The sequence below is a fragment of the Phyllobates terribilis genome, unplaced genomic scaffold (assembly GCF_046119375.1).
Source record: "Phyllobates terribilis strain yellow unplaced genomic scaffold, ASM4611937v1 Scaffold_1__5_contigs__length_1240528914, whole genome shotgun sequence".
In the NCBI taxonomy this organism is placed as follows: domain Eukaryota; kingdom Metazoa; phylum Chordata; class Amphibia; order Anura; family Dendrobatidae; genus Phyllobates; species Phyllobates terribilis.
The window spans coordinates 1,119,846,921-1,119,919,009 of record NW_027362761.1 but is presented as its reverse complement, the minus strand read 5'-3'; positions in this window follow the sequence as shown (position 1 = coordinate 1,119,919,009).

The following is a 72,089-nucleotide window of genomic DNA, read 5'->3' as shown; positions in this document are numbered from 1 at the left end:
TCTCAGGCTTTCTTTACTCCTTACTCTATCAATTTAAATTGTACAGCAGGACCAGAAGCCTGACATTTAATTCAATTGTCTGGGCTACAATTGGTGACTACCTGAGAGCCCACAGGTAAAAGCAGGTTAGGGTGCTGTGTGCAGGCGGCAATCTCCATCATTACTGTGTTGACATGAGCTAAAGTTTGGAAAACATACCACTGAAAAAAAGCAGTCAGCAATACTTTGGGAAAATGGGACACAGTGTGAAGCTTGGTAGATGAGATGTTTGCAGTCATATATGATGCCGGAAATTGGATTTTGCTTTGTTGGTGCGGTGTATAAATCTCAAGGTGCTCATCATCTCAATGTGTTCCACAACTGCTGACACCATCACCCATTGCTTTATAATAGGATCAGATCTCTATATGTACATTACATACATTTATTTACAGGTGAGTGCAGACGCAAATAGAGACATAGGTAATTGGATTGTACAACTAGATCTTCCCTAATGTCCAGATTTGTATGTTAGAGAAGCAAGGGAAATCATTATAGAAACTTTAGATGCAAAAATGAATGAACAGTAATGAAATAAGTACCAAGCGAAAGACTCATTTAAAGCAAAATGTTGTATTTGAACTAAAGAATTCCTGATCTGGGCATTTAATTAAAGGGGTTGTCTAGTGTTCATAAAAGGGTAAAATTGAAAGTGCTTATAAAAAAAGAAGGACCTTTTATTAAAAATCCTCTCCGTTCACAAGCGCAGAGGAAATCTTAATGTTATAGTTTACTGCTTGTTGCCAAGGTTACCGGCCACCTTATCAATCAATCGGCAGTGGCTGGCAGCAACTCTATTTGAAATGGTGGTTGTGTCCACTGATAAAGGTCACTTTACTATTAGACTGTGTTTGTGTTAAAGAGCTTGAAAGGGTTTGAATAAAGTCCCAGTAGACCTCAGAGTGTTACACAATTAGATTAGATTAATTACAAATCAAATTTTGGTAACAATTTGATGAACCTGACAAATCCGAATTTCAAAAGATTTGATTATCTCCACGAATACACCTCTACTTCCTTAATACACTTATTGCTGATTCTTATTCTTTTAAGTATGTGACTCTTCAGATTTTGCCTTATTCTATGACTGATGAAGAGACCTGGGTAGTCTCGAAAGCTTGCAATTTGTTGCCATCTTTTCAGTTAGGTATCAACCACTGAGGACTCTCAAATCTAAATATTTTTCTATCTACTGGCTAACACGGTACAAAGATATTTATTTTTCCTGCATCTTATATTTTTACCACTGGTATAATACCCTCCATCATATTTTAATTGTTGCTAGAATTTTTTTAAACTAAAATTGTCCTAAACATTGTTATAATCAATTTGTTTTACATCAATAAACATCGGTTCCATCTGTTCATCTGGTTCCCCATTCAACATTATCAGCCAGAGTAGAAAGTGATTGTAAAGACTAGTGATGAGCGAGCATGTTCTGGTAACCCTTTAGGCGAGTATGCTTAGGTGCTCACCGAGTATCTTCAGCATGCTCGGGTGTTATGTTTCAGTCAGTCCGTTCACATGATTTGCGACTGTTTGACAGCTTTACTACATGTGAGGAATGCCTAAGAAACATGCATTCCTCACATGTATTAAAGTTGTCAAACAGCCGCAAATCATGCGCACGGAGTGACTCAAGCATAACACCCGAGCACGCTGATGATACTTGGAAAATACCCGAGCATGCTCGTAAATCTCAAGTAACGAGCATGCTTGCTCATCACTAGTAAAGACCGTTTCTCACCCTGTAGAACCTAGTACATCTCTTTACTGGCTACTGATTACCCAGAAAATTCAATTTATTTTATTAACAATGACCTACAAGGCTGTTCATAAACTGTCCCCTCCAATACATGTCCGACATAATCTCCTGCTACTTCACCAAGCATAATCTCAGTTCTTCACAAGATCTCCTTCTTTCATTTCCTCTTGTCTGTTTCTTACACAACAATGTCCAAGATTTCTCCTGTGCTTCCTGCACACTTTGGAATTTGCTACCCCAACAGATTAGACTTTTCCTGACCTTTGAGGCTTTCTAATGCAACCTAAAAGCCCACCTCTTCAGGAACGCCTACAATCTGCAATAACACTGCCACATAAGCTTCTTCTACCCTTAACTACCGCCCCATCCCCCCTTTCCTTGTAGATTGTAAATCCTTGTGGGCAGGGTCCCTCTCCCATTGTACCTGTCGCTTCCCCACAAATTACTGGGTCTTCAATAACTGTGACTGTGTGGTCAGCTTAAATTCGAGTAACCCCTCTAACCAAGGGTGGACATCCAAAAAAATCAACATTTTAAATTATTTCTAATATAGAAGATGTAGTACCTAATCACTGTTATATTCTATAAACAATTCTTTCAATAGGTCACATTTTTCAAAACCTCATGGGTAAAAGGCTTAAAAAAGATTATGTTGTTTCAACATACAAATTCAATCAGTGTGATTATAAAGATTTCATCGAAATGTTAGGTGAATCCAGAATAACAATTACCTAAAAAAACCTGGTATATATAGAATGACATTTCCTACAGTAGCATGTCATTAGTTGCGCATCGCCAAACACAACTCTCCATGAAGATTCTGTCTTTAAAGTTACAAATAATAATTATTTGTTGAGATTCTTGATGAATGTGAATTAAAAAGAGCAATAAACTTTTATGATCTTTTCTTCCCAAGGCTATGTAAACAACAGTACTGGAGCCACTGGTGGAAAAGCTACAAGACTTCATTAAACGGCCATCAGGTGCAATAAAAACAAATGGACTGATAGTTTGTACAGAATAGCAAACTTCTATAGAAGTAGCTGCTCTGCATTACTTTATTGTATTAAAGAGATCATCCACCCAGTATTCTAATTAATAGAGCAATAAGAAATGAAAAAAAAAATCACTGAAAAACTACCTTACATATATACTTTATATGTGTACTAAACACTATAGAGACAAGACATGCGAATAAGGGTATCTGATAAGGGACTAACTATAAGGAAAACCAAAGGACAAACAGCAAAGCAAACAATAGAAAGAAATGGTAATGAGCCCACAACAATATGAATGCAACAAAAGAACCTTTGTTTGATAAAAACAGTCTAAGTCATATGTGTCAAACCCTGGTTCATCGTCCAAGTCTGGCCCTCAGGATGATTATATTTGGTCCACGACGCCATATTGAGGACTATGTGGAGCCATTATTCTGTGTGGAGGACTATGTGGAGTCCATTATACTGTATGGAGGACTATGTGGGCCCATTATTCTGTATGGAGGACTATGTGGGGCCCATTATTCTGTATGGGGGACAATGTGGGGGCCCATTATAGTGTATGGAGGACTATGTGGGGCACATTATTCTGTATGGAGGACTATGTTGGGACATTATTCTGTATGGAGGACTATGTGGGGCCCATTATTCTGTATGGAGGACTATGTGGAGCCCATTATAGTGTATGGAGGACTATGTGGGGCACATTATTCTGTATGGAGGACTATGTTGGGACATTATTCTGTATGGAGGACTATGTGGGGCACATTATTCTGTATGGAGGACTATGTGGAGCCCATTATAGTGTATGGAGGACTATGTGGGGCACATTATTCTGTATGGAGGACTATGTGGAGCCCATTATAGTGTATGGAGGACTATGTGGGGCACATTATTCTGTATGGAGGACTATGTTGGGACATTATTCTGTATGGAGGACTATGTGGGGCACATTATTCTGTATGGAGGACTATGTGGGGCCCATTATTCTGTATGGAGGACTATGTGGGGCCCATTATTTTGTATGGAGGACTATGTGGAGCCCGTTATAGTGTATGGAGGACTATGTTGGGACATCATTCTCTATGGAGGACTATGTGGGGCACATTATAATGTATGGAGGACTATGTGGGGCCATTATTCTGAATGAAGGATTATGTGGGGCCCATTATTCTGTATGGAGGACTATGCGGAGCCCATTATTCTGTATTGAGGACTATGTGGGGCCATTATTCTGTATAGAGGACTATGTTGGGCCATTATTCTGTATGAAGGACTATGTGGGGCCCATTATAGTGTAAGGTTGACTATGTGGGGCCATTATTCTGAATGAAGGATTATGTGGAGACTATTATTCTGTGTGGAGGACTATGCGGGGCCCATTATACTGTGTGGAGGGTTTTATAGGGATCATAGTTGGGGCATCACACTATGTAGGGGTCACCATACTTTGCCAGGGGAGCTGAAGCGGGGTACAGTTGGGTCCTCATATCGTACGTGTCGAGTGTACTGTGGTGGAAGTCACTGAGGGGGTACCATACTATGTTTGGGGGGCACTTTTGTTGGTGTCATACTTTATGGGGGCAATGAAAGGGCAATATAGGGGCTTAAATAGGAAGAAAATTGCTTTGTAAGGGCTGCAAAGTTGTGAGATATACTCTTCTGTGACCCTGCCTAATATTAAGTGTTTTGTTTTTTTTTGGAGGGAGCAGGGCCCAATTAGAACTTCTGCTATAGGACGTCATGATTTTTTGTACACCCCTGCCCGCGAAGAAATACCTAATTCTCCTGACATGTGGTCTGTCTCTTAAGATTTATTAATTAAAGTGTACATTCTATGTGAGACAACTCTTTTAAGTTTGTTTCCATATTAGATGATAAGGAAAAACTTCCTTAATTGTAGACATTTTTTTAATAAATATCAAGGATGGCCCTCGACTTTGTCCAAGCTTTTAATTTTGGCCCTCTGGGTATTTGAGTTTGAAATCCCTGGTCTAGGTCCAGAGAATGAATACAACAGTATAAAAGGGATTCATACACAGCAGGAGACGACTATGTAGAGAGACTTACATCATGTCATGAGAATTATATAGTTCAATGCAGTGGTGGACACAGACCAAAGATGGCCACTGTGCAATAACAGTATATGGGCCCCTCTTTGTGTCTGGGACAGAAGCTACCTGCTGATTTTGAAGGTTGAAGTGGGCCTCCTTAGCTTTTGGACCCCTGTGCGGCTGCACAGGTTGCACAAATGGTATGTCCGCCCCTGGGTCAGTGCATAAATAACAGAGGTCATAAGTGACAACAGTAATATAAAGTATTGGTGCACACTTTCTCATGAAAGTCCTCTCCTGATCGAATTATGTCAGCCCCGACATGTGTTTCGGCACAATGCCTTTGTCTGGCCCCCAGATGAAGGCATTGAACCAAAATGCATGCTGGGCTGGCGTCATTCCAGCAGGAGAGGACTTTCATGGGTAGATGTACACCAATACTTTTAGAACTGTTGTTTTAACTTATGACCTCTGATACTTAATGCACTGCCATTATACTGTTTGGAGGGCTGTTTGATGGGCTGTGTGGGGGCCATTTATACTATTTGGAGGGTTTTGTGGGGGACAACTACACTGTTTGGAGAGCTATGCGGAGGCCAATTATGCTGTTTGTAGGGCTATGCAGGAGCCAATTAAAATGTTTGGAGGGCTATATGGGGGCAAATTATATTGTTTGGAGGGCTAGTGGAGTCCATTATACTGTATGTGGACCATTGTAAAGTGTGGACAGTAGTATGGTGTCCATCATACTGTTTGGAGGGTTGTATAGGGTTCATCATACTATTTGGAGGGTTGTGTGTGGGCCAATATACTGTTTTAAAGGCTATGTGGGGCCATCATAATGTTTGGGGGGAACAGTGGAGGCCATCATATTGTGCTGGAGGTCACTGTGGGGGCATCATACTGTGTTGAAGTCACTGTGGGGATATTATAATTTGCATGGGGGGTACTGTAGGGTCATCACACTGTGCCCGTGGATGATTATATTTTGCCCGCGACACGAGAACCACCAACCCTATGTGGAGCCATTATTCTGTATGGAGGACTATGTGGGGCTCATTATACTGTATGGAAAGCTATATGAGGCCATTATACTATTTGGAGGACTATGTGGGGCCCATTATTTTGTTTGGAGGACTGTGTGGGGCCATTATTCTGAATACTGGTTGGCCCGCTGCTTTGTCTAAGTTTTTCCTTTTGGCCCACTTTGTGTTTTGATTTTGACATCCACGCTCTAGAAAAATTCACTGTAGGGGTATTATACTGTGTTTGGATAGCACTTTTGTTGGCATTATACACTGCTCAAAAAAATAAAGGGAGCACTTAAACAACAGAATATAACTCCAAGTAAATCAAACTTCTGTGAAATCAAACTGTCCACTTAGGAAGCAACACTGATTGACAATCAATTTCACATGTTGTTGTGCAAGTAGAATAAACAATAGATGGAAATTATTGGCAATTATCAAGACACCCTCAATAAAGGAGTGGTTCTGCAGGTGTGGACCACAGGCCACATCTCAGTACCAATGCTTTCTGGCTGATGTTTTGGTCACTTTTGAATGTTGGTTGTGCTTTCACACTCGTGGTAGCATCAGACGGACTCTACAACCCACAGAAGTTTCTCAGGTAGTGCAGCTCATCCAGGATGGCACATCAATGCGAGCTGTGGCAAGAAGGTTTGCTGTGTCTGTCAGCATAGTGTCCAGAGGCTGGAGGCGCTACCAGGAGACACGCCACTAGACCAGGAGACGTGGAGGGGGCCGTAGGAGGGCAACAACCCAGCAGCAGGACTGCTACCTCCTCCTTGGTGCAAGGAGGAACAGGAGGGGCACTGCCAGAGCCCTGCAAAATGACCTCCAGCAAGCCACAAATGTGCATGTGTCGGCACAAACGGTTATAAACCGACTCCATGAGAGTGGTATGAGGGCCTGACGTCCACAGATGGGTGTTGTGCTCACAGCGCAACACCGTGCAGGACGCTTGGCATTTGCCACAGAACCCCAGGATTGGCAAAGTCGCCACTGGCACCCTGTGCTCTTCACAGATGAAAGCAGGTTCACAGTGAGCACATGTGACAGATGTGACTGAGTCTGGAGACGCCGTGGAGAGCGATCTGCTGCCTGCAACATCCTTCAGCATGACCGGTTTGGCAGTGGGTCAGTAATGGTGTGGGGTGGCATTTCTTTGGAGGGCCGCACAGCCCTCCATGTGCTCACCAGAGGTAGCCTGACTGCCATTAGGTACCGAGATGAGGTCCTCAGACCCCTTGTGAGATCATATGCTGGTGCGGTTGTCCCTGGGTTCCTCCTAATGCAAGACAATGCCAGACCTCATGTGGCTGGAGTGTGTCAGCAGTTCCTGCAAGATGAAGGTATTGAAGCTATGGACTGGCATCATGTCTCGCTGCATTCACAAACGTCACGTTGCACCACAGACTGTCTAGGAGTTGGCGTATGCTTTAGTCCAGGTCTGGGAGGAGATCCCACAGGAGACCATCCGCAACCTCATCAGGAGCATGCCCAGGCGTTGTAGGGAGGTCATACAGGTACGTGGAGGCCACACACAATACTGAGCCTCATTTTGACTTGTTTTAAGGACATTACATCAAAGTTGGATCAGCCTGTAGTGTGTTTTTCCACTATAATTTTGGGGGTGACTCCAAATTCAGGCCTCCGTTGGTTAATAAATTTGATTTCCATTGATGATTTTTGTGTGATTTTGTTGTCAGCACATTCAACTTTGTACAGAACAAAGTATTCAATGAGAATATTTCATTCATTCAGATCTAGGATGTGTTATTTGAGTGTTCCCTTTATTTTTTTAAGCAGTGTACTTTAGGAAGCTATGAAAGGGGTATCTCAGAATGAGGGAATAATAATAGGCTTTAATAGAAGCAAAATTACTTTGGAATGGGCTTCAAAATTGTGAGATATATCCTTCTGTGACCCAGCTGAATTTTTTTTTGGGGAGTGGTCCCAATTAGGACTTCTGCAATAGCCTTGTGATTTCTAAGTATGCCCTGCCATACACATTGAAATAAATTCAGTCAAGCCATCCAATATCAGGGTAATCATCCGACTGTTTGATACGTATGGGGGCCAACCAACTTTCCCCTCGACAGATGATGTGATGAGAGAGAAGGATCTGGCCTTTTGGATTTCCAATGGTCGATCCTTTTGTTCTCCTTGGAGATAAGCTGCTGCCAGAGGAGTCTGGCAGGGCTCTCTCATAGAGAATACTGGTGTGCTCAGCTGAGCGGAGTATTCCTGTGTTGCGGGGAGTTGGGTGAAATAGCTCTAGGCTTACAGCCATCTAATGTCTATGTGGACATTACCTTCAGAGGAAACAACTTCCTGTAAATTTGGCTCTGCTGTGCTTCTAAAATTTGCTATTGTAAGGGAATTAGATCATAAGCTTCAGTGAGCAGAGACTGATGTCCATGATCACATTCTCTGTAGCTTGCTTCTTAAGTCCATAGTACTACAAATCAGACCATTGATTTAGGTTCTCCATATCTGTGCTGAGCACATGAAGAAATAAGTTCAGAAAAAGGACTGAAAGAATAATCAGCAAATGTTTGTGAACCTTTTTCCTGTCCCATCAGGAGGCCCAGCTGGAAATGACCAACAATGAAAAGAACATGTGTGCCACTGCTCTTCTTCAGGCCATCTGCACTTGTCAGTTACAGAAATCTTTGGACTTTGCTGCAATAAGTGACATGATCTACAGTAATAATGGACAGGCAAGGAAGGAAGTAGGATTGATCTGAGCAGCTAGTAAAAGTGTAGTAAAAGTGACTAATCTGATTTTTTAAACATTTTTTTGCACTCCAGATTATAATTGATACCTCATTTTGCTATTTGTCCTATGTTAATCTATAGTGAGTGTTACATTGGTTTATTGATTTAAATTAAAAAAATAATTTATTCACAATGATACATATTATTAATTACTATATACTATACATATAATTAATTATACTACATAATCATACATAGAATTAATTATACTAAGCCATCACTGGAGAAGGACATCATGGTTTGGAAAATAGAAGGAACAAGGCAAAGAGGAATACCATAAACTTTTATCTGATGTATACGTTAACCATTAGAGAATGTACTGTTATAGGTATGTGGGCATACTAACTATATGCTGTTTATAGCCTTGGGAGGTTTGTTGTTAGCTAGTAATGAGCAAGTATGTTTTGTTAACCCTTTTGGCGAGCATGCTCTGGTGCTCGCTGAGTATCTTCAGCATGCTCGGGTGTTATGTTTTAGTCAATCTGTGTGCATGATTTGCAACTGTTTGACAGCTTTAATACATGTGAGGAATGCCTAAGAAATAGGCATTCCTCGCATGTACTCGCATGTATTAAAGCTGTCAAACAGTCGCAAATCATGCACACAGATTGACTAAAACATAACACCCGAGCATGCTGAAGATACTCGGAAAACACTCGAGCATGCTCGTAAATCTCAAGTAACGAGCTTAGTCGCTCATCACTGTTGTTAGCTCTTCATTGAGCTACTGTGATTTTTAACAAAATCCATTATATTTTATATTTAATTAAAGTTTATATTTTTGTGAGATATTTAGTATCATCGTTTTTCTTTTGGTTTATCTAGTGGGAATCTTAGAAAATCTGAGAGTAGAATATACTCTTAGGATTGAGCTCCAGTACTCATTTTTTAAAGTAACATTAAACATACAAACAGATTAATAATAAAATTCCTACCAACCATCCCTATCTACTCATGATCCTGTATCTAGGTGTAATACATGGCTGTAGAAGGAGCCTCTCCCCATTGCTCTGTCTGCATAGGGAGACAAAGACTTGACTATGCCACACTTCTCCGACATCAACCAGTAAAAAATCTAAAAGATCAGTAGGAAAAGGTACAAGGCTGTTTCAGGAGCTGAAGAAAATCCTACAGGTACAAACAGTGCGGACAACTTAATCTTCCGTTTCCTTTATCTTTCATTTCTTGATCTGGTGTTACGTGAAGAAGTGCTGCATGTTAATTCCCTAAAAGTAGAAATTGCAAGACTGTGCGGTACTTTAAATAAACACATCAACAAGTTCCTCTATCTAAATAATGAGTACACTCCGCTAAGGACACAATGATGATCTCTGTTTCCTTATGTTGACCGACTGTTCCTTCTTCCCCAGTAATGAGAAATCTGGAAGGGTCCATTGGTTCTTGCCTATGTCATATCTGAGCTATGTGGAGATTTCTCATAGACAGCACTTCTTATAAATAATAAGTAGACCTCAACTAAAACCTGTGTACATGACATTCAAGTTCATGAAACTTTGTAGGAACTTGTAATTATATAGAAGGGACCACAGTGATTTTTCTTGTATAAATGCCTAAAGAAATCATCAAATTATTATACATTATTATATATTAACCAAGTCTCAATTCAATTTATACATTTTCCAGATATCTTGGAGCATCGATAAAGAGGACCCATCATCTCCCCTGACATATCTGTTTTAGTAAATGCTTGTATTCTCAAGGAAATAACAATTCCAGAGTATTTTTTCTTAAAAATGTAGTGTAAGAAACTTTGAAAAACATGAAAAATTGGCAATTTGACATTACCTGTTCCCTTTGTCAAATATGTGTGTCCTTAAACAGTCTGGCACTGATTGAACATTGTCACCCCCACCACCACACCCAGCTAAAAGGGACAAGTTCTAGGAAGAATAACAGAGGAATGGCATAACTGGGAGGCCCCAGAATTGTTATATTATAGGGAATAAAAATGTTATCAAAATATGAAAGGCTGGAGAGGTCCATTCTTTTTATGGCATTGTTCAAAAGTTGCAGCTATGCCATAGGGCAAAGAGCAAACAAGAGAATTACCGAACTTTGGGTCCAATTATCGTCACGATGAATATAGATGTATAAAAAACCTTTATTAAGATATTGGTTACAGAAACATACCAAGCACAAGAGTGCCCATATTCAGTTACATCACAAAGATCAATGAAAATTAGTGCATCAGTTACAAAATCAAGACAATAAATATATATATATAAAAGACCGCCAAAATCTACAGAACTTTCAGACCTATATTAGTACCATATATCAATGAAAGAACAAGGTACCATAAACAGAGGCACGCTGAGTGGTGTGTGAAACCCACTGGTTAAACTAGGTAATGTGTTCGGTTAATATATGATGATAATAAATACTAGGAAGGTTGTACCAAGGGGTGCACAGGCCAAACAGTCAATGGATAAAGAAATGTCTGTTATGAACCCCCCTCATGTGAGGAAAGGAAAGGCATCATGTTTATTATAAAGAATCTTAACAAACAATAAGGTTAGATGAACTGTATAGTATACCTGGTGAGCGGTCCTGAAACTGAATGCAGGGCACACCCCGACGCACGTTTTGAACACGTAGTCCTTCGTCAGGGGGTGGAGTTCCATAGAACCGGAAGGTTTAAAAAGGGGTGTTTAGCCAATCAAATACAGGGGACAGAGGTGCATGGCTGCACAGCCAGACGCGTAAAAGCCGGAAATACAGCAGGATGAGGCCGGAAGGGGTGGGTGTTAGAATCAGTGTACTTACCGATGTGCGATGATCAGGCCAGATAGTCGTGCATGCGCCGTCAGGAGGGGCCGGAAACCACGGACTTCCGCGTCATGTGACAGGAGACGTCAGAAGTACCCGAGTCACCTGACACATAAAGAAGGGGGGGGGGGGACCAGAGAGGGGAAGGGATGTGGGGGGAGGGGGAAATTTGCCAATTTCCACCTCCCCCCCACATCCCTTCCCCTCTCTGGTCCCTCTTTCCCCCCCCTTCCCCTCCCCTTCTCCCCCCTCCTCTCTTTTCTACACTTCTTTTCACATCCACCATTACTTTGTTTACACCTACTTCATCCCTTTTTTTCTTACTTTTTCACACGTTATACACATACTTCCTATGCAACTTTGCAACATCCTCTTTTTCTTCCTTTTTCCTTTCCCCTCCCGTTTCGCCTTTTCCTCCCCATACCCCACCTACCTCACTAACCCCTCCCCCTCTTTCCCCTTTTCCTTTCATTTCACTCTTTATTTAGGTAATTTTAATCCATCACTCCTTTTTTACATACACTCATTTCATTTGTCACTTTCTCACAATTTTTACTAGCTCCAGAGTGTTTTATAATAATTTATAATTTTTATTACCACTTGTTTTTATACATTGGTTTACAATAATGGCACTGTGTGCAATTTGTGGTTTATTATCACGTTCCTAACATGATCTATATACACTCATTTAGCAGCACTATTTACTCGTGCACTGCCGAATACATTGCTGTTACATTCATTTGATATACCCATGCATCATGATCGGTCATCGATGCATGCGCCGTCTGCGCTCCGGACATCCCGGGCTCCGTGTCTTTATGTGTCAGGTGACTCGGGTCCTTCTGACGTCTCCTGTCACATGACGCGGAAGTCCGTGGTTTCCAGCCCCTCCTGACGGCGCATGCGCGACTATCTGGCCTGATCATCGCACATCGGTAAGTACACTGATTCTAACACCCACCCCTTCCGGCCTCATCCTGCGGTATTTCCGGCTTTTACGCGTCTGGCTGTGCAGCCATGCACCTCTGTCCCCTGCATTTGATTGGCTAAACACCCCTTTTTAAACCTTCCGGTTCTATGGAACTCCATCCCCTGACGAAGGACCACGTGTCCGAAACGCGCGTCGGGGTGTGCCCTGCATTCAGTTTCAGGACCGCTCACCAGGTATACTATACAGTTCCTCTAACCTTATTGTTTGTTAAGATTCTTTATAATAAACATGATGCCTTTCCTTTCCTCACATGAGGGGGGTTCATAACAGACATTTCTTTATCCATTGACTGTTTGGCCTGTGCACCCCTTGGTACAACCTTCCTAGTATTTATTATCATCATATATTAACCGAACACATTACCTAGTTTAACCAGAGGGTTTCACACATCACTCAGCGTGCCTTTGTTTATGGTACCTTGTTCTTTCATTGATATATGGTACTAATATAGGTCTGAAAGTTCTGTATATTTTGGCGGTCTTTTATATATATATATTTATTGTCTTGATTTTGTAACTGATGCACTAATTTTCATTGATCTTTGTGATGTAACTGAATATGGGCACTCTTGTGCTTGGTATGTTTCTGTAACCAATATCTTAATAAAGGTTTTTTATACATCTATATTTATCATGACGATAATTGGTCCCAAAGTTCGGTAATTCTCTTGTTTGCTGTGTGTTTTAACTGAATGATCTGCCATTTGTCCATATAGCACACAATCCTGATATGATGGGTATTTTATACTGACCAATCTGGTCTTTGATGAAAACCCCTAAATACATGTGGCTATATCCATAGTGTCTTTTTGTTCATATGGCAAAGAGGAATGATTTTCAAATCACAGCGGCGATAAGCACATTCATTGTTACTGGCTATATGGGAGGCACTGAGCGCATACTGCGATGTCCTGCTCCTTAAACACATACCTGTTCGGGCCAGAGGCCGGTGGAGGAGTGGGGGGCTGTTCAGGCCAGAGGCCGGGGGAAGCATGTGGTGCTGGAATCGGCGCCTGCGCATAGCGCGATATCAGACACCGTTTTAGTGAAGACAAATTTGCACAGTGTCTTCAACAAAATGGCGCGGGACAGCGCGGTATGCACATGCGTGTACTCTGGTGCCATTTTGTTGAATATACTCTGCACACTTGTCTTCAATAAAATGGTGCCAGATATTGAGACATGCGCAAGCTCTGATTCCGGTGCCATTTTAGTAAAATAACACAAGCGATGCACTGCAGGGGAGCGATGGAAAGATGAGTAGGAGTGTTTTTTTATTGTTTATGGATGGATGGGGGAGCAACGACCAGGATTGGGAACCAGGATTGAGGAGCATGGACCAGGATGGGGGAGCATATAACAGGATGGGGGACCAGGATTTGGAATCTGGATTGGGGAGCGCATAACAGGATGGGGGACCAGAATTGGTGATCAGGATGGGGGAGCACATAACACGATGGGGGACCAGGATTGGGGACCAAGATGGGGGAGCACGCAATAGGATGGGAGAGCACATAACAGGATGGGGGACCAGGATGGGGAGAAGCATATACCAGGATGGGGAAAGCATATATCAGGATGGGGGAGCATATACTAGGATGGGGGAAGCATATTCCATGATGGGGAAGGATATATCAGGATGGGGAAGCATTTACCAGGATGGGGGAGCATATACTAGGATGGGGGAAGCATATACCAGGATGGGGGAAGCATATACCTGGATGGGAGGGAGCATATTCCAGGATGGGGGGAAACATATACCAAAATGGGGGAGCATATACCAGGATGGGGAAGCATATACCAGGATGGGGGAGCATATACCAGGATGGGGGAAGCATATACCAGCATGGGGGAGCATATACCAGGATGGGGGAAGCATATACCAGGATGGGGGAGCATATACCATGATGGGGGAAGCATATACCAGGATGGGGGGAAGCATATACAAGGATGGGGGAAGCATATTCCAGGATGGGGGGAGCATATTCCAGGATGGGGGGAAACATATACTAAAATGGGGGAGCATATACCAGGATGGGGAAGCATATACCAGAATGGGGGAGCATATACCAGGATGGGGGAAGCATATTCTAGAATGGGGAAGGATTTATCAGGATGGGGGAGGCATATACCAGGATGGGGGAGCATATACTAGGATGGGGGAAGCATATACCAGGATGGTGGGGAGCATATTCCAGGATGGGGGGAAACATATACCAAAATGGGGGAGCATATACCAGGATGGGGGAGCATATACCAGGATGGGGGAAGCATATACCAGGATGGGGGAAGCATATACCAGGATGGGGGAGCATATATCATGATGGGGGAAGCATATACCAGGATGGGGGGAGCATATATCATGATGGGGGAAGCATATACCAGGATGGGGGGAGCATATACAAGGATGGGGGGAAGCATATACCAGGATAGGGGAGCATACAACAGTATGGGGGAGCATATACCAGGATGGGGAGCATATACCAGAATGGGGGAGCATATACCAGGATGGGGGAAGCATATTCCAGGATGGGGAAGGATATATCAGGATGGGGGAAGCATATACCAGGATGGGGGAGCATATACTAGGATGGGGGAAGCATATACCAGGATGGTGGGGAGCATATTCCAGGATGGGGGGAAACATATACCAAAATGGGGGAGCATATACCAGGATGGGGGAGCATATACCAGGATGGGGGAAGCATATACCAGGATGGGGGAAGCATATACCAGGATGGGGGAGCATATACCATGATGGGGGAAGCATATACCAGGATGGGGGAAGCATATACAAGGATGAGGGGAAGCATATACCAGGATTGGGGAGCATACAACAGTATGGGGGAGCATATACCAGGATGGGGGAGCATATACCAGCATGGGGGCAAAAATACCAGGATGGAAGAGCATATACCAGGATGGTGGAGCATATTCCAGGATGAGGACCAGGATGGGGAACACATACCAAGATGGGGGAGTGCATAACATAATGGGGGACCAGGATGGGGGAGCAAATACCAAGATGGGGGCCACATAACAGGATGGGGGACCAGAATGGGGGAGCATATATCAGGATAGGGGACCAGGATAAGGGAGCATATGCAAGATAGGGAACCAGAATGAGGGAGCATATACCAAGTTGGGGAGCATATACCAGGATGGGGGAGCATATACCAGGATGGGGGACCAGGATTGGGGAGCATATACCAGGATAGGGGACCAGGGTGGGGGAGCATATATCAGGATGGGGGAGCATATACCAGGATGAGGGAGCAGATACCAGGATGAGGGAGCATATTCCAGGTTTGGGGAGCATATACCAGGATGGGGGACCATATATCAGGATGGGGGAGCATATACCAGGATAGGGGACCAAGATGAGGGAGCATATACCATTATAGAGGACCGGGATGGGGGAGTATATACCAGGATGGAGAACCAGGATTGGGGAGCATATACCTGGATGGGGACCAGATAACAGGATGGGGGACCAAAATGGGGGAGCACATATCAGGATAGGGGACAAGGATAATGGAGCAAATACAAGGATAGGGAACCAGAATGGGGGAGCATATACCAGGTTGGGGGAGCATATACCAGGATGGGGGACCATATACCAGGATGGGCACCAGGATGGGGGAGCATATACCATGATAGGGGACTAAGATGAGGGAGCATATATCATGATAGGGGACCAGGATGGTGGAACATATACCAGGGTGGGGGACCAGGATTGGGGAGCATATATCAGGATAGGGGAGCAGGATGGGGGAGCATATACCAGGATAAAGGAGCAGAATAGGGGCACATATACCAAAATAAGGGATCATATACCAATAAAAATGCTCACCATCCTGGTGTAGAACGGGTTCAATAGCTAGTATATAATAAGCATTTATTGGCACCTAAGTGAAAGATCTTATTAAATCTATTACATATTGACTGTATGACTCATTTTTTACCTCTGCCATCCACCCCATCATTGTTATAGATTCCTAAAAAGCAGAAATCTGGGCTGTGGTATGCACAATCCTGGGATTTCATAACTGTCTTATCCATTCCTGTATCTTCTTGGCAAGCAAATATATACAGGGTGGTCCAAAAGTAGGTGGACAGAAAGTGTAATAGAATGTTTCTGAGATGAGATAATCTTATAAATGTCCCCCTGCTGTGTACTGTGTAATGGCCGTGTCTGACCGTGCAGGAACATGGTCTGATCAAACTACATCTCCTGGGTGGGGGGCGAGCAAAAGAGTATACAGACATTACAGCAGGGGGATCACAGCTGATTCTTTTTGTGAGGGTGAGGTAAAACTTTTCCCTACCTGTTTTTAAACAATGTTTTTCTTCAAAGAAAGAATCAGCTGTGATCCTGTGCTGTAATGTCAGTATACTCTTTTGCTTCCTCCCCTGTCCAGGAGATGTGGTATGATCAGACCATGTTCTGCACGGTCAGACACAGCCATTACACAGTACACAGCAGGGGCACATTTATAAGATTATCTCAGCACAGGAACATTCTATTACACTTTCTGTCCACCTACTTTTGGACCACCCAGTATATATGCATATATATATATATATATATATATATATATATATATATATATATACACTGCTCAAAAAAATAAAGGGAACACTCAAATAACACATCCTAGATCTGAATGAATGAAATATTCTCATTGAATACTTTGTTCTGTACAAAGTTGAATGTGCTGACAACAAAATCACACAAAAATCATCAATGGTAATCACATTTATTAACCAATGGAGGCCTGGATTTGTAGTCACCCCCAAAATTAAAGTGGAAAAACACACTACAGGCTGATCCAACTTTGATGTAATGTCCTTAAAACAAGTCAAAATGAGGCTCAGTATTGTGTGTGCCCTCCATGTGCCTGTATGACCTCCCTACAACACCTGGGCATGCTCCTGATGAGGTTGCGGATGGTCTCCTGTGGAATTTCCTCCCAGACCTGGACTAAAGCATCCGCCAACTCCTTGACAGTCATCTCGGTACCTAATGGCAGTCAGGCTACCTCTGGCGAGCACATGGAGGGCAAGGAGGAACAGGAGGAGCACTGCCAGAGCCCTGGTAAGAGGGCCCGTTGTCCACAGATGGGGGTTGTGCTCACAGCCCAACACCATGCAGGATGCTTTGCATTTGCCACAGAACACCAGGATTGGCAAAGTCGCCACCAGCTTCCTGTGCTCTGCACAGATGAAAGCAGGTTCACAGTGAGCACATGTGACAGACGTGACAGAGTCTGGAGACGCCGTGGAGAGTGATCTGCTGCATGCAACATCCTTCATCATGACCGGTTTGGCAGTGGGTCAGTAATGGTGTGGGTTGGCATTTCTTTGGAGGGCCGCACAGCCCTCCATGTGCTCGCCAGAGGTAGCCTGACTGCCATTAGGTACCGAGATGAGATCCTCAGACCCCTTGTGAGACCATATGCTGGTGCGGTTGTCCCTGGGTTCCTTCTAATGCAGGACAGTGCGAGACCTCATGTGGCCGGAGTGTGTCACCAGTTCCTGTAATATGAAGGCATTGAAGCTATGGACTGGCCCGCCCGTTCCCCAGACCTGAATCCGATTAAGTGCATCTGGTACATCATGTCTCGCTTCATCCACCATCACGTTGCACCACAGACTGTCCAGGAGTTGGCGGATGCTTTAGTCCAGGTCTGGGAGGAGATCCCACAGGAGACCATCCGCAACCTCATCAGGAGCATGCCCAGGCGTTGTAGGGAGGTCATACAGGAACGTGGAGGCCACACACAATACTGAGCCTCATTTTGACTTGTTTTAAGGACATTACATCAAAGTTGGATCAGCCTGTAGTGTGTTTTTGCACTTTAATTTTTGGGGGTGACTCCAAATCCAGGCCTCCATTGGTTAATACATTTGATTTCCATTGATGATTTTTGTGTGATTTTGTTGTCAGCACATTCAACTTTGTACAGAACAAAGTATTCAATGAGAATATTTCATTCATTCAGATCTAGGATCTGTTATTTGAGTGTTCCCTTTTTTTTTTTGAGCAGTGTATATTTATATATATACATATTTATATAAATAAAGAAAAATAAATAAATAGATGTGAAGTACAATACAAATACATACAAATCCAGGATGTTTATTAAAAGCTTTGCTCAAGATGAGCTGTGATAAGACCACACCTCTTCATTAAAAGGGTTAATGAGTTGCCTGGGGACCAATCTATAATGAGATTAGGTTGGCCCAATTTCCCCTGTGTGAATTTTTACTTATCTCACCTTTTTTAGACCCCTCTCAGCCAAACAGTATGAGGCTAAACACAAGGTCTGTTTGTTAACTGAGTGACAGAAATATCTCATGAAGAGAAGTGAACACATTCTTACATATATTTCACACAACGGAGACGGCAAGAGATCAAGAAATACTATCAATGACTAGACAGCAATCCAGTCAATTACAAATGCCGACAAATAGCAGTTTCTGAAATGTTTCATATTTACACTACATTATGCTTAAACATGGGCTTATTAACGGTAGTCATTTATAGCCTGCTTCTTTACTTTCTATTAGGAGGATTTAATGATTATTTTACACAGTATACTAACACATATAGTACACACATGTATAATATATAATATATATATAAAATATAATATATAATAAGCAACTTTGTTTCAAGCATGTGATGCTCGTTCAAACTCATCTGTGACAAGTAACAGGTGTGAGGAATATAAAAAGCACACCTGAAACTAGATAAAAAAGAGAGACGTTGACTCAATCTTTACATTGTGTGTCTGTGTGTGCCACACTAAGCATGGAGAACAGAACTGTCTGAGGACATGGAAAAAAATTGTTGAAAAATATCAATCTCAAGATTATAAGTCCATCTCCAGAGATCTTGATATTCCTTTGTCTATGGCGCAGAACACGGTCAGTTGACGCTCCTTTCTCCATCAATGCTTTCAACTGTATCGGCATCCAGGATACCAATACAGTTGAACGTGCGATGACGAGTGGGGGGAGGCCTGGTGACGGCAATAGTACCGGGCCCCCCTGACTCACGGGCCTCATAGGGGCTGAGTTACCTGCCACCATTCATGGTACGCCACTGGATTGTGGTATACTACCTCAATGCTGATTAAAAATTTGAGTGATAGTCAAAGTCTGTGTATACTAATCCAAAGATTCAAGTGATATACAGGGAACTACTGTAGCTGTGTATTCAGTGTGGCTGTGAATTGATTGATCTGTGATATACTGCAGTAAAAGCAACTTAACAGCTGCATTTTTGTTTCACACAGTGAATGCATGGAGAGCCAGAATTAAACCCCTCATTGCTAATTTTGCAACTCATACTAAAATCTGAATTCAAAGCTTATGTGTCACTGAAATTGTGATTCCTGTATTTTGAAACTCACATAGAAATCTCCATAATCCTGAAACCTAAACACAACTGTTTACCTTCCATAAGTGTTTGTGTTAATTATGATAATTTGCTCCTGCTGCAGGCATTGCATCTCCTGGCTACCCACTGTGTTTCATAGTGCTAGACTGTTCTGCTTGTGCTGGGGCTGCTGTTGCTGCTTTAATCTGCCACACATCTCCTTGCCTGTCCCATCCTAACTCTACTGTGCTTCTCCTGCCACATCCACTGCACAGCCACACCAGCCACACATCTCTTGGATGTCCACCATGTTTCATAGTGCTAGACAATACTACTGATTAGTGTTGAGCCACCCCCGTAGTGTTCGAGTTCGGTTCGGTTCGTCGAACACCCGTGTGTTCGCCGAACTGTTCGTCGAACTGTTCGTCGAACACCTTCGAACACCGTTAAAACCAATGGCAGGCAAACAAAAACACATAGAAACACATAGAAAACACCTTCAAAGGTGTCCAAAAGCTGACAAACTGCTCAGAAGACATAACTAACACATGGAAAAGTGACAAGTACATATAGTCATGCGAAAATAAAAGAGGTGGAGGAGTAAAAGGAGGGGGAGACACAGATATAGGCATGTCATGCCCTTCTAAAATCCAAAAAGTGAGAAGCCGACACGGCCAGTCCGCTTCTGCCCGTGCCACCTCCGTGTCGCCGGGTTTGTGCCAGAGCCGCGGTGAACCCTGACGGCCAGCCCCCCTCTCCCAATACTGGTGCCTGTCCGCTGGTGGGTCGAGCGAGCCCCCCTGTGGTGGAGGCAGCTCTAAGCTTTTTAATTTAAATTGTCTCTCTAATTTGAATGAATACACTTTAAATCCATTTACAAGGATCTATTGGAGGGCAAGTCTCATGCCAGCAGCCGCGGTGATTCCAGCTCCAGTAGCGTCCACTAAAGCTGCTGCAGTTAAAAAGCTTTTATAAGGATCGAGCTCGGCTGTCCACCGCAAGGCATCCTACTGCCAGTCCCAGCCCCTATGCCTTGGGGTGCCTCCTGATGCTCTTCACTAAGTATCCCATGGTCCCGAAGCATTTCCTTTGAAAAAATTAAGTGTCTAAACTACAGGTGGTGCAGCTTGCTTAACAGCCGGGATAATCCGCTGACTAGCAGACACTGCTACTAGGCACAAAGTATTTCCTGGGCTAGATGCAGTTAAAAATTTGTAATTAGATACTCTCGTTGGATGCTGAGAAAGCATTCCATAGAGTCTCCTGGCACGCCATATATGATTCTCTTAAAAAGCTTGGGGTAGGGGTCTAGGGGACCCTTTTATAGCCAAAATCACGGCCCTGTATCGCAATACGTCACCTAGGCTGAAGATAAATGGAACTGTAGCACCCTGAGGGCTCGGTTGCTACAGACGTATTGCACCTCACCCAGAGGTGTGATATCTCACTCTCAGGTAAGGATGGAGTGTGGATCAGGACCCGACACCTGCATGCATTACACCACATTGCCGTGGGGCAGGGCGACCAATATGCCCCTGAGATGGGCACGACAGTCCCTGTCCCTGGCTGGAGTGGGGGGAGGGAACACTGAGGAAGGGGAACCCTGTAGTGCAGGAGCAGGGAGGAAGCAGTTCCTGGGTGCATTGAGAAGGGAGTATAAAAGGTGGGCACCATCTTAGTTCAGTGCAGAGAAGTCTGAGCAGAAGTGGCAGGGAGCAGGGGCTCTGCATGAGCTCTGCTCCGGAGGCGGGCCTAGTAACAGAGGCCCAGGCCTGGAAGAGGGAGAAGGAAGGAAGAGGAGCGGAGAAGGCTCCAGGAACGAGGAATGAAGGGATCCCAGGGGTGCGGACGGGCGAGTCGCCACCGCACGCCCGAATCCACCTGCGTGGAGGGGTCAGGCCAAAGGGGGAGACCGGTCCCCGAACTAGTGGAGGCAGGAAACGACCCTCAGCTAGAAACCGGAGGCTCTGACATTTTATGTGGCGCAGCCCCTCGCTACACCCGCTAGGAAGGCACCACATAGGGTCAGGGAAACTGGCGCCAAGTTTACCAAGAGGAGGCCCGAGGCAGCCGGACAGAAGTGTTGGTAAGAAAGGCCAGACAAAGGACACACAAAGGGGGTCCTGTGAAGTGCTCCAAAGTTATCTGGGAGTTGTCTGAGCCCCTCACCTGGTGAGCACAGTACGACGTGGGCAGCCGTTACCTGCAGACGTGGTCTGGATAATAAGAACTGTGAGTAAAGGCCCTGAACTGCATCACTGACTCCGTGTCGTTACTGCTGCTGCCCTGCACCATCACCCCCATCCTCCGCATACACTGCCCTGAGGCTATACTCCTCCCGTGGGGAGTTATGCTACGCTCTGCTGCACCCACAACACCAGCCTCAGCGGTCTGCCCTGTAGCGGCGGTTCACTCTGACCGCAATCCACGGGTGGCGTAGTCGGACATTTAAACATCAAAACCACATAAATAGTTCCGCCACTGGTTTGACCGCCCTGAGCCACGGAACCGGGTCGCCGCCACGAAGACTACAACCACCAGCATCCACCAAAAAGGGTCCGGCTCCGGGTGTCCCAAGGCCCAGGGGGTGCGTCAGAACATTTTCATCACCTTTCACAATCACCAATGGGACAAGGCAGTGATGTCCTCTGTCCCCTCTCTTATACATCCTAGTGACGGAGCACCTGCTCTCATCAATTCGCCATAACCCCAATATTAGGTGGATTGAGGTGGGAGGCACCGAGTACAAGTGCTCTCTATTTGCTGATGATGTCCTAGTATATATCACTCAATCACATATATCCATCCATGCTGTTATGGCTGAAATAGATCACTTTGTTACATGGTAAAATTTTAAAATCAATGCAGCGAAGTCTGAGGCCCTCGATGTCTCCCTCCCCAAATCCATATAGGATTCCATCCAGTCCAACTTTCCCTTTGCCTGGCCCTCACAGGGTATCAAATACTTAGGAATTCCTATTCATAGAGACCTCTCCCATCTATGTTATCTTAATTTTGGGCCCTTTATTGAACAACTCCATACAGACCACGGTTGGCAAGTTAGAACTGTAAGATTCACTACGTGAACCACTGGTGTTTTGTGGAAAAGCACATGTACACTGCGTTCCAAATTATTATGCAAAAAGTGTTTAGGAGTGATAAGGGAAGAATTTGTTTGTTTGTCAGTTAAACTCATTGATGGTGATGTGTGTCAGGGCTCTTTATATCACTGTAAGCAATTGCAGACACCTGTGCTAATTAGTTTGGCAGGTGTGTCCAATGAAAGACAAGACTACTTAAGAAGGCTCTCTCACATTATTAAGCAGCCTACATTTTCTGCCAAAATGGGAAAGAAAAAGGATGTGTCGGCTGCTGAGAAGCAACAAATTGTGGAGTGTTTAGGTCAAGGCATGACTACAATCAACATTGTGCGATGATCAGGATGAAGTGTCTTGGCAATCAAGAAGTATGTAGCTGATTCACAGTACACGCGTGTGCGTGCTGATAAGGGCAAATTGAGGACTCTTTCCTACAGGCAATTACGTCAGGTTGAAAGAGCAGCGGCAAAAAAGCCTTGTCATAGCAGCAGACAAGTTTTTGAAGCTGCTTGTGCCTCCAACGTCCCCCGAACAACAAGATGCAGGGTCCTTCAGAGGTTTGCAGCTGTGCATGCGCCATCCTGTCGACCTCCTCTATCCACTTCACACAAGCAGAAACGGCTCCAGTGGGCCAAACATTACATGAAGACTGATTTCAAAACTGTTTTGTTCACGGATGAGTGCCGTGCAGCGCTCGATGGTCCAGATGGATGGAGTGGAGGATGGCTGGTTGATGGACACCCCACGCAAACACGGCTACAGCGCCAACAAGGAGGAGGTGGAGTAATGTTTTGGGCTGGAATCATGGGGAGAGAGATTGTCGGCCCCTTTAGGATCCCTGAAGGCGCTAAAGATGAACTCCATAATGTATGTGGATTTTCTCAAACAGCACTTCCTGCCATGGTTCAAGAAGAAGAACCGTGTATTTCACAGCAAGATCATTTTTCTGCATGATAATGCACCATCTCATGCTGCACATAAAACATCTGCATCTCTGGCTGATATGGGCATAAAAGGGGACAAACTTATGGTGTGACCCCCATACTCCCCTGACCTCTACCCCATTCAGAACCTTTGGAGCATCATTAAAAGGAGTGTCTATGATGGCGGGAGGCAGTTCACATCTAAGCAACAGCTCTGGGAGGGTATTCTGTCCTCATGCAAAACAATTGAAGCAGAAACCATCCAAAACCTGACAAATTCAATGGACGAGAGAGTTCAGAAGCTCCTTTCGAACAAGGGGTCCTATGTGAAAATGTAACATCACCTAGAATAAAGTTTTGAGTTGAAAACTGTTTGATTTCAGTTTCTAACAACCTGCTAATGCTTATAATTTCAAAAATGACCATTTTTTTGGTCTTTATTAAAATGAAAAGGTTGATCGAAAAGTTTGGGGGATCTAAGAGTATGGCAACCCAGTAGTCATGATTACTTCGAATTCTGACAATATGAGGGTCATGCTGCAGGTAGTGCAGCAAGAAGGCACTTATGTGCCTTGCGCATCTCGGAGCCCCAAAATTATTTTCCGGGCTAGATGCAGCTAAAAATTATTTTTAATTTTAAATCTGGTGAAGCTTTAGTATAGATGGCCTAATAGGATCAGTGCTGCACACTGCTACAAAGCCCAAATTATTTTCCAGTCAAGATACAGATAAACATGATTAGTAATTTGAAAGCTTAAAATGGTTGGTAGGGTGATTTTAACCAATCATCAAGCTTTTACTCTCCCCAGGATGACACAGGGGTAGAAAAGTCGTTTCGGATCCATGATTTGTTCATCTTTATGAACGTGAGTCTGTCTACATTATCAGTGGAGAGCCGCGTGCGCTTATCTGTCAGCACACCACCAGCAGCGCTGAACACATGTTCAGACAGAACGCTGGCTGCGGGGCATGACAAGATCTCCAAGGCGTAAGTGGCTAGCTCCGGCCATTTATCCAGATTGGAAGCCCAAAAAGAGCAAGGGTCCAGTGACACAGTCGTGGCTTCAATGTTTACTTGGAGATACTCCTGTACCATCGTCTCTAGGCGTTGACTATGTGTCAGACTTCTTGTCTCCTGTGGCCTTGCAAAGGATGGGCTAAAAAAGTGGTGAAATGATTCCGCAAAATTGATGTTACCAGCAGATACTGTGGTTCTGTTACGGTTTGAGTGCTGAACACTTGACGGTCCCACGGTTGGCAAGTTGGAACTGTGAGATTCACTACGTGCACCACTGGTATTTTGTGGAAAAGCACATTTAAGATTCTGCAACAGTCTCTGCTGATACTCCTGCATGCGTGCATCCCTTTCTATGGCAGGAATAATTTCTGCAAATTTACTTTTGTACCGGGGATCTAACAGTGTGGCAACCCAGTAGTCAGGATTATTTCTAATTCTCACAATTCGAGGGTCATGTTGCAGGTAGTGCAGCAAGAAGGCACTCATGTGTGTTGCGCATCCAGGAGCACCAAGTCCCTGTTGTGTTGGTGGCGAGGTAACAATCATGCTTCCTTCCTCTGTCCTCTCCCCCCAACCTCGCACAACAGAAATGTGATCAAGGTCTCCCTCATCTGATGAGTCTTCCATCAGTTCGTCCTCCACTTCTTCCTGGGCTCCTGCACCTTCCTCACTAGTTTGGCTGCTACCATGCGCCCTGGTAAAACCATCTCCCCCACCCTCACATGCCTGCCGCCTTGGTGCTGCCGACCGTCTGGACCTTGCAGATGTTAGCCCTTCCACATACAACTCCTCCTCCTCTACTTCCTCCACCTCCTCTTGTGCCACCACCTGACTCCGAATTCTGTTTAACATGTGCTCCAGCATGTAAATCACCGGAATAGTCATGCTGATAATGGCATCATCAGCACTAAACATCTTCGTCGCCATTTCAAAACTGTGCAGAAGGGTGCATAGGTCCCTGATCTGAGACCACTCCTCCAGCGTGATTTGCCCCACCTCTGAATCTCGTTGGCCCAGGCTATACGTCAGAACGTATTGCACCAGGGCTTGTCGGTGCTGCCACAGTCGCTGCAACATGTGCAGAGTTGAATTCCACCGGGTAGGCACATCGCATTTTAGCCGGTGAAGTGGCAGGCCCAACGACTTCTGTAGAGATGTAAGTCGCTGAGCTGCGGGATGCGAACGGCGGAAGTGAGCACACAGCGACCGTGCCCTCTGCAGAAGGCCATCTAGTCTGGGATAGTGGGCTAAAAATTGCTGGACAACCAGGTTCAACACGTGAGCCATACAAGGCACGTGTGTGACATTGCCCCGGCGAAGGGCCGCACCCAGGTTTGCAGCATTGTCGCACACGGCCTTCCCTGGTTTCAGGTCCAGTGGAGACAACCATTCATGAAATTGGTTCTCCAGAGCTGACCACAACTCCTCAGCTGTGTGACTCACATTTCCCAGACATTTCAATGTAAAAACTGCCTGATGACGTTGAGCCCTACTGCCAGCATAGTAAGGAGGTGTGCAGGATCCCTTCTGCGCAGTTAGAAAGCTTGTGGCATGACCAGACAGGCTTTGGGTGCAGGTGGAAGACCGAGAGGAGGTTGAGGAGGCAGAAGCAGTGGAGGAACTTTGACATAAAGAGGATTGACGCACAACTCGTGGGGACGGCAAGACTTGGACAGCAGCCCCTTGTCCTGCTGTCACCATAGTTACCCAGTGCCCAGTCAGCGACATGTAACGCCCCTGTCCATGCCTACTCGTCCAAGTGTCTGTGGTGAAATGCACCCTGTCACACACAGAGTTTCTCAAAGAAGCGGTGATGTTATGTGCGACATGCTGGTGGAGCGCAGGCACACCTTTCTTTGAGAAGTAGTGCCGACTGGGCATCTGGTACTGGGGCACTGCGACGGACATAAGGTCTCGAAAATCCTCTGTGTCCACCAGGCGGAAAGGCAGCATTTCTGTAGCCAAGAGCTTGCAGATGGTGAAATTCAACCTCTTAGCTTTCTCATGGCTAGGAGGAAATGGTCTTTTACTTGTCCACATCTGAGGGACCGAGGGCTGGCTATTGTGCTTAGACGGGGTTGATAAGGGTGTCCCCGGCAAACTGCCGGTCTGTGAGGAAGATGCAGGCGGACATGTTAGGTTGCCTTGATCCAAAGGTGGTGCTATCGATGTCGGACAGCGCTCAACACCAGCTGGTGTTACCACCTCCAAAGAAAATGATGACCTGCCAATCACGCTGGCTGTTGCGGGTAAAGAGGTGGCAGGTCTGCGCCCCAAAACAGGTGTGACTGCTGTCCCCCCAGTCACAGAGGATGAAGAGGCCGCGGATGCACAAGATATGGCAGACGGTGGTTGGCCCGGCCGGCTAGGCCGCATTGTAGCACACTGAGCTTCCCACTGCAACTTATGCTTCATGTCCATGTGCCGGTTCATGCATGAAGTACTCAAACTATGTATTTTTTGGCCTCTACTTAGCTTTTGCTGACAAATGTTACAGATAACACGAGTTGGGTCATCTTTATCGATCTGAAAAAATGCCCAGGCTATGCAAGGCTTAGCACCCATGCGACCTGAAGAGCCACCACGACTTGTGGTGAGAGGCAGAGTTGTGTTTGAGGATGCAGTTGTTGACGTGCTTCCAGTACTACGTCTCTGTCCAGGAAGGCGCAACCTGACCTCGTCGTCACTAGCATCTTCCTCCACCTCCTCTGCTGACCTCATCTCTTGGCTGACTGTGGGTTGACAGTAAGTGGGATCTCCGACCTCATCATCATCACCCTGTGCGTTATCACACCCGTCGTCCTCAGAGCCAACCTGTTCCTGCCCTGACAAAAAACTAAAGTTGTCGCTCCAATCAGGTATTTGAGTCTTATCATCGTCTTCCTCATTGTCTCCACCAACAGGAGTTACAGTTTGGGAATGAGGGTCTACATTATGGTCAGAACCTTCTGCGTCTGGTCCTGGATCCGACTCATAAAGATTCTGGGCATCAGTGCAGATCATTTCCTCGTCTGGATTCACAGAAGCGCTGGAGTCGACCTTTGATTCCCAGGCTATAGTATGAGTAAACAGCTCTGCAGACTCAACCATCTGTTCTACCTCATACTCAGACGGGCAGCTGGAGATTTGGGAGCTGTGAGGAAGCAAGTGCGATTTGGGTGACACCTTTGAGGACTGGAGTATTTGTGATGTTGAAGTTGATGTGGAGGAGAGCCCACTTAAAGGAGCACTTGATATCCGTTGAAGCACCTGCTGTTTTTGTGCCTCATCTGGAATTTGTAGCGATTGGCGTGGCCGTAAGAAAGGGATCTTATCACATTGTCCGCTAAAAGAAGTAGACATTTTAGTTTGGCTGGAAGATGGTCTTTCTTCTGCAGTTGTTACTGTTGCTTTAACACCTACCCCACGGACACAACCTTTTTTCCCCTTCCCAACACGCCTATTCCCCTTTCCACCAGCAGCAGGCCTTTTTCCACTCATTTTGGTGGTTAACTAATTCACAACTCTGGAGTTGTTTGCACAAAAAAACAATGGATGGTAACCGAGCAGAGCTGAGTGGCCAAACTGTGGTATTAGGCCAAAACTATTGGCTGGGTTAGATGCAGAAAAAAATTATTTTGAATTTGCAACCTGATGGAGGTCAGTATAGATGGATTAATAGAACAAGACCCACACACAGCTAGAAGCCCAATATTTTTTCAGAGGTATATGCAGGAAAAAAATATATTCAGTTTGCAACCTGATGGAGGTCAGTATAGATGGACTAATACAACAAGTCCCACACACAGCTAGAAGCCCAAATATTTTTTCAGAGGTACTGTAGATGCAGATAAAAATTAGTTTTAATTTGCAACCTGATGGAGGTCAGTATAGATGGACTAATAGAGAAAGTCCGACACACTACTAGAAGGCCAAATATTTTTTCAGAGCTAGATGCAGAAAAAAATTATATTCAGTTTGCAACCTGATGGAGGTCAGTATAGATGGATTAATAGAACAAGACCCACACACAGCTAGAAGCCCAATATTTTTTCAGAGGTAGATGCAGGAAAAAAATATATTCAGTTTGCAACCTGATGGAGGTCAGTATAGATGGACTAATACAACAAGTCCCACACACAGCTAGAAGCCCAAATATTTTTTCAGAGGTACTGTAGATGCAGATAAAAATTAGTTTTAATTTGCAACCTGATGGAGGTCAGTATAGATGGACTAATAGAGAAAGTCCGACACACTACTAGAAGGCCAAATATTTTTTCAGAGCTAGATGCAGAAAAAAATTATATTCAGTTTGCAACCTGATGGAGGTCAGTATAGATGGATTAATAGAACAAGACCCACACACAGCTAGAAGCCCAATATTTTTTCAGAGGTAGATGCAGGAAAAAAATATATTCAGTTTGCAACCTGATGGAGGTCAGTATAGATGGACTAATACAACAAGTCCCACACACAGGTAGAAGCCCAAATATTTTTTCAGAGGTACTGTAGATGCAGATAAAAATTAGTTTTAATTTGCAACCTGATGGAGGTCAGTATAGATGGACTAATAGAATGATGCTATGCCCAAAAGATTTTACTTCACTAGGTGCAGTAAAAAAATTGGTATTCTGTACACAGGTGGTATATCTTGCAACACAGATAGGCTACTCCACTGACTAACACACTCTGCAATAGGCCAAAAGGATTAGCTTTGCTAGATTCAGCCAAATGCTGTGAAAAAAACTTGCACAGCACTGGCACAGACCTGCCTGGCAAAAACTGATAGGAACTCATGTAACCTAGTCCTGAAAAGGACTGCAATTACAATTAGTCTTTACTCCCACAACCGATCTATTTAAGAGCACAGACCTCCCTGATAAAAGTCGTAGGAAATGCTGTAACCTAGTCCTTAAAAGGACTGCAATCACAACTATTCCCTACTCCCAAGCTATCTGTATATTTGTGCGAAAATTGGCTTGAAATTAACAAGGTATAGCGCACACAGCAACAGCGGTGCCGTCTAACACGCAGCTGCAGCAGTGAGAAAATGGTGGCGACGGGGAAAATGGCTTGGTCTTATAGGGCAAGGACATGTGACATACACTGCCAATGACACATGCCCTTGCTTGTGTGAAAAAAAGCACTTCGCTCCGTGTGTGCGCTGCTGATAGGCTGACAGATTGCACCTCCTCACTGCAAATGCGGGAAAGAGAAAAAAAAATGGAGATCTTCATTGTTCCTGCAGAGATCCATCCCCTGCCCCTCACCCCGCCCCGCTGTACACTCAAACTGCGTATTAACATTAATTTTCATCATTACTGAGAAAAAATCCAGTTATGATTTTGGTGCACGAACAGTTATCGAACATAACCTCGAACAGCCGAATTTTTCTCAAATTGTTCGTGTTCGCCGAACGGCTCGAACACCGCCCAAAACAGCTCGAATTTGAGATTGGCGAACAGTTCGAGTAGAACAACGCTCATCTCTACTACTGATGCTGGGAAACGTACTCTTTTGAGTGTACACATAAATAAAAAAGCTCAAAAAATAGGCTTCATTTTTGAAAAGGCTTGGTAACAAAAAGCCATAACTACTTCACTTTGAAAACAGTATTCCTTTTTTTCTCCTTTAAAAAGGGGACAATTTTAGAACAGCTTGATAAAAGGCCTTTCTAATTGCTTATTAATTTTGTGATTAGCTATCCAGTTGCATACCCTCCAAAAAGAAGGAATATTTTTTTCACCCATAGTTGAGAAACAATTACTCCTTCTTGTTAAAAATAGTACACTTGTTTTGTCTCCAGAAATGAATGGCTCATTTTGGACAACTTGATAAAAAGACTTTGTAGTTGCCTAACAATTTTGTAATTAAAAAACTGATTGGGGACCCCAGAAAAGAAACAATTTTTCAATCCTAGTTGTTAAACAATAAGAATTAGGTGAAGTTGGCAAATTTGAATTTCAAAAGATCCACTCATTTTCAATTCTTCCGTTGCAGTATTTTTTCCACACCTGCCTAAAACTTTTACAGTGTACTGTACATACGCACTGTACATACAAACACATACAGTACATATATACCAGGGTGCGTCAAAAATTAGCCACATTCTGGCTATTGAATTTATTTTATTCAACTTTCAAAAAGACAAATACAGAATTTTTTGAGATTTTCTCCCTGCTTTTCAATACTATTTGAATCTGTCAACAAGCTTTTGCATTCCCTTATTAAAAATGTTCTCTTCATCAGACAAGAATCTTTGGCCTCATATTTCTGATTTCCCACATAATCCTCCATCACTCATCTAGCCAACAAAAACAATTCACGTGCATGTTCAATGCTGTCATCAGTCATTGATGTGAACAGGCATACGGCTCCTTCTTTATGGCTGACACATGTGAGACCTTTCTTGAACTTCTCCATTCATACACATGTCTTCGCAGCAAAACACTTTCTTCATAATGTGAACAAAATCTTCACAAAATATCAGCACTGGACTCCCTCTCAGGCCGCAATAAAAAAAGCAATCATTGCACACTGCTCTCTTTTTGGGCAAATCACAAGTGGGGAAGCCAATGTTTCTTGCACCGCAGTCACACATAAACTGAATTAACATGTTCAAATCTGCACAGCATTGACTGTGGAGACTGCGACCTCGTACAGGAAGTTTTAATATAAGTGCAGAAAACTTTTGACTCACCTACATTTACGTATTTGCTCAAAATAAAACTGTTATCTAATTATCTAACATCTAGTAAATAACGTCTATCTACTACCTGTCTATTATTATTTTCTACTGTTTACTGCTACTGTCTACTATCTACTATTGCTACTACTGTCTACTATCTACTATTGCTATTACTGTAGTCTACTGTTTACTATCTACTACTGCTACTACTGTCTACTGCCTACTATATTCTACTGCTACAACTGTCTACTACTACTACTGTCTACTATATACTATTGCTACTACTGTCTACTATCTACTCTTGCTATTACTGTTGTCTACTGTCTACTATCTACTATTGCTACTACTGTCTACTACTACTACTACTGTCTACTATATACTATTGCTACTACTGTCTACTATCTACTATTGCTACTACTGTCTACTACCTACTATTGCTATTACTGTCGTCTACTGTCTACTATCTACTATTGCTACTATTGTCTACTATCTACTACTGTCTACTATCTACTATTGCTACTATTGTCTACTATCTACTACTGTCTACTATCTACTACTGCTATTAATGTCGTTTACTGTCTACTATCTACTACTGCTACTACTGTCTACTGTCTCCTATAAACTACTGCTACTACTGTCTACTGTCTACTATCTACTATTGCTACTACTGTCTACTACTACTACTACTGTCTACTATATACTATTGCTACTACTGTCTACTATCTACTATTGCTACTACTGTCTACTACCTACTATTGCTATTACTGTCGTCTACTATCTACTATTGCTACTATTGTCTACTATCTACTACTGCTATTAATGTCGTTTACTGTCTACTATCTACTACTGCTACTACTGTCTACTGTCTCCTATAAACTACTGCTACTACTGTCTACTATCTACTATTGCTACTGCGGTCTATTATTTACTATTGCTTACTGTCGTCTACTGTCTCCTATCAACTACTGCTACTACTGTCTACCACTACTATTGTCTATTTAAAATGTTTCCATTTTATTTATTTATTATGCTAGCTTATATAGTGACATCATATTCTGTAGCACTTTACAGACTGTATTATCACAGTACCCATTGAGGCTCACAATCTATAGTTCACATCATTATGACTTTGGAGTTTTGGAGAAAATAGTAGTAATTGTAGGAAACCCATGCAAACACATGAAGAACACACAAACTCTTTGCCATAAATATATAGATAGATATATTGACCCACAATTAATAGTATTGATGTGGTTTGCTCCAATTTTGTTTTTAGGAGTACCGAGGTTGGACCATCAATGACCTGAATCTTAAGGTCTATCCTAATAATATATCTAATAAATATGATAAAAAAATTTGACAAACTGTTCAGGATATCCCTATTTAACCCAATATGGCAAAAGTTACTAACCATTAGTTATTTTATTTTATTCACTTACATGTATAGCACCGACATAATCCATTGTACAGAGATTATCAAGACTTACATTGGTTTTTGTCTAGTTGGGGCTTAACTAACAAATCAGTTTTGGAATGTGAGAATCTGTGGGAAACACACATACATAGGAAGCACATACAAAATCTACTAGATGGTAAGACCCTTTTAAGGCTAAGTTCACATCATCTTTAGGCATTACATCACAAAATTTTAACTAAATGTGCCTACTTAGATATGTATATCTGTTGAGTTACCGATAATTTTAATAATGTATGTTGAATTATAATGGCCAAGTGTATTAAAAAAGGCAAACATTTGGCTAATGACAGTCAATTGGCACCTTAAAAGGATAGATGGAAAGAAATACACCGGCTTATGTACATAGATGCAAAAAGCATAGCCTGATGAGTGCACATAAGATTCTAATAATGTCTAATGCATATGATTAAAAATTTTGCTACTTGTTCAGGATATCCCTATTTAACCCAATATAGCAAAAGTTACATTTTCAGCAGATATTATAAGTAGTTTAAAAAAAAAAAAAAGATATTTCATCATTGTATTTTTTTTTGCAATTTATTAAACCAAAACTGCATACAAGAAAGATGACTATAAAGTCGCCCCAAGGGAGACATGGAGGTATATCTCCAGCTGTTTCTATTTCTCATGAATCTTTGTTTATGAAGAAATTCTGAAGATTTGTGCTGGAGCAGAAAAAAAAAAAAAAGAAAAAAAAATCAAAAGCACTTTGTTAGCATTTTTTCGTTTTGTTTGAAAATGGATTTAAAACTCAGCTGCATCCCAATTTATAAAGCTGCAATGATTGTTTGCCGGCCTAAAAATACTATATGTCTAGCTATATAAAAGCACACACACATATACAGAATATACAGTATATATAAGGTTTTAAGTCATGCATTGACTGAATATATAACAATATTTCCCCCCTGAAGATATGAATATCCCTTGTGCCCATATTTAGTGTTGCCCTACTAACTTCTCTGTTATAAATAGTGTACCCATAACATGCAACCTTGGTCATTCGACGGTGGTGGAAAAGCAAGCGCCCTTTGAGTCTGTCATGTTAGGAATGCTTATACTCCCTGTGTTCCTATTACAAAATAATAAGTATCTCCATAGGGTGTGTTTAGTAGAAGTGACCTTGAACATATGGACTGGTGGTTGGTAGTAATGTCAAACAACTGTAGGACGGTGTGTAAATTCCAAGCAACCTGAAATTGAGGTGGTTAATATAAAGTGTAGAACGATACAATAAAATTACATTTACAGCTATTGTATATTATATTCATGGGCCACTATAGAGAGTCTGCACTGTATTGATTCCCTGGGACTCTTAACCCACAAGAACAAATGAATGTGAATATATAAAATTCGGAATTTAAGAGTAAGTAATGATAATGTCATATAGAGATTAGAGTTTTAAAATTTTTATTTTTCAAAAGTTTCTTTTATTATGGAGTAATGTCCATCGTTTTATGTCAGTGCCGCTGGGGACATGTAATAATGATTATACTAAGTTATATTGGTGGTATCTGCGTCACAGTTTTGCATGTTAAACTCATATATGTAAAATGCCTTGAAAAAATGTTCCTACCCTTGAACTTTTCCACATTTTTTAACATTCCACCCACAACCTTAAATATATTGTATCGGGATTTCATGTGATATACCAACACAAAATAGTGAGTATTTGTGAAGTGTAAAGGAAATGATACATTGTTTTCTAAATATTTAAAACATTTAAATCTGAAAATTGTGACGTGCATTTGTATTCAGCCCCCCGAGTCAATACTTTGTAGGGCCACCTTTCGCTGCAATTACTGATGCAAGTCTTTGGGGTATGTCTCTACCAGCTTTTCACTTCTAGAGGCTGAAATGTTTGTCCATTCTTCTTTGCAAACAAGTTCGGTGAGATTGGATGGAGGTGTCTGTGAACAGTAAATTTCAAGTCTTGCCACAGATTCTCAATGGGATTTAGGGCTGTACTCTAATTGGGCCATTGACACACATGAATATGCTTTGATCTAAGCCATCCATTGTAGCTCTGGCAGAATGTTTAGGGTCGTTGTCCTGCTGGAAGGGGAACCTGTGTCCCAGTCTCAAGTCTTTTGCAGCTTCTATACTCCAGTCTTTTGCAGTTTTCCTTGAGGATTGCCATGTATTTAGCTCCATTCAGCTTCCAATCAACTCTCATCCTGTCTTTGCTGAAGAAAAGCACATGTTGCTGCCTCCCCTATGTTTGATGGTGGGGATGGTGTTTTCAGGGTGATGTGCAGTGTTAATTTTCTGCTACACATAGTGTTTGGAATTTAGAGCATAAAGTTCTACTTTGGTCTCTTATGACTAGTGCACCTTCTTCCACATGCTGTGTCCCCTACATGTCATGTGGAAGTTAGATATCAGGTAAATATCATGTTTTATGGCCAATACACTGAGCCACCATTTTTTCTTTCTCTACACTCATGCAGTTTGAATGAAGAGACAAGGGGCCTGTTACGCAAAATGTATGGGGCTGATTTAACCGACCAAATGATTATTCCACTATTTCCACCACTCACTTGGATATTACAAGCAGCAGCAGGACACATGGTGGACCACTGCGCCATTCAATGTTAACCAAACTGCAAGTATGGAGGAAACCTCCATTCTAGCAATCAGTGGGGGGGTCAACACTCCTGTAGATAAGTAGTAAATTACAATTGCTGAAGAATCTCTTGCCTTTTATCTCTTTTGCATGGCCAAGTATAGATCAAAAAAAATTTGCCCATAATTTTGCTTATCAAAATAAAACATAAAGTGTAACTCTTCTATTATTGGCTGCCATTTTTTTTGCTCTGTATATTTGCTACTTGTATACATACAGTGCTTAGCATAATTGAGTACACCCACTTTGAAAAGTAAGATCTTATAATCAATAACTCACTGAACCCAAGAACAATTTTGAAAGTTGGACAAGACTGAGTTTCATAGAACTTTTTTTACCTATAACATGAAAAGTAAGATTAATAATTTTCAATAATAACTTTCATTACAAAATTTTCAAATTTACTCAAATTAGTTGAAGCAATGAATACAACCCACATCAAAAATGAATACATCTAGTATTTTGTATGACCTCCATGATTTTTAAGGACAGCACCAAGTCTTCTAGGCATGGAATGAAAAAGTTGGTGACATTTTGCAACATTTATCTTTTTTCCATTATTCAAGAAAAACCTCTTTTAGAGCCTGGATGCTGGATGGAGAGTGATAACAACTTGCCTTTACAGAATTCCCCATAGGTGTTCGATTGAGTTCAGATCAGGAGATACTTGGCCACTGAATCACTTTCTCCCTGTTCTTCTTCAAAAATTCAACAATGGCCTTAGATGTGTGTTTTGGATCATTGTCATATTGAAAAAGTGCACGTCTACCAAAGACATGGAGTGATGGCAGAATCTTCGCTTTCCATATAGAGCAGTGCATCTGTGAATTCATGATTAGTGTTGAGCGAGCATGCTCGACACTGCTCGGTACTCGACCGAGCATCACGCTACTCGGGATGTTCGGCGAGCACCGAGCATTTCCGGGTTACTCGGGCGCGAGCTTGGGTCTCCGCCCTGCATGTTTGTAGCTCTTTACAGAGCCAATGAACATGCAGGGATTGCCAGCCAGTCACTGTAATGCCGCAGCCATGTTGTTTGTGGGTATTACAGTGATTGGCTGGCCGCACAGCGTCACCTCGAGTATTTAAAACCGGGCGCCGTCATTTTGGACACAGTCCCTCTGGATCAGACAGTGTAGGGACAGCGCTGCTGATTTAGGGAGAGATATATCCTGCAAAATAGTTAGTGTAGGATCTGTAAAGGCTGCCAGTTGAAACAAACAGTCCTTCTCAGGACTAATATTCATCCCAGATATCAGACAGGCAGGCAGGCAGGCTGCATAGGAGACGCAGTGGTTATACCAGCAAACGCTGCATTACAGTCCTGTGTGCTCATGTTGCAGAAATTGCTGGACATAGCTCCAGGTCTCGGGGGCCAGGAAAAATCCTTTTTTTTTCATCTAAATCCTCTTTTTTTTTTCCTCCTTCACACTGTTCAAATACCCGTCTTATTAACCATTTGGTGTCCCCCCCTCCCCCCCCCAAAAAAAGTGTGTCTCTGATTTTTCAGACACAAATATATCTGTTGAAAATAGTCTGGTGTAGGCTAGAGAAATAGAAGTGTGGTTTTGCAGTTCCACAGTTCAAACCTCTGTATTATCCAGTTTTGGGCCATTTGTATCTAAAAAAAACAGTTTGACTGTGTTGCTCACTGTTCAGCCGCAAATATATATATTTAAAAAAGTCTGGTATACACCAGTAAATTATAACTGTGGTTTTGCTGTTCCACAGTAAAAATCTCTATTATCCTGCTTTTGGCATTTTTTGCCATAAAAAAAACTAATAGGGTCTCCCTGATTTTTCAGACACAAATTTATCTGTTGAAAATAGTCTGGTGTAGGCCCAAGAAATAGAAGTGTGGTTGTGCAGTTCCACCGGTCAAATCTCTGTGTTATCCTGCTTTTGCCATTTTTTGCCGTAAAGAAAAACAGTAGTAGTGTCTCCTGATTGTTTAGACACAAATATATCTGTTGAAAATAGTCTGGTATACACCAGTAAATTATAACTGTGGTTTTGCTGTTCCACGGTAAAAAATCTCTATTATCCTGCTTTCGGTATTTTTTGCCTTAAAAAAAAAATAATACTGTCTCCTGATTGTTTAGACACAAATATATCTGTTGAAAATAGTCTGGTATACACCAGTAAATTATAACTGTGGTTTTGCTGTTCCACGGTAAAAAATCTCTATTATCCTGCTTTTGGCATTTTTTGCCATAAAAAAAAAATAATAGTGTCTCCTGATTGTTCAGGCACAAATATATCTGTTGAAAATAGTCTGGTGTAGGCCCAAGAAATAGAAGTGTGGTTTTGCAGTTCCACGGGTCAAATCTCTGTATTATCCTGCTTTTTTTGCATTTTTTGCCGTAAAGAAAAACAGTAGTGTCTCCTGATTGTTCAGACACAAATATATCTGTTGAAAATAATCTGGTGTAGGCCCGAGAAATACAAGTGTGGTTTTGCAGTTCCACGGGTCAAATCTCTGTATTATCCTGCTTTTTTGCATTTTTTGCCGTAAAGAAAAACAGTAGTGTCTCCTGATTGTTCAGACGTAAATATATCTGTTGAAAATAGTCTGGTGTAGGCCAGAGAAACAGAAGTGTGGTTTTGCAGTTCCACAGTTCAAACCTATGTATTATCCACTTTTGGGCCGTTTGTATCTAAAAAAAAAACTGTTTGAGTGTGCTGCTCACTGTTCAGCCGCAAATATATATATTTAAAAAAGTCTGGTATACAGCAGTAAATTAAAACTGTGGTTTTGCTGTTCCACGGTAAAAAATCTCTATTATCCTGCTATTGGCATTTTTTGCCGTAAAGAAAAACAGTAGTATGTCTCCTGATTGTTCAGACACAAATATATCTGTTGAAAATAGTCTGGTATACACCAGTGAATTATAACTGTGGTTTTGCTGTTCCACGGTAAAAAAAAATCTCTATTATCCTGCTTTTGGCGTTTTTGCCGTAAAAAAAAAATAATAGTGTCTCCTGATTGTTCAGACACTAATATATCTGTTGAAAATAGTCTTGTGTAGGCCCGAGAAATACAAGTGTGGTTTTGCAGTTCCACGGGTCAAATCTCTGTATTATCCTGCTCCCAGATTGCCGTCCACCACACAACCTGGGATCAACAGTTTTCCGACGACTCTTCACTCTGCAAGGGACGGGATGGACGCCCCCCAATAAAATGTCCCTTTCTCCCGCAGAAGAAACACCTTCCTGTCTTATGGCGCACCACCGGTCACCTCCCCCGAAATGATGTCCCTCCTAATTGCATAGGCTCCTCTGGACTGACCAGGGGAACCACCATATGAGGGGACCTTGTAGGAGGTGGAGTCATCACAGGGGGTAGAGTTATCCCGCACCTCTCCCGAAGCCGTCTGTCAACGCGAATAGCAAGGGCCATAGCGGCTTCCAGTGACGCGGGAGAGTCATACTGTGCCAACACATCCTGTAATTTGTCGGATAAACCATGACAAAACTGGCCCCTAAGAGCCGGGTCATTCCACTGGGTGTCCGTGGCCCACCTACGGAACTCCGAACAGAATTCCTCCGCCGGACGATCTCCCTGCTGGATCCTACGTAACTTAGACTCAGCAAGGGAGATCCGATCTGGGTCATCATATACGAGTCCCAGAGCACCGAAAAACCTATCCACTGACTGGAGAGCCGGGGAGCCCGGGGGAAGAGAGAACGCCCAAGATTGTGGGTCCCCTTGTAGGAGCGAGATGACAATTCCCACCCTTTGTTCTTCACTCCCCGATGACCGAGGCCGCAGCCGAAAGTACAACTTGCATGCCTCCCGGAAAACAAAAAACTTGTCCTGCCCCCCAGTGAACCTGTCAGGGAGAGCTACTTTAGGTTCTGGTCCGGCTTGCTCCTGAGGATGCAAAACCTTGGACCTAACGTCCGCCAGCTCCATGGACAAACTCTGCAACTGCCGAGCTAGACCGGCTACTGGATCCATGGTAGCTGGAGAAAAACTAAGTGGGTCGGTGAAAATGTCACGCTGTCTCTGTATACTGGAGGTAGGGGGCCTAAGCTGACCATAAGCTGGGGCCCTGACTAATCCCTCAACCTGGAGGTACTGTTAAAGGTACAGAGGTCCAGGCCGCCAGCGTAACCCCTACCTCCTGAGGATCCCTGCACCTAAGTAATCTAGTCCTGAGAAGGACCCCGATCACAACAAAAGGGGACAAGTAATAATATGCCCACACACAGTACTTAGACGAACGAGACAGTACAAGGGAAAAACCAAAACCACCTTGCATACAACAACTACACAACTACAACAGAGGGAACACCAACGGGAAAGGAGATAAATGATAAAGCGAGGAAGGGAAAAGACACTCCAAATACACTTATCTCAGAAACTCCAAACACCACGATCCGCTCTGTAAGTCTGAATGAAATGCTTTCACCGACACTTCCCAAACAGACCAGCAGGCATTTGAAGGAGTCTCACTACAGAAGTATTGATTGCAGCTGGGCGAGGCTGGACCTCGTCTAGCACAGAGAGAGAGAGAATTAATTCCCTCACTGCCGAAAAACACAAAGCACCAACAAGTCAGCTGCGAGAAGTCAGGCTGTGTACTCGTGACGATCTTCGTGGCGACACACCCGTGACAGGTGTAGGCCCGAGAAATACAAGTGTGGTTTTGCAGTTCCACGGGTCAAATCTCTGTATTATCCTGCTTTTTTGCATTTTTTGCCATAAAGAAAAACAGTAGTATGTCTCCTGATTGTTCAGACACAAATATATCTGTTGAAAATAGTCTGGTGTAGGCCCAAGAAATACAAGTGTGGTTTTGCAGTTCCATGGGTCAAATCTCTGTATTATCCTGCTTTTGGCAATTTTTGCCGTAAAGAAAAACAGTAGTGTCTCCTGAATGTTCAGACACAAATATATCTGTTGAAAATAGTCTGGTGTAGGCCCGAGAAATACAAGTGTGGTTTTGCAGTTCCACGGGTTAAATCTCTGTATTATACACTTTTGAGCCATTTTTACCTAAAAAAAAACAGTTTGAGTGTGTCGCTCACTGTTCAGCTGCAAATATATCTATTTAAAATTTTCTGATATACCCCAGTAAACAATAACTGTGGTTTTGCCATTCCACGGTAAAAAATCTCTATTATTCAGCTTTTGGTATTTTTTCCGTAAAGAAAAACAGTAATAGTGTCTCCCTGATTGTTTAGATTGTTTAAAAGAGTCGGGTGTAGGCCAGAGAAATAGAACTGTGGTTTTCCTCTTCCACGGTTCTAATCTCCTTTTTGTTACCCTTTTTCCATTGATAGTGCGAGTGTAAGCTATTTTACTTCCTTTACAATGGGCAAGGTGCGTGGCAAGGGACGTGGAACTGGACGTTCTGGTGATGGTGCGTGCAGAGGACGGGGCCGTGGCCAAGGTGAAAATGTGTCACAACCAACAACCACATCTTCTCGCTCCCACTTCTTGACCTAATTACTAGGGAAGCACAGAACAACACCAGTATTGCAAACTGATCAGTGTGAACAGGTTATTAATTGGATAGCAGATAATACTTCCAGTTACCTGGGCACCACGACCTCCGGCCTGTCTTCCACACGGTCAACACTTAGTAGCCATGAGTCTCGACCGCATACTCCTCCTCACCCTGATGCTCCTTCCTCCCACCCTGCCGAGTGTCGTCAGACAGCAACTGATCCCAAACTTGGACACTCTGAAGAGCTGTTAACTGGTCCATTTCCAGATTTGTGCCCCTTGCCTGCTCCGCTTGAAGTAGTGGAAGAGGAGATCCCATGTAGCGATGCCCAAATATTTGAACAGCCATGGCCACAGGAAGTCGACGCTGGCAATTTGTCACAAGAGGTGGACGATGACGTGACACCATTGCCAGGAAGTGAGGAGGAGGATTGTGGTGTGCAAGTGGAAGAGGAGGAGGTGGTGGATGATCTAGTAACTAACCCAACGTGGCAGGAGGACACGCAGAGCGAGGCCAGCAGCACACAGGGGGAGGGAGGCAGAGTACCCCAACAGGCAGGTAGAAGCAGTGTGGTGGCCGCACACAGAAGGCAGGCAACAGTTCCTAGTGTAGGGACATTACTAGTTCCTCCGTCCTAATTTTTGGCAGCTTTTGCTTGGAAGGCATAGGCAAAGACTATGGGAGACACACTCCCCAATAATGGGAATAATGTTGGCAATATGCTGTACTGCATGGCTCTTGTAAGGGGCATTGCAAGTTCCTCCGTCCTAATTTTTGGCAGCTTTTGCTTGGAAGGCATAAACAAAGACTATGGGAGACACACTCTCCAATAATGGGAATAATGTTTGTAATATGCTGTAGTGCATGGCTCTTGTAAGGGGCATTGCAAGTTCCTCCGTCCTAATTTTTGGTAGCTTTTGCTTGGAAGGCATAAACAAAGACTATGGGAGACCCACTCCCCAATAATGGGAATAATGTTTGTAATATGCTGTACTGTATGGCTCTTGGAAGGGGCATTAAAAGCGTCTTGTTAAGCTACTGCGATCTCCACCACTTTTCCGAGGGGCATTAAAACCATCTTGCTAAGCTACTGGGACCTCCACGTCTCTTCTGAGGCGCATTAAATGCGTTTTGTTAAGCTACTGTGTCCTCCACCACTTTTCTGACTGGCATTAAAACCATCTTGTTAAGCTACTGGGACCTCCACGTCTCTTCCAAGGGGCATTCAAACCGTATTGATAAGCTTCTGCGACCTCCACCACTTTTCCAAGGGGCATTAAAACCATCTTGTTAAGCTACTGGGACCTCCATGTCTCTTCTGAGGGGCATTAAAAGCGTCTTGTTAAGCTACTGTGACCTCTACCACTTTTCCGAGGGGCATTAAAACCGTCTTGTTAAGCTACTGGGACCTCCACGTCTCTTCCAAGGGGTATTCAAACCGTCTTGTTAAGCTACTGCGACCTCCACCACTTTTTCAAGGGGCATTAAAAGTGTCTTGTTAAACCACTCTGAACTCCACAGCTCTAGCAAGGGGCAATGAAATGTTGTTTTTAATTAACTCTAACCTTCACGACTCTTCGAACGGGCATTGCATTTCCTCCTAATTTTTGGCAGCTTTTGCTTGGAAGGCATAAGCAAAGACTATGGGAGACACACTCCCCAATAATGGGAATAATGTTTGTAATATGCTGTACTGCATGGCTCTTGTAAGGGGCATTGCAAGTTCCTCCATCCTAATTTTTGGCAGCTTTTGCTTGGAAGGCATAAGCAAATACTCTGGGAGACCCACTCCCCAATAATGGGAATAATGTTTGTAATATGCTGTACTGCATGGCTCTTGTAAGGGGCATTGCAAGTTCCTCCGTCCTAATTTTTCGCAGCTTTTGCTTGGAAGGCATAAGCAAAGACTATGGGAGACACGCTCCCCAATAATGGGAATAATGTTTGTAATATGCTGTACTGCATGGCTCTTGTAAGGGGCATTGCAAGTTCCTCCGTCCTAATTTTTGGCAGCTTTTGCTTGGAAGGCATAAGCAAAGACTATGAGAGACACACTCCCCAATAATGGGAATAATGTTTTTAAGATGCTGTACTGTATGGCTCTTGTAAGGGGCATTAAAACCGTCTTGTTAAGCTACTGCGACCTCCACCACTTTTCCGAGGGGCATTAAAACCATCTTGTTAAGCTACTGTGACCTTCACGTCTCTTCCAAGGGGCTTTCAAACCGTCTTGTTAAGCTACTGGGACATCCACGTCTTTTCCGAGGGGCATTCAAACCGTCTTGTTAAGCTACTATGACCTCCACTTCTCTTCAAAGGGGCATTAAAAGCGTCTTCTTAAGCCACTCTGAACTCCACAGCTCTTCCAAGGGGCATTGAAATATTGTTTTTAATTACCTCAAACCTCCACGACTCTTCCAACGGGCATTGCATTTCCTCCTAATTTTAGTCAGCTTTTGCTTTTCAATTCAAAGGCGAAAACTAAGGGAGATCCACTCCCCAATAATGGGTAGAAGGCATTTAGTACGCTGTAATCCACGTCTGTTTCAAGGGGCATTGCAGTTCCTCATAATTTTTGGAAAGCCTTCCATTCACTGCTTAGGCCAACAGTGTACAGGAGACCCAGTTTCTATAAATGGAAAAAACGGTTTAGTTAATGCCCTCTGACCTGCATGTCATTTCCAAGGGGCATTGGAGTGCCTCAAAATTTTTGGTAGGCATTGCACTCACTGTATGCCCTATAACTGTGTAGCCAAACCGATCCTTTTGTTACAGAAACATATCCTACAAGACATATGTGGTTGACTGGCCTGATATTGATGTGAATGGTCTCTGTTCCTGCTGCTCTTTCTCCTTTGCCACTACCTCATCCATCATTTATCGCCTGAAGCTTTGTTTTAACGGGAGTCATAGAACTGGGATAGTAGCAGGAAAACATCCAGAAATCCTCGGAGAAGGTAGGATATGCGCCAAAACGCTGACCACCTCAGGCCTAGCCGCTACTACATACATGCGCTTGCATTCCAAGAAAACAAAGCAGATGCTAACTTCTATCATCATCATCATGCTCCTCACCTTGGCACTCTCAACTCCCCTGATGGAGAAGCCAGGGCCCACCGGAGGAGTCTGGTTCTCTGGTGGGCTTGTCCAATGCTGCCCTAAAGCAGGCCGGGCTAAGAAAAGTGTGGGGGGATGTTCCAAGGAGAAATAGGGGCGGCTGGGGACCTTTTAAGGACACCCGGCCGCCCCCAGGCGGCTGGGGACCGTGTGTGGACACCCGGCCACAGAGCGGCTGGGGACCAAGTATGGACACCCGGCCGCCCCCTGGCGGCTGGGGACCGAGTGTGGACACCCGGCCGCCGGGCGGCTGGGGACTGAGTATGGATACCAGGCCGCCAACGCAGCCATGACGTGGTGGCCAGATTCCACCTCCACATGCCTAAAAGGCCCAATTTCAAGTGCAAGCAAGCAAACAGTATGGTATTGCAGCCTGGGGGTGGGTGGGTGGCAGGCTACATACTTGCGCTTGCATTGCAAGGAATGGGAGAGGTACAATTGATCACTGCCCTGGGACAAGGACTTGAACGGGGATAATTGCAAGTCTGCAACGACAGGTGCAAGGTGGGAGGCATCTTCGCATGTACCATGAACAGGGGTTTGGCATGCACACACTACAGCAGAATAGGCTGTCCTTCCCACTAAATGCACTGGGGAGGGCACAGGTAATGTTTTGGTATGCGCGCTTAATCTTATGTATAAGGCACAGTGGGAAAAATAGGGGCGGCTGGGGACTGAGTATGGATACCTCGCTGCCGAAGCAACCATGAGGTAGTGGCCAGCTTAGGCCTCCTCCAAACTAAAAGGCCCTATTTTAAGTGCAAGCTAGCAGTATAGCATTGCAGCCTGGGGGTGGGTGGGTGGCAGGCTGCACACTTACGCTTGCATTAAAAGAAAACAAAGCAGATGCTAACTTCTATCATCATCATCATGCTCCTCACCTTGGCACTCTCAACTCCCCTGATGGAGAAGCCAGGGCCCACCGGAGGAGTCTGGTTCTCTGGTGGGCTCGTCCAATGCTGCCCTAAAGCTGGCCGGGCTATGAAAAGTGTGTGAGGGGAAGTTGACAGGAGAAATAGGGGCGGCTGGGGACCGTTTATGGACACCCGGCTGCCCCCAGGCGGCTGGGGACCGTGTGTGGACACCTGGCCGTGGGGCAGCTGGGGACCGAGTATGGACACCTGGCCGCCCCCTGGTGGCTGGAGACCGAGTGTGGACACCTGGCCGCCGGGCGGCTGGGGACTGAGTATGGATTACAGGCCGCCAACGCAGCCATGACGTGGTGGCCAGATTCCGCCTCCACATGCCTAAAAGGCCCAATTTCTAGTGCAAGCAAGCAAGCAGTATGGTATTGCAGCCTGGGGGTGGGTGGGTGGCAGGCTGCACACTTACGCTTGCATTCCAAGAAAACAAAGCAGATGCTAACTTGTATCATCATCATCATGGTCCTCACCTTGGCACTCTCAACTGCCCTGATGGAGAAGCCAGGGCCCACTGGAGGATTTTGGTTCTCTAGTGGGCTCGTCCAATGCTGCCCTAAAGCAGGCCGGGCTAAGAAATTTGTGTGGGGGGAAGTTGACAGGAGAAATATAGGCGGCTGGGGACCGTTTGTGGACACCCGGCTGCCCCCAGGTGGCTGGGGACCGTGTGTGGACACCCGGCCGCGGGGCGGCTGGGGACCGAGTATGGACACCCAGCCGCCGGGCGGCTGGGGACTGAGTATGGATTACAGGCCGCCAACGCAGCCATGACGGGGTGGCCAGATTCCGCCTCCACATGCCTAAAAGGTCCAATTTCAAGTGCAAGCAAGCAAGCAGTATGGTATTGCAGCCTGGGGGTGGGTGGCAGGCTGCACACTTACGCTTGCATTCCAAGAAAACAAAGCAGATGCTAACTTCTATCATCATCATCATGGTCCTCACCTTGGCACTCTCAACTCCCCTGATGGAGAAGCCAGGGCCCACTGGAGGAGTCTGGTTCTCTGGTGGGCTCGTCCAATGCTGCCCTAAAGCAGGCCGGGCTAAGAAAAGTGTGGGGGGGGGGAGTTGACAGGAGAAATAGGGGCAGCTGGGGCCCATTTTTGGACACCTGGCTGCCACCAGGCGGCTGGGGACCGTGTGTGGACACCCGGCCGCGGGGCGGCTGTGGACCGAGTATGGACACCCGGCTGCCCCCAGGCAGCTGGGGACCGAGTGTGGACACCCGGCCGCCGGGCGGCTGGGGACTGAGTATGGGTACCAGGCCGCCAATGCAGCCATGACGTGGTGGCCAGATTCCGCCTCCACATGCCTAAAAGGCCAAATTTCAAGCGCAAGCAAGCAGTAAGATATTGCAGCCTGGGGGTGGGTGGGTGGTTGGCTGCATATTTGCGCTTGCATTGCAAGGAATGTGGGAGGTACAATTGAACACTGCCGTGGGACAAGAACTTGCACAGGGATAGCTGCAAGTCTGCATCTTCTGATGCGGTAAGGATGACTTTTGATGGGCACACTTTTAGGCAGTGACCTGGGTGTCAGAGATGCTTCCAGGGGTCTTCCCCATGCTGTTTCCATGTCTTTTTAGTACTGTATGCATGTGTCAGACAGCACATGGCCAGATAAGGTTGTAAAATGTTAAAATGACATTTCCCGGTGAATGCATTTGTCACGGTTGAAAGCAATACAAAAGTGCAAAAACGCATAAAAAATGCTACTTGTGAACATAGCCCAATGTGTGGAGGAGTATGTTTTTTTGGGTTATTTATTTTACCTTATACACAAGTCTTTACCCTGGAAAGGAACTTCCTTAACATATTTCACAGGAAACAGTTTCAGTATCGTTTTTGAACGTTTTATTGTGAGCCCTTAAAAGTGGCTTAATACCTCTGACCACGTTGTTGACAGCAGTGACCTGGGGGTCAGAAATGCTTCCTGGGGCGATCCTCATGCTGTCCCCATGTAATTTGAGCACTGTCACTATCGTTTTGGGCACTTGTTAGGCTTTTAAAAGACTGCCGGGGGTGCCGCCGCAAAAATCCTCGGGTCTCCCATAGACTAACATTGGGCTCGTTGCTCGGGTCGAGCACCCGAGTATCATGGTGAGCTCGGCCCGAGCTTCGAGCACCCTAGCATTTTAGTGCTCGCTCAACACTATTCATGATACCATCATTGAAATATAGCTCCATGACACCAGTAGCCCCACATAAGGACACTGCCACCACTATGTTTCACTGTCGGTTGAAAATTGGCTGAATTGGCTAAAAATCATAGATACCCTATTAACATTGATGCAATTCAAAAAAGGCAGCCAATGATAAGAAAGTTACAAAACCACTTCATGTTTTATTTTGAACACCAAAATTTTGTTTGATGTATAAGAGACAGAGAGAGAAAGAGATAGAGAATCTGTTTAATCATTCAAGAGCCATACAGCGGTTTTCCAACGTTTTTAGTTAAGAACAAGCTCCCCTTCCCTGGGCTATGTACACCTTTGCATAAAATTAATTTTAGTGCTCATTTGGTTTGTAAATAGAAAGCTAAGCAACTTTTCTAAATAGTCTTTATTTTTTTTCTACCATTTTCTTGTTGCAGAGTGAATGTAGATGAGTGTTTTGCAAAACATGGTACAAATTGGAAAGCTCCTGGTTCTAATAGATCTTTGCATCCCCTTATTCTTTCAGTGTTAGAGATAGCAGCGGGGAGTGGGCTTAGGTGCTACACAGATCTCCATTGTGCAAAGGGGAGAAAGCATGTACAGGATCAGGCAGGGCATTGAAAACTGGTTGCAGATTATAACAATGGCACATGAAGAGTAAATTAGCAAAGTATCAATGCTGAACCATGGTATGAATGATGATTGCAGACTGAAACTTCTCCAATTATGTAAACTAAAAGTAACCATTAACATACAGATATTACAAAGGTTACCATGACTCAGATATAATGACACTGCTGTATCACGGCACAAAAAACGTAATATGGCCCTTAACATTACTCAAGCCATTGATTGATGTCAAGTAATATTAATCCTATAATGTGACATAATCTGTGTGAAAAGTTAACGAGTCATAATAACCATTGCTAATTCTGTATGTAAAAATATTTTTTACCATGGTCAAAGGTGTGCATAGCCTTTAAATCTCATAAGCCAAAAGTTAGGTCCTGGTTTGATTTAAAGAAGTTGTCCACTACTTTATATAAACCCCCCAATGTATCCCCCTGGGGCCCATAAGAGTGACTCCAGACTTATCACTTTTGCCGGACAACCCCTTTAAGTTTGCAACAAAAAAAATGTTTTCGATTGTGTTGCCATTTTCTGAGACCCGTAACGCTTTTATTTTTCAGTCGATGAAGCTGTGTGATGCCTTATTTTTTGAGGGACGACACAATGTTTTTACTGATACCATTTTTAGATAGATGTGACTTTTTGATGACTCGTTACAGCATTTTTCGTGGAATTGCAGTGAACAAAAAAATTTAATTTTGGCGTTCTTGATTTTTTTTGCTTACGGTGTTTACCAATTGGGTTCATTGTTATATTTTGATAGATTGGACATTTATGAATGCAGCAATACACTTATGTGTATTTTTTATACAGTATCTTTATTTTTAATCGGAGAAGTGAAAGGGAGTGATTTGAACTTTTATGTTTTTTTTTTTCATATTTTTTAAAACTTTTTTTTTTACTTTTCACAGTACTTGTTAGCCTCCTTAGGAGACTTGAAGCTGTGATAGTCTGATCCCTTGTGCTATATACAGCGATGCCACAGCATTGCTGTATATAGCAAAAATCACAGTCTCTTTTGAAGCCGGGCCACAAGCTAGGTTTCAAAGAAATTCTGTAATGACAAGCACAGGGATCTTTAATAGCCCCCGGCTGTCATAGCAACCCATTAGCGACCTGCGATCACATCATGCCCGATGGGTGCTTAGAATGACACGCCCCATGCTGGCACATGTTAAATGTCACTGTTAGAGTTTGACAGCGCCATTTAACAGGTTAACAATCGTGGGCAGAGATTATATTGTGTACCTTGAACCTTGTATTTTCATTTATTTGAAGGATATGGTCAGTTTCCGGGTGTATTTCATTATTATACTTAAATGCATGTATTTTTAGCTAAAAATCATTTTTGCAGTGGGATATTATTAAAAATGTTGCACCACTTGGTTTTACAGGTTCTTTGTCTGCCTGCTAATTTCTGCCTGCAGAATAAGTTAACTAAAAATCCTTCTCCCCATGTTTGCGTGGGTTTCCTCCGGGTTCTCCGGTTTCCTCCCACACTCCAAAGACATACTGATAGGGGATGTAGATTGTGATCCCCAATGGGGACAGTGCCCATAATGTCTGTAAAGCACTGTAGAATTAATGGCACTATACACAGTGGGGGGAATAAGTATTTGATCCCTTGCTGTTTTTGTAAGTTTGCCCACTGACAAAGACATGAACAGTCTATAATTTTAAGGGTAGGTTAATTTTAACATTGAGAGATAGAATATCCCCCAAAAAATAAAAAAAATCACATTGTAAAAATTTGATAATTTTTTTTGAATTTTGCAGTGAGAAATAAGTAATTGTTACAATCCTTTCAGTTAGCCATTAAAAAGTATCAACCACTGAGGACTCTCAAATCTAAATATTTTTCTATCTACTGGCTAACACGGTAAAGATATATACAGTGGGTACGGAAAGTATTCAGAACCCTTTAAATTTTTCACTCTTTGTTTCATTGTAGCCATTTGGTAAATTCTAAAAAGTTCAGTTTTTTTCTCTTTAAAGTACACTCTGCACCCCATCTTGACTGAAAAAAAACAGAAATGTAGAAATTTTTGCAAATTTATTAAAAAAGAAAAACTGAAACATCACATGGTCATAAGTATTCAGACCCTTTGCTCAGACACTCATATTTAAGTCACATTCTGTCCATTTCCTTGTGATCCTCCTTGAGATGGTTCTACTCCTTCATTGGCATCCAGCTGTGTTTAACTAAACTGCTAGGACTTGATTTGGAAAGGCACACACCTGTCTATATAAGACCTCAAAGCTCACAGTGCATGTCAGACCAAATGAGAATCATGAGCTCAAAGGAACTGCCCAAGAAGCTCAGAGACAGAATTATGGCAAGGCACAGATCTGACCAAGGTTCTAAAAGAATTTCTGCATTACTCAAGGTTCCTAAGAGCACATTGGCCTCCATAAGCCTTAAACAGAAGAAGTTTGGGACCACCTAGACCTGGCCGTCCAGCCAAACTGAGCAATTGTGGGAGAAGAGCCTTTGTGAGAGAGGTAAAGAAGAACCCCAAGATCACTGTGGCTGAGCTCCAGAGATGCAGTAGGGAGATGGGAGAAAGTTCCACAAAGTCAACTATCACTGCAGCCCTCCACCAGTCGGGCCTTTATGGCAGAGTGGCCCGACGGAAGCCTCTCCTAAGTGCAAGACATATGAAAACCTGCATATAGTTTGCTCAAAAACACATGATGGACTTCCAGACTATGAGAAATAAAATTCTCTGGTCTGCTGAGATGAAGATAGAACTTTTTGGTGATAATTCTAAGTGGTATGTGTTGAGAAAACTAGGCACTGCTCATCACCTGCCCAATACTATCCCAACAGTGAAACATGGTGGTGGCAGCATCATGCTGTGGGGGTGTTTTTCAGCTGCAAGGAGAGGAGGACTGGTTGCAATTGAAGGAAACATGAATGCGGCCAAGTATAGAGATATCCTGGATGAAAACCTCTTTCAGAGTGCTCTGGACCTCAGACTTGGCCGAAGGTTCACCTTCCAACAAGACAATGACCCTAAGCACACAGCTAAAATAACAAAGGAGTGGCTTCAGAACCACTCTGTGACCATTCTTGACTGGCTCAGCCAGAGCCCTGACCTAAACCCAATTGAGCATCTCTGGAGAGACCTGAAAATGGCTGTCCACCAACATTCACCATCCAACCTGACGGAACTGGAGAGGATCTGCAAGGAAGAATGGCAGAGGATCCCCAAATCCAGGTGTGAAAAACTTGTTGCATCATTTCCAAGAAGACTCATGGCTGTACTAGCTCAAAAGGGTGCTTCTACTCAATACTGAGCAAAGGTTCTGAATAGTTAAATACATTTGCAAAAATTTCTACATTTCTGTTTTTTTTCAGTCAAGATGGGATACAGAGTGTACTTTAATTAGAAAAAAATGAACTTTTTAGAATTTACCAAATGGCTGCAATGGAACAAAGAGTGAAAAATTCAAAGGGTTTGAATACTTTCCATACCCACTGTAGCTGAGCACAAGCACGTAGCTGAGCATGGATGCAGACTTGCCCAAGCAAGAGGCTGCCAAGTACCAAGGCGTTCCAGACATTTAGTTACAAGATTTCCTTAGCTGACCACTACGATAGTGTCATGCATCTGGGTTCGAACTCTTAAGCGTGTGCTTTTTGGTCAGCTTCTCTGCCCGCCAAGCCATAGCAGATATATGTTTTCTCTGATTGTTTAGTTTCTGTTATCCTTGCTTCAGTCTTTTTAGGGTAACAGGTGCTGCTTTCATTTGCTCATATGTTTTCCCTATCACTTTTTGGGTGCGACTTTATAGAATTCCCCCCTGCTGGTATTTCCTGCTGGTGATAGTCTCATTTGGATGTCTAGTTATACTGCTGTAGTTTAAGCCAGCCAGTGAAAGACCAGTTAGGCTATGTGCCCACGTAGCAGATTTGATGCAGAGCGTTTTTGCCTCTCTCTGGCAGAAAAAACGCATGCAGATTTACATGGGTTTTTTCTGCCAGAGAGAAGCGTTTTTACATGCGTTTTTGCATGCGTTTTTTCAAGCATTTTCCAAGCGATTTTGAGCATGGATTTATAATGTGTGAACAACTTAGATGCTTTAAATGCAGCATCTATAGTAAAAAAAAAAGAATTAAAACGTTAAAAATAAAAAAACCCTGTATATTCACCCCCGTTCTGCTCTCCAGTCTCCTCCGGTCTGCGGTGACGTCAGTCAGCTGATGGTCACGCGACCATCACCTGACCGCCGACCTCAGCGGTCGCGTGACCATCAGGTGACTAAATGACATCACCGCAGGTCCTGACAGTACACTGCGGGACGCTGAAGAGAGAAGACGCGGCCGGGAGCAGACTGGAGGAGACCGGGGGTCTCCGGAGAGGTGAATACACAGGTTTTGTTTATTTTTAACTTTTTTATTTCTTTTTTTCACTGCGTGGTAGCCGGGATGAAGAGGAGTTGTAGTCTTGTCTTCATCCTAGGTACGACACGCACCGCGATTACGCTGCAGCGTAATCGCGGTAGAATTGGTCATGCTGCGTTTGCAAACCAATACGAATTCGGCGCGCAAATTAGCGCATCATGTGCACAGCACATCCGAAATTCACATTGCTTTGCATGGCAGACTGTTTTACAAGTGTTTTCGCGGCGTTTTCGCGGCCGTAAATACGCCGCAAAAATGCTACAAAAACGCTACGTGGGCACATAGCCTTAGAGTTTATCTCTCTGCTGTTTATGTTCTTTACTCTGCACTTATCTTTTGTTTCTTTTTAGGAAGTAGGTGGCATATTCGTTAACAGTATGTCTCTTTCTATTTCAGCACACTTTCCCTCCTGTAGGTAACTTGCACTCTGCTCTGCCCTCCGGTTCTTTAGAAGGAACGTGAAGTGCTCAACGGCCTTTCAGACAGCATAGGTCCAAGTTGCCAAAGTCTAGTCTGTGGTTAGGGCTATCTCAGCTCACACAGGAACCACTACGGACTGCGGAGTCAGGATCTCTAGTCTGAACAGGAACTGGCAGGGTCAGTTGCAGTTTTTAGTGTGTTACCTATTTTCCCCAACCGAGTTGCTACACTATCATAACAGATAGCTTTTTGATGAATGCTGACTTAGCCAAAACCTACATATCAACATAAATATGTCAGCTTAACTTAATGTGTATGTTTATGTCAATGGTGAGAGGGGAATTAGTTGCTACCAAACCACAGATGGCTCTTCCACAGAACAAAGGATCGGGCATGTTGACATTCAATATACTGAAACCTTCTTTCCCCCCACATCTGATCTCAGGGTGTAGTCAGGAGGTCCTAATACAAATGAGGCTGTAGACCAATCTTTCAAAGTGGCATAAATGATAATAGAAATGTAGGTAAGCCTCTGACTGGTGTACATTTCTCTGAATAGTTCATGGCAACTGTGAGATGCACTAAATTACCAAATTAATTAAGAGGAGAATGCCCTGTTATACAAAATGACAGTCTTGATGAATTCACTTTAGTGGAGAGAACATAGAACCTGTGCTGCTCTTGCAGAAATGAAGAGTCCTCGATGATATAAAATGAAGGTTTTCATTACACCAACGCATTTCTGCGCTGGGTTGGAGCCTTTTCAAGGAATAAAACCAAATGGGTTGATGATTTGGGGCCAATTTTTAAATATTTTTTGGACCCTTTTTGACTCTCAATCAGGAAGAGGTGTGTGACACAGTTGGATAGGATTGAATTTTAGGAGACAGGGTAATAGCTTATAATGCAACAATGTGCAACATAACTGCATCATAATTTTAGGACAAAATATTGGTGTCAACTAAACCAACTATTAGGTGATGAAAAGTTGGACAAAACTATACAAAGTTAAAGTAAAAACTGTCCAAAGGTTAGTAAATCTGCTCAATTTACAGCTAACACACACCCTCTTCACAAAGCTATGCTGCCTTTTTGGGTAAACAGTATATTTAAAACATAACAAATAGGACTAAAACTAAATGCAACAATTTGTGCCAAAATACAGAATTTTACACTAAAGTTGATGCCCACTTACAGCAGTAAATCTGCCCCGATGTTTTCCATTGGCCTCACTTAAGACCCATCAATACAGTGATTTGCAGGACTATTTAATGTTATATCGCACTTATGATGTTCTGGTTAAAATTCATTTAATATTCAGTAAACTGAAATGTAAACAGGTCCCCACGTGAGAGCCCTCATAAAAGGATGAATAATGTTTATGACACCACAATGGAAACACAGTGGCAATGTACTACAGAATCACTGAAGAGAGGAGTCATAAAAATGTCATGGCCATGCTTTACGACTACTCCAGGAATCAGTCAGAGCTTCAACTATTATCTTCAGCACCTTCATGTTCTCCGGCTTTCCAATATACCATGGGAGAAAATGGTAACTACTGTTCGGTAGTCTTAATACACATTATATAACATTGTCTGTTAATATGTAACCAAATAGCTTTAACATTCTCTACATATATCGATGTACAGTAAAATTTCCTTTAACTCTTTCCAGACATGTACTTCAGGGTTGGATGTATGGAGCAAGAGCGCTCCATACACAGCGAATCTCGGTTGCCTCGAACAGCAGCGAAGAATAGCTCTGATCACTGATATTTCACCATGTAGATGCCACCGTCAATCTTAGACAGCAGCATTTTAATGGTTGAGATCGTGGAGGGCAGATGGATAGCATAGCAGACGGAGGACCTACTGAGGGGACTCATTGCCCCCATCTTTTGGCTTCATATGAGATCACCGTATTTGCTTTTTCTACTGCAATAATTTATGCAGTATATATTACTATTTCGACCTAACAGATAGTATCGTAACGTGTTCACCGCCTACTTTATGGCCAAGCACTCCTTCTCTATGATGGAATAATTTTTCTCACATAAGGATAGCTTCCTACTCAGGTAGAGGACAGGGTTCTCCTCCCTGTGTATCTCTTGGCAAAGGACTGCTCCTAAACCGACATCTAAGGCATCTGTCTGGAATATAAACTCTTTCTTGAAGTCGGGGGCAACCAGAACTGGTTGCCTACACAGAGCCACTTTCATCTCTTGAAAGACCATCTCTGCCTCTGCAGTTCAGTTGGCCATGGCTGATTTTGTCTCCTTAAGGAGGTCAGTCAGGGGTGCGGCCATCATGGCGAAGTTTGGGATGAACCTCCTGTAGTATCCCACGATTCTCAGGAAGGCTGTAACTTGTTTTTCGACAGAGGTCTCGGTCAAGTTTGGATTGCCTCCACTTTACTGAACTGGGGTTTAATCTCGCCTCTACCCACTACATATCTGAGGTATTTGGTATCTTCTTTTCCTATGGCACATATCTTCGGGTTTATTGAAAACCCCATCTTCCTTAAAGCATCAAACACCGCCAGGACCTTTTCCAGATGACTCTCCCAGCCTGCACTGAAGATAACAATATCGTCTAGGTATGCTGCGGCGTATTTCTTATGGGGTGCAAGGATTCGATCCATGGCTGTCTGGAAGGTGGCAGGGGCCCCCTGCAGTCCAAACGACATTCGGACATACTGGGAGCATCCGTCAGGAGTACAAAACATATTCTTTTCCTTGGTTCCCTGTGCCATCGGGATCTGCCAATATCCCTTCATCAAATCCAAGGTGGTTATATACCTTGCAGGCCCAAGTCATCTAGGGATGCAGTGAGCATGTTGACACCACATGTGCCTCAAAGAATTTTATACCATTGGGCAGTGAAGAAAGAATAATTACATTTTTACAGCTAAAATGTTGTTTTAGGCCCAAAGTTTTAATTTTTATAAGGGCTAATAAGAAAAAATTGACCTTTTAGTTTGATATGCTTTTTCTCCTGAGTATGCCAATACCCTAAATATAATCGGGAACTACTTTTGAGGCACAGTGCAAAACATAAAAGGGAAGGAGTTACATAATTTAGTGCAGAGTTTACTGTTATGTTTTGCGGGTGCCATTGCCCACTGGGAAAGCCCCTGTGGTGCGAGAACAGCAGAACCTCCCATAAATGACCCCATTTTACAAAGTACACCTCTCAATTATTTAATCTAAGGGTACAATGATCATATTGACACTACGAGTGTGTCACAAAATTTTATACCATTGGGCAGTGAAGAAAAAATAATTACATTTTTACCATAAAAATTTTGTTATAGCACCAGATTTTACATTTTCACAAGGGGAAATGGGTACAAATGACACCACATTTGTCCCATAGTTTCTGCTGAACGTGGCAATACCCCATATATGGCTGTACAGTACTGTTTGTTCACACGGCGAGACTCGGGAGGGACAGAGCACTATTTGCCTCCTGCAGCGCAGATTTTCCTAGAACAATTTGCAGACTCCATATACAGAAACCCTAAGTGCTAGAAGAGCAGAATCTCCCTCAAATGACCCCATTTTGGAAATGATACCCCTCTGGAAATTTATCTACAGATGTGGTGAGGATTTGACTCCATGGGTATTTCCAGCACTGGATGTTGTAGTGCCCAGAACGTTGTAGTATCCATTAAGTTATGCCCAGCTCGTGCTTCTGGAAACATGCACCTGTAAATTAGGTGGGCTCTTATCTGTACAGAAATGCCAAACATGTGGACGCTAAATGTGGTTTAAGCACACTGTGGGGCTCAGAAGTAAGAAAAGCATTTGGATTTGGGAGTGCAGAATTCGCTGGATTTCTTTTGGGGGTGAGGAGCTATAGCGCTTTTACCAAGCCTTTGTACTACTAGTAACGTGGAAGCCCCCTTTATTTCTATTAACAGATGATGGACCTGAGTGGGGACTAATTTTTTTTGTGAGTTGAGTTGAAGCTTTTATTGGGAACATTTTACATAACGTTTAGAATGACATTTATCCGGCACTGAGCACTTACATCGGGGTTTCCATCTAAATTGCCAAATGACGTGATTCAGACGAAACCCCAGAGGGATCCATTCAATATAATCAGGCAGCAGAGTTACTCTGCACTACGTCTGGCCTCTGTTCAGCAGTGTTCTTCTTTTCAGAGGTGCACAAAACTGTGGCCGACGGCACTTTTATGCATGCCTAAATAGATGGACACCGCCGGATCATAGGCCAGATGGTATCCTCATTGACTCCATCTGCCTCATTATAGGGAATCTTCCATTGGTTCTGTCTGAATCACGTATTTCAGAGAATTACACGAAAACCCCAGTGCAAGCGCTCAGCGTAGAGCGCAGGATAAATGTGCGCTGAGCCTTACTGCCATCTTTGGGAGGCAGAATGAACAAATCAACAGCAGGTGAAGAATTGATTTTATTTATTTTTTACGCTGTTCCTCGTGCGGTATAAGTGATTAGACAACTTTATTCTTCAGGTCGGTGCGATTACAGCGATACCAAATTTATATCAGATTTTTATGTTTGGCAGCTGTTACACACTAAAAGATGCCTTTTTTTTGCAACTAGTTTTTGCATCTCCATGTTTTGAGAACTATAGTTTTTCCATAATTCTGCCGACAGAGTCCTTTGAGGGCTTGTTTTTGGTGGGACGAGTTGATGTTTTTATTGGTACCATTTTTGGGCACATGATGTTTTTTGATCGCTTTCTATTCCGATTTTTGAGAGGCAGAATAAATGAAAGCCAACAATTCAGAAATTGTTTTCTTTTTTTATGCCGTTCGACGTGTTGTAAAATTGATAAGGTAGCTTTATTCTTGGGTCAGTACTATTACAGAGATACCACATTTATATCATTTTTTTATGTTTTGACAAATTCACACAATAAAACCTATTTTATAGAAAAAATAATTATTTTTGCATCGCTTTATTCTGAGAGCTATAACTTTTTTATTTTTCCGCTGATGGAGCTGTAAGCCAGCTTGTTTTTTGCGGGACAAGATGATGTTTTCAGCAATACAATTTTTATTTACATTCGTCTTTTTGATCGGGTTTTATTCTACTTTTTGTTTGGCGGTATGATGAAAAATCATAGTTTTTTTCCTCGTTTATTTTTTTTATTTTTTTTTTTACTGTTGTGGTTAACTAGTGGAACAGTTTTATAGGTAGGGTTGTTCTGGATATGATGATACCAAATATGTGTACATTTTTCTTTTTTTTTCATAAAAATATTTATTCATGGGTACAATATATATATACAGTACAGACCAAAAGTTTGGACACACCTTCTTATTCAAAGATTTTTCTGTATTTTCCTGACTATGAAAATTGTACATTCACACTGAAGGCATCAAAACTATGAATTAACACATGTGGAATTATATACTTAACAGAAAAGTGTGAAACAACTGAAAATATGTCTTATATTCTAGGTTCTTCAAAGTAGCCACCTGTTGCTTTGATGACTGCTTTGCACACTCTTGGCGTTCTCTTGATGAGCTTCAAGAGGTAGTCACCGGAAATGGTTTTCACTTCACAGGTGTGCCCTGTCAAGTTTAATAAGTGGGATTTCCTGCCTTATAAATGGGGTTCGGACAATCAGTTGTGTTGTGCAGAAGTCTGGTGGATACACAGCTGATAGTCCTACTGAATAGACTGTTAGAATTTGTATTATGGAAAGAAAAAGCAGCTACGTAAAGAATAATGAGTGGCCATCAATAGTTTGAGAAATGAAGGTCAGACAGTGCGAAAAATTGGGAAAACTTTGAAAGTGTCCCCAAGTGCAGTTGCAAAAACCATCAAGCGCTACAAAGAAACTGGCTCACAAGAGGACCACCCCAGGAAAGGAAGACCAAGAGTCACCTCTGCTTCTGAGGATAAGTTTATCCGAGTCACCAGCCTCAGAAATCGCAGGTTAACAGCAGCTCAGATTAGAGACCAGGTCAATGCCACACAGAGTTCTAGTAGCAGACACATCTCTTCAACAACTGTTAAAAGGAGACTTTGTGCAGCAGGCCTTCATGGTAAAATAGCTGCTAGGAAACCACTGCTAAGGACAGGCAACAAGCAGGAAAGACTTGTTTGGGCTAAAGAACACAAGGAATGGACATTAGACCAGTGGAAATCTGTGCTTTGGTCTGATGAGTCCAAATTTGACATCTTTGGTTCCAACCACCGTATCTTTGTGCGACGCAGAAGAGGTGAACGGATGGACTCTACATGCCTGGTTCCCACCGTGAAGCATGGAGGAGGAGGTGTGATGGTGTGGGTGTGCTTTGCTGGTGACGCTGTAGGGGATTTATTCAAAATTGAAGGCATACTGAACCAGCATGGCTACCACAGCATCTTGCAGCGGCATGCTATTCCATCCGGTGTGCGTTTAGTTGGACCATCATTTATTTTTCAACAGGACAATGACCCCAAACACACCTCCAGGCTGTGTAAGGGCTATTTGACCAAGAAGGAGAGTGATGGGGTTCTACGCCAGATGACCTGGCCCAATCGAGATGGTTTGGGGTGAGCTGGACCGCAGAGTGAAGGCAAAAGGGCCAACAAGTGCTAAGCATCTCTGGGAACTCCTTCAAGATTGTTGGAAGACCATTTCCGGTGACTACCTCTTGAAGCTCATCAAGAGAATATCAAGAGTGTGCAAAGCAGTCATCAAAGCAAAAGGTGGCTACTTTGAAGAACTTAGAATATAAGACATATTTTCAGTTGTTTCACAGTTTTTTGTTAAGTATATAATTCCACATGTGTTAATTCTTAGTTTTGATGCCTTCAGTGTGAATGTACAATTTTCATAGTCATGAAAATACAGAAAAATCTTTAAATGAGAAGGTGTGTCCAAACTTTTGGCCTATACTGTATGTATATAATTTATATTTTGTCATTTTTAAAAAAAATATATTTTTACAATTTTGTTTTACTTTTTTACTTAGTCCATCTTTGAGATGTTCACTTTTTGCAGTGTGATCGCTGTTATAAAGCATTGCAATGCATTAGCATTGCAGTGCTTTATAAATAGTGTTGAGCCACCCCCGTAGTGTTCGGGTTCGGTTCGGTTCGTCGAACACCGTCGAACACCGTTAAAACCAATAGCAGGCAAGTAAAAACACATAGGTGTCCAAAAGCTGACAAACTGCTCAGAAGACACTCTCTTTAAAAAAGCCGGCCGGCAATTCAGCATCGGTACCCGACAATTTAGAACAGAAAGAATAGAGCAACACACATAGATTAGATAAATAGAAACATGTCAGTCACAAATATAAGAAGTACAGTGACAGTGTTGGTTACTGTACTTGTCATTTAGTGTTAAAGGATTTATTAAAAAATAATAGTGTTTTCATGCACCGTCTCTTTAAAAAAGCCATCCGGCAATTCAGCATCGGTACCCGACAATTTAGAACAGAAAGAATACAGCATCACACATAGATTAGATAGATAGAAACATGTCAGTCACATATATAATAAGTACAGTGATAGTGTTGATTACTTTACTTGTCATTTAGTGTTAAAATAAAGGATTTATTAAAATAAAAATTGGCCTGGGGTTCCCCGTAATTTTAGTTTCTAGCGGAGGTTAAGCAGATGGCAGGGGCAGATGTTTGAAGCCTGGGAAGGGGGTAATACCCACGGAGCTTCCCAGGCTACTAATATCAGCCCCCAGCTGAATACCTAGCCTTTACTAGCTATTAAAATGGGGATCCCCCAAAAAAATGACATGGGGTCCCCCCTATTTTAATAGTTAGCAAAGGCTAGGCAGACAGCTGGGGGCTGATATTAATAGCCCAGGAAGGGTGCCATGAATTTCATGAAATAATTAAAAAAAAAAATACGTGGGACTTCGCCCTATTTTTGTGTCCAGCCAGGTACAGCAGGCAGGAACGGCCTGCCCCTAACCACCAGCTGCCTATTTGTACCTGGCCGGACAAAACAATATAGGGAAGCTCTTTTTTTTTAATTATTTCATGAATTTCATGAAATAATTAATAAATAAAATACGTGGGGCTTCGCCCTATTTTTGTGTCCAGCCAGGTACATCTAGGCAGCTGGGGGCTGGAATCCGCAGCGCAGGGACGCCCAAGCTTTCTGGGCCCCCCCCGCTGCAAATTGCAGTCCTCAGTCACCCCAGAAAATGGCGTGTTCATAGAAGCGCCATCTTCTGGTGCTGTACCCAACTCATCCAGGGCCCTGGTACGGTGGCTCACTGGGTAATAAAAGGGTTAGGGCCAGCTTGGTATTATCAGCTGGCCCTAAGCCCGAAATTCATGGGGTCACGCCAATATTAGACATGACCACCATGAATTTCTAGTAAAGTATTTAAAAAATGCACAGCACCTAGAATAAAGTCCGTTAATAGAAATAAACATACAATTTTTTAATGTTCTAAATTAAACTATACTTACCATTACGCCCATTCCAGCTGAAGTCAATGTCTTCTGCAGTAAAAGTAAAATAATAAACCAACCTCATCCTTACCTCTCCATGGTTCCCTGGACGGGTCCAGCTCTGCTACATTCACATGACAAGCTGGATCGCAGCCGAAAGCTGCCATCCAGCTTGCCATGCTGCAGACACTGAGAAGCGCAGGCATGCTTGCGCAGGCATGCCAGTGTCTGGCTGTGACGGCATCCAGATGAGCCAAGATCATGTCCAATGAACACAGCTCACCTCATGCACGTCACTTACAGCGTGGGAAAATTCTCCTGCGCTTGCGCTTGCCGTGAGCGCAGGAGAATTCTCTCACTCTCACCGCATGCGCAGGAGAATTCTCCCACACTGTCAGTGACGTGCATGAGGTGAGCTGAGTTCATTGGACATGATCTCGACTCATCTGGATGTCGTCACAGCCAGACACTGAGGGGCGCAAGCATGCCTGCGCTTCTCAGTGTCTGCGGCATGGCAAGCTGGATGGCAGCTTTCGGCTGCGATCTAGCTTGTCATGTGAATGTAGCATAGCTGGAGCCATCCTGGGAACCATGGAAAGGTAAGGATGATGTTGGTTTATTATTTTATTTTTATTGAAGGAAATCGTTGGCTTCAGCTGGAATGGGCGTGATGGTAAGTACGGTTTAATTTAGAACAATAAAGTATTGTGTGTTTATTTCAATTAAAGGACTTTATTCTGGGTGTTGTGTTTTTTTTTAACTTTGACTATGGGGTTAGTAATGGGGGTGTCTTATAGACGCCTCTCCATTACTAACCTGGGCTTGATGTCAGCTGGCATTATAAGCTGACATCAACCCCAGCCCTATTACCCCACTGCCACCACTACAGGGCAGTGGGAAGAGCAAGGCTAAGTGCCAGAATTGGCGCAACCTATGGATGCGCCATTTCTGGGGCGGCTGACGGCTGGTGTTCCTAGCCTGGGAGGGGGCCAATATTCATGGCACCCTTTCTGGGCTATTAATATCAGCCCCCAGCTGTCTGCCTAGCCTTTGCTAGCTATTAAAATAGGGGGGACCCCACATCATTTTTTTGGGGCTCCCCCATTTTAATAGCTAGTAAAGGCTAGGTATTCAGCTGGGGGCTGATATTAGTAGCCTGGGAAGCTCCGTGGGTATTACCCCCTTCCCAGGCTTCAAACATCTGCCCCAGCCATCTGCTTAACCTCCGCTAGAGACTAAAATTACGGGGAACCCCACGGCAATTTTTTTTTTAATAAATCCTTTATTTTAACACTAAATTACAAGTACTGTAACCAACACTATCACTGTACTTATTATATATGTGACTGACATGTTTCTATCTATCTTATCTATGTGTGATGCTGTATTCTTTCTGTTCTAAATTGTCGGGTACCGATGCTGAATTACCGGCCGGCTTTTTTAAAGAGACCGTGCATGAAAACACTGTTATTTTTTTTAATAAATCCTTTAACACTAAATGACAAGTACAGTAACCAACACTATCACTGTACTTCATATATATGTGACTGACATGTTTCTAGCTATCTAATCTATGTGTGATGCTCTATTCTTTCTGTTCTAAATTGTCAGGTACCGGTGTATGCCGCTGCTGAATTGCCGGCTTTTCATGTTTCACTGTTGGCACTGTTCCCATCGATTTGGGCAACCACTGTAATGCCACAACCACCATGATGTGAAAAAATCCAGTTACGCTTTTGGTGCACGAACAGTTATCGAACATAACCTCGAACAGCCGAATTTTTTGCAAATCGTTCGCGTTCGTCGAACGACTCGAACACTGCCCAAAACAGCTCGAATTTGAGATTGGCGAACAGTTCGAGTCGAACACCGCTCATCTCTATTTATAAACTGCCAGTGCTGCACTGACATAAGCTTGTTAGACCATGCACTGCACATGATCCAGCAAGCTTGCTAGCCCTTGTGACCCGGATGTTGGAATGACAACGTCAGGGGGTCACCATGGCTATGATTGGCCATGGTTGTCTGGACGCCAATCAAAGGGGAGAGGGAGCATTTCAATTGCAGCATTTAGAGGGTTAAACTGCTGGTGGCAGTGAGAGCCGGGTGTCAGCTGTGTTGTATGATGAACACCCGGCGGCGATCACGCTCTCAGGTGCTGTGCGCGTAAAACAGCCAGGACATGTCCATACATCCAAGTTCGGGAAGTCCAATGTTGTAAAGGGGTTAAGGTTATGTTCCCACAATGAGCTTTTGTGAAGTTTTTGATTATGCAGAATCTCTGTACCATTTCTGCACCTTTTAGGCTACTTTTGTTTTTTTCTATTGTGGTTTTGTGTGTGCTTTTTTTACATGCGTTTTTATTGCCTTTTTGATGCTCTTCTTTTTGTCTTTTGCTGGTGTGACATGCTTTAAATAAAGCTGCTTTGTTATTGATTCTTCCTTGTATTTAGCTTTGATAAACCTTTATTGATGTAGTCAAGTGCAGATTACATGCATTTTTAGTCCATTTCTGCAGTGGTAATTAATTAAAAACCCAATTGCATTTTTTACTTTTTTACTGTGGATATTCCACTAATAATTCAATTCTATGTGGAAAATCTACATATAAATATCATCGTACTCAGAAGAAAAATTGTCATGATGAAGATTTAAAAAACACACCATTGGACAATTTAAGACGCCAATTGTGTTTTTTGTTCAGCAAAAATATGCAGCGTCATGCAAACTCACCAAAAACTCATCGTGGGAACTTAACCTATGGGATCAAGAGTGAATCATTGATTACTATGAAGAGCCGATCATCGATTGTCTTCAAAGAACATTTACCATATATGACCAGTGTTAAAAAACAACTTGAATATATGAACCTATAGACCCGCACTTGACACCAGCGTTTATCTGTGTAGGAATGACTGGAATCTCACATTACTACTCTACTGCATCGACCCTCAGTCTGTGGCCTCTGACTAGTAAGACGACACTACTCACATGTAACCTCATCCTAAGTGACATAATGACGTGAGTGGACAAGTCACTGGCTCCCACAAAACTCAATAAACTTCTTGTGCTGCTGAGGAAAAGCCAATTTCTTCCACTATTAATGTGTGAATTTCCATTTATCTTCTTTCCCTTTTTTTATATTGTATTAGAAACAATACCACAAACAGCCTCATCTTCAGTGATGCCGTTAAATTATTGTATGTGTAGTCAAGTTCTTGCTTTACAAGTGATGATGATAGACCAAAAAATAATAAGTGCAGGATGCAAGAAATGTCAATAAAACATATGCATTTTTTATTATTGAGTCTCATTAAAAATATATAGATAGATAAATAGATAAATAAGTGCCAAAATACACAGACACAAGAAAGAGATAGATGGTAGGTGAGCCAAAAATTGTAAATACGTATATATCTCACATTTAAAATGTATATAATGTGATATAAGGATGAGGAACCACAAAAAAAGGAACAAATATTGAACAAAAAAAATGTCAGCAAAAAAAATAGTAAATAGTAGAGGTCCCTGTGGATAGAATAAAATCACCCTGATAAACTAAGAATTTCACAGATGCCTAAGGAGACATGAGAACAGTGCAATGGCTCACCAACCATCCACCCGACACGCGTTTCGCAACTGCTTCATCCGGGTTTGCAAATGATTAGCGCAATCATCTTTGGAAATGCTCTGTACTGCAATAAATTTATTTAAATTGGCATCATGTTTTACAGTAAGGTTATTCCCATCCTAGACTTATCCACAGGACGTGCCATACATTTCTGATAGTTGGATACACTTTTGGGACTCACGCTGATGTACAGATTGGGGGTAAGGCAACTCTAGTGAGTAGAGTGATGGCTACGCATGCTTGGCTGTTTTCGGAATAGTCATGGAAGCAGAGAGAGCCACGCATCTGCAGCCCTCTCTCAATTCACAGTGGCAGTCTAACCAGGCTGGATTGAGGATAGGAGACCTCCATTATGGAGATTGGCTTGAACTGACCCATTGGGGAGTCAGTGAACCCCTGGTGGGCCCCTCAGCCAGAGGGCAGATTTACTCCCTTGCATAAGTAATAGAAAGCACAGTGCTAGGTTCCCAAATGTCTGATAGGTTAGGCTCAGTTTTTTGCCTAATGCAACAGAACTAATGGAAACACTTAAATGATCCAAAAATGCATTAGCAGTATCAGCTTTGTTCACGTACTACTCCCAGGCACTGGTCCTGAGATGAATCTTAATGTTACAATAAATTGTGTGATCAGGCCACCGGACAGTTGTGTGCAAAAAACTGAAGCCCTGGACAGTGGGGAACTATTCCATTGCAAACAATGGTATCAGTACCTCCAACAGTTTTAAAGAGTTGGATGGAAACGGAGACGGAGCACAACCAAATGTGAACCTGAGCCTAGTTTAGTTCTAGGTGCTGGAGAAATGAGAAGGAGGGATTGATTGGTACAGATAGGTCCCACCTCTGTTATGAGTGGCTGCATTGGGACCAAACTAATTGACTTTTGCATTTATTATCTTATTATTTTTATGATAAAGCAGGCTTTGAATTATTTCTGTATATAATTGGTGACTAAGGCTTGGAAAGTTGCATCTTAGAGGCTTAATAGCTAAAAGATCAAGTATTAATGTTGATCTCGTTGATGAAATGCAAACTGTTTTCATCCAAGAAAATGTGATGTTAGCGGATATCTGTAGTGCAAAATCTGTTGATAAGCAATCAAAAACATTAAAAGGAGCCTTTCATATCCAAAACCTCTTTACCTGCAGATATAGGGTTAATCTGCAGGTTGATAGCATTAGAATAAATTAGGATGCCTTGCTAGAAATGTGGCTACAGGTAGGAAATTAACATATCTTCCCTGTAGCCGCTCACTTCCAGTGCAGGAGGTGGCCACAAACACCGCTAACTACAGGGTGAGCACAGCTGTAATCAATCTCCAGAACATTGATTGACAGCCTGCTCAGTAGTGTATGTGTGTAGTGCAGGCTGTCAATCAAAGTACTGGGGATTGATTGCAGAATGCTCTCTGTGTAGTGAGTGGTGACTGTTACTGCTCCCTGCACCGCCCCCATGACTGTTTGCGAGCGGAAAGAGGGAGGACACAAGTTCATTTTTTCCTTGTAGTACTCTTCCAGCAAGGCAGCTTAACATCATTTTAACACTTACCTGCAGATTTACCCTTTACCTGCAAGTACATAGTGTTTCTGGACATGACAGTTTCTCTTTATATGATTATTTCATTCATTATCTATTGGACTGTCGGAAAAAGCCAACCACAGCTGGCAGTCCCATTGACAATGAATGGAGCAGAACTTAAGCATATTCTTCTTAGCTTCATTCAAGTCGGTGCTCTATAAAGCTCAGTTCTAAAGCCCGATTCTCAAAATTTTTGGATGTTACAGGATCCACAGGAATCAGTAAATTGTGCACTATCAATATATTTACATATATCCATAATATGAAAACCTTCCATAATCATATCATACATGGCACAGGAGCAAGGCTTATCAAGAATATCAGAGCTCTGTAATAATGAGATGTCCACCCACTTCAGCTGAACAATAATATATAAGCAGAGATAGTAATATGTGAGAAATTAGGAACCAAAATCTAGAAAGGATAAAAAATTCTAGATTTTCATATGATGATAAAACTCTTATTTATATACTGTACAACTAGAAAACATTTTTTAGGCTTTCATTTTTATAGCATTACATTTTAACCAAGAAAGCATAAAAATGCAAACATATATTCTTTGTTTTATTATGATTTTTTTTCTGGCATTTTATAGTTTCTTTTTGTGTTTTATGACTTCAGTTTTTTTTTTAATGCGATTCATAGCTCATGTGATCTAAAGATTGATCTTAGAATTACATGGTTTGTAATGTGAAAAATGCAGCAAAAAATATACCAAAAATGAAATATATATTAACGCATATTTCTTTTTGCAAAAGGTAAAATACTATAGAGGTCTAGGAGAGAGCAAAACCAAAATCTGTACAAAAGCTAAACCTACAACATGCTTAGATTTAAAGGGAATCTGTCAGTAGGATCCACCCTCCTAAGCCATCTATAAAGACATGTAGTTCATAGAAAGTTGAGAAAATGATACCTTGATATCTGTGATCTGATGTGTTATTCCAGAGAAATCCACATTTTACTTAATATGTAAATAAGCTGTTAAGATCTATGGATCGGACATAGATCTCTCTAAGAATCTGTCTGCAGAGCTTATTATTACCAGTGTGAGACATGTAATGACTGACAGTCTGCTCTCCTGATCTACATGTCTCACACTAGTAACTCCCCCTTTCATTTACAATAAACTCTGGAGGCAGATTCTCTGGGAGATCTATGTTCGGCCAATAGATCTCTACAGCTCATTTACAAATTTATTAAGAAAAACATGAAATAAGACATCGGATCGCTAATATCAAGGTATTATTTTATTCAACTTTCTATGACCTTTATGATTATATAGATGACTCAGGGGGTTTGATCCTACGAAAAAGGATAAAACAATTATAGAAAATGCCAATTGTTTTCATGGTATAATTTTCTATGGGTTTACGGTATTTTTTTACTATCATAAAAGGAAAACACTAATTTAAAGTAAAGATGTAAAGATTTATAATATAAGGTATCTAGTATAATCAAAATATTCCCATGCCGAAAAGGACGTGAGGCTGGTTTAACATCCCATACATACACTTTTGCAGCTTTGCTGTAATTTCCATGCAGTGTTACTTTAAATAAATTCCCCCATAACTGTGGAAATAGGGAGCAATAGTAATTTTTCATTGAGGAATTGCCCCTGATGCCATACCCTCCTGTACTGAATCCACATTGATCCAGAATTTCCAGATTTAAAATACATAAATAAATAAATAAATAAATAAATACAATGTTACATTTCTAAAATAAAAATGTAATTGGTTTTGGTATTTCTGAGAGAACTGTAATTTCATACAGGCACATTGTACGTTTCAGCTAGCATTTGCTATTAAGCTGCTAGCAGCAATGTCAATAAAGCAGGCTGACCCCTGATAGTGGCTGAATGAACACTCACTCACTTGTAATAAAATAAACTTTAAACTGTTGACCGCAATAAAACTTTAAATCCCTCCACATTTACCAGCAAATCTTAATTCATTTTATCATTTCTGAGTGGGTTAAGAAGATGTCAGCATTTCTTAAGATTTTATACTACTGTATCATACCCTGATCCGGGGAGTTCACCATCCAACATGATAACATCACAAGATAGTCCATGTGCTTCAAAAACTGAAGTTCAAGACTTCTAAAAAGTGTACTGATAAGAGTAACAAATCTTGCAATGGAGTCCAGGAACTTCAACTTAAGGGGTTATTTCTAGTGATGAGCGAGCATGCTCGTTACTCGAGATTTATGAGCATGCTCTGGTGTTTTCTGGGTATCTTCAGCATGCTCGGGTGTTATGTTTGAGTCACTCCGTGCGCATGATTTGCGACTGTTTGACAACTTTAATACATGTGAGGAATGCCTGTTTCTTAGTGTTAAAACATAACACCTGAGCACGCTAAAGATACTCGGCGAGCACCCGAGCATGCTCGTCGAAAGGGTTAACAAAACATACTCACTCATCACTAGTTATTTCCCAAATTGTATTATTTCCTATTGAATAAAACCAATATAAGGCCAATCACAGTAAAAAATTATACACATATTCCCTATCAGAGCTCTGTGTTTGCCAGAGACAGTCAAGCATAGCTCGCAACTTTTTCCAGCAGTGCCATAGACAGTGAATGGAGCAGAGGCCGAGCATGTGCACCTCTGGTCCATTGAAGATGGTACTCTGCAAGTCACAGTTCTGAGAGTTCCTAAGGCTATATCCCGGGCTTGTAAAGGAGCTTTCACGTTGTATTCCATCACCCATTAGGTGGCTCCATTGGGGCTTACGTCTGAACCTCCCGCAAAATAAAATTTTGGACGTATGTGCCGACGGGGCCATAGACTATAATGGTGCTAACAGAGCCAACGTGCGCTTTGCCATGCATCATTCTTGGGTGTGTACACCTACTGGAGGCAGACACTCAGACACAGTCTACTACATCTGGGTATGCACCACCAGTAGGCGTACATGCTTGAAAATGATGCACGCTCTGTCAGCACCGTTATAGCTAATGGCCCCATTGACGTATATGTCTGAATGCCAATTTGTGGGCGGTTCGGACGTAAGCCGTGATGAGGCCACTGAACGGGTGCCAGAATGCAATGTGAAAGCACCCTTAGGTCCTTTATTGCATTTAGAAACATAATTACTGCGCATTTACTCCCCCTCCAACCTCCAACTGGCTGTCATTTACCGCCCCCCAGGATCAACCACCACCTTCTTTGACCACTTCACCACCTAGCTACTTCATTTCCTCTCCGTTGACATCCCCACTATCCTCATGGGTGACTTCAACATCCCTATTGACACTTCCCTCCCAGCTGTCTCTAAGCTTCTATCCCTCACTTACTCCTTCGGCCTTACTCAGTGGTCTTCTGCAGCCACCCACAAAGACTGCCACATACTGGACCTCATCTTCTCCCGCCTCTGTTCCCTATCTAACCTCTCTAACTCATCTCTCCCTCTTTCTGACCACAACCTACTTACATTCTCTACACTCTCATCTCCCGGGAAACAATCCCCACTCCACAAACTTGCACACCCTCGCAGAAATCTTAAACACCTTAACCTACACTCACTCTCTGAATCCCTTCTCCCTCTTACAGACATTAGGTCCATATATGATGCAGATGTTGCTGCCACTTTATACAACACCATAACAGCTGCAGCTCTCAATTCGGTCACCCCTCTCACACATACCAAAGCTCGCACAATCAACAGACAACCCTGGAACACCAGCCCAACTAAAGAACTTCGACGGGCCTCCGGGGTTGGTGAGCGAAGATGGAAAAGGTCCCACTCCAATGAGCACTTCATCGCATTCAAACAGTCCCTCACTATCTTGAAGTCCACACTCACTGCAGCAAAACACACATACTTCTCATCTCTCATATCCTCCCTGTCTCACAACCCCATTCTGAACTGTCCTCCCACCTCTCCTCCTGTTCCCTCTTTGACTGCCTACAATCTGGTTTCTGACTGCACCATTCTACTGAAACTGCACTGACTAAAGTCACCAACGACCTACTAACTGCCAAATCCAAGCGACACTACTCTGTGCTCCTCCTCCTAGACCTGTCATCTGCCTTCGACACAGTGGACCATTCCCTCTTACTACAAACTCTCCCATCTCTCGGCATCACAGACTTGGCCCTATCCTGGATCTCCTCATACCTAACAGACCGAACATTCAGTGTCTCCCACTCACACACCACCTCCTCATCTCACCCCCTATCTGTCGGTGTCCCCCATGGTTCAGTTCTAGGACCCCTACTCTTCTCCATCTATACCTTAGGCCTAGGACAGCTCATAGAGTCTCATGGCTTTCATTATCACCTCTATGCTGACGACACCCAGATCTACCTCTCTGGACCCGATATCTCTTCTCTACTAACCAAAATTCCACAATGTCTGTCCGCTATTTCATCCTTCTTCTCTGCTAGATTTCTAAAACTTAACATGGACAAAACAGAATTCATCATCTTTCTGCCATCTAATTCAATCCCCCCAACTGACCTATCTATCAACGTTAATGGCTGTCCACTCTCCCCAGCTGAGTTAGTGCAAAGTGTTTCTGTTGCTGTCCACTACCTGTTGTCAAATGTAATCATTTCTAGTAGCAGAGGCACAGAGGTGAGTTACAGGAAGTCGGAGCAGGTCTTTGCGTCTCTATAGGAAGTCGGAGCAGGTCTTTGTGTCTCTACTGGAAGTGGAGGTAAGTTTTTGTTTGTCTAAAGGAAGGTGGTGGAATCTTGTGTATCTGTTCAAGCCTTCTTGTGTATCACACTGCATACAAATATAACAGAGTGGTGAGTTTTCAGTTTGGAGCAGTCAAGTAATTGGATAATATTAGGCACAATGCATGATGGGAAATGAGGGAAAGAAAGTTCCCTTAGTGCTGGCAGAATGCAGATCAAGAATTACTGCCTACTTGAAAAAAAGTATGCATGGTAAATTAGGGCTCATATAAAAGTTTGTAATTTTTCTTATGTGCCAAAAATCAGTGCGAGTTTCATTAGTGTTTTTTAATCAGAGTTTCATCAGAGTTTGATCAGAGTTTCATCAATTTTTCTAATTAATGAGTGGAACAGGCTGCCACGAGAGGTGGTGAGTTCCCCTTCAATGGACGTCTTCAAACAGAGGCTGGACAGACATCTGTCTGAGATGATCTAGTGAATCCTGCTTGAGCAGGGGGTTGGACCAGATGACCCAGGAGGTCCCTTCCAACTCTACCATTCTATGATTCTATGATTCTCAGATTAAAAAAAACCCCAAAAACTTATGGATCTGAGTTCTCATTTTTTCATGGACCTATAGACTTGGACCAAATTCAAACAGGTCTCTGTGATTTTATGTGGACCACTCAGTCCGTAAGAATACAAAGACATGTGAGCAACCACATACACTGTAATAGATATGACTTCTATCTGTGAAAAACACGGATAGAGCTTATACGATAAAAACCGATGTCTGAAGAAGTCCTTAGAGAGCTTGAGAGTTAGAACAATTCCAGGACATTTTAGACTGGTGCACCGAAAGCAGTCTTAACTTTTACTGTTCTATGTATTGCTGACATTTTGTCTATCAAGACAATAGATGCTAAATTGTGGAACCTCACAGTAAGAAAACATAAAGGTATGCCACAACACAAAATGTACAACTGAAGCATGGAGAAGATGTTTTTGAAAGTTAATATACAGCATATGGTAGTTTTAATTTGAGCCCTTAGTGTCACTGAATATTCTGAGTATTGAACTCCCCTGAGTACTAGGCGAAAAGGACA